At 52.5% G+C, this 69,701-nt stretch overlaps 1 protein-coding gene across 5 annotated transcripts; it reads left to right on the top strand.

Annotated features, from left to right (window-relative positions):
- Window positions 1–10,041: 10,041 nt before the first annotated feature.
- On the top strand, window positions 10,042–61,918 carry SRC (SRC proto-oncogene, non-receptor tyrosine kinase). 5 transcript variants are annotated; one of them, XM_033094780.1, is made up of 17 exons: window positions 10,042–10,225; window positions 29,762–29,828; window positions 38,519–38,630; window positions 41,147–41,313; window positions 42,366–42,619; window positions 43,930–44,029; window positions 45,093–45,110; window positions 50,685–50,717; window positions 51,596–51,694; window positions 51,872–51,975; window positions 53,873–54,022; window positions 55,655–55,810; window positions 57,815–57,994; window positions 58,995–59,071; window positions 59,791–59,944; window positions 60,106–60,237; window positions 60,525–61,918. In XM_033094780.1, exons 5-17 carry the CDS (start codon window positions 42,370–42,372, stop codon window positions 60,731–60,733), a joined length of 1,662 nt encoding a protein of 553 aa, XP_032950671.1. In that variant the 5' UTR covers window positions 10,042–10,225; window positions 29,762–29,828; window positions 38,519–38,630; window positions 41,147–41,313; window positions 42,366–42,369; the 3' UTR covers window positions 60,734–61,918. The 5 variants fall into 5 exon arrangements, with proteins under 5 accessions (XP_032950671.1, XP_032950670.1, XP_032950672.1 ...); XM_033094779.1 differs by lacking the exon at window positions 38,519–38,630; XM_033094781.1 differs by lacking the exons at window positions 29,762–29,828; window positions 38,519–38,630.
- Window positions 61,919–69,701: the final 7,783 nt, after the last annotated feature.

Genomic DNA, 69,701 nt, shown 5'->3' with positions numbered 1-69,701 from the left:
AGGAGTATGGAGAGAAGGTGAGGCCAGGGTGTGACCTCGGGCAGGGTGGCTGGCTCAGTTCTTGGTCTGGAAGCCTGAGCTCATGTGCTCGCCTCAGGCAGGGGCTGGGACAGGGCTGGCACTGCTCCTGGGGACCTGGGGAATCCAGCACTGAGATTCCTGTCGTAACAAGCATGAGGGCCTATTCAGTGTCAGGCCCTGTTCAGGGCAGTGCCGGGGCACAAGGATGGCCCAGGCCCAAACTCCATCTGCTGGAGCTCTTAGCCTGTGGCGGGAATGGCGTGGTCACAATGAGCATTCCTTCTGAGAAGCGCAGATGGCGTCCTTGAAGCTTTGACCCAGGCTGGAGGTTCAAGGGAGGCGCTAAAGAATGAACAGGATCAACCAGGGACGAGAGGCAGGGAGAAGGCCATCCCAAGTGGAAGGGAAGCAGGAGCACAGGCCTGGAGGTGACAGTGGCTCAGGTGGGTGGGGAGTGAGCAGCAATTCAGGCCTGGGGAAGATGCAGACGGGATTGGAGAGGCTGGCAGGGCCCTGTGGCTCCTAAAGATGGGCTTTGGCCTGAGACCACAGCGGAACCACTGAAGGACCTGAGACGTGTTTTGGAAAGAGGAACACGAGGGCTGTTATAGGATGAATCAGGGACGGAAAACCAGAGGCCAGGAGATGAGGAGGAGGCCAGGAGGTGTCTGGACGAACCAGGCCTCACCTGAGTGTGGGGGAGGGGACAACAGGAAGGGTGGTTGGGCTGGTAGAGGCAGTAGGTCTTGGGTGTGAGCGTGGTGGGGCGCGGCGGGGGTTGCCGGGTGTTTGACCGAAGTGCCTAAGAAAATGGAACAGCTATTTCTAAACCAGGGAGGCAGGGAGGAGGCTCGTTTCAGGGAACAGAGTATATGTTCCGCTTAGGATAAATGGAATATTCTAGGGAGCGGGGTGGTGTTTGGGGGACTAGGGAAAGGCCTGGAGCATTAGGGACAGATGAGTCCATCTCTGGAGAGAGCCTAGGGCTGGGAGGGGGTGGGGAAGCTGGGGTGTCCCTGCTCAGGTCTCTGGAGTCAGGGGGCAGGCTTGGTTAGGAAGGGTCCTCACTTAATGGTGCTGGGGGCATCCTGAAGCCCAAGGAGGACAGGAGGCTCCAGCCAGACGTTTCTGGGAGCTGAGCCTTGTTTGAAGTCTCAGAGGAATGGAGGTCCTGCTGGCTCCTAGAGCAGTGACACTGCTTCCACAGGCTTCTCTCCTCCCCTGGCCCTTCCTGTGCCCTCGCTGAGGTCTGGGGCCACTTCCCAAATGAGTCCTTGTCTTGGGCTTTGCTTCAGGAGAACCCCACTTAGAAAAGTCTAATCGAAGTCATGAGACTCTGGGCTCCTCCTGAGCGAACACTGGCTGTGTCCTCGGGGCTCCAAACCCCAGCCCAGGGTGGAGGAGCTCCCACTTCTCATTCCCTGCCTCTGCCTACCTTGAGAGGGTTTGTGGATGTAAACAGGGTGAGCCAAGGTCAAGGGGAGGGGGAAGAGCAGGGTCCCAGGATGTCACAGGAGACAGCTGGGTACTTCCCCTAGTGTCTCTTCCTTATCAGGTGGAGCCAGAGGCAAAATGAGCAACAGGATCCCAGATGCACCTGGACGGGCCAACCCAGAGCGGGTGGGGGGGTCAAGTGCATGAACAGCTCATCCTTGAGGACTTTGGCCCTTAGGAGCCCTGAGCTGTGGGACGCTGTGACCAGGCCTTGTTCTGGGCATCCAAAGCAGCTGGGAAACAAAGACCCGCTGTAATCAGAGTCACAAATAATCTATATTACTTTCTATTGCCCCAGTAACATAAGCTCACTGCAGAAAACTTAAAGACAAGCACAAAAGAAAAAGAATTAGCTCATTTGTGATGCCCCCTTCTCCCCCCGCCACCAGGACAACTGCTAGAAACATGGTAAGTGTTTATCCCTTTTCTTTTGCCTATGCCCACTTTCTTTTTAAAAAACAGAAATGGGATAATATCGTTAATACTATAACACTTTAATTAATACAGCATGAACTCTTTCCACGGCAAAATGTATAGATCTACATTGTTCATGTTAATTCTGCCATAGTTGTCTACTTTATTAATGAAATCTTAGGTCGGCTGCACCAGAAACAATAATAATAACAGCAATAATGTCCATTGATGGAACACGTAGCGTGTGTGTCATGCTAATCACTAAACAGCCATATGAGCTCTGTACAGCCACGCCCAGTTTACAGGGAGAGAAGTGAGGGTGAGAGGGGCCCAATGACTTGACCAAGTCCCCAGGGCTTCTCTCCCTTGAGACCTAGCAGGATTCGAAGCCGGGTCTTATAGCTGCTCTTACCCAGGATGTTGGGCCCCCTGCTCCCCTTCCTAGGCCCCCATATTTTTTTCCACCCAGAAATTCTGGAGCCCCGTGGATACATTTTCCACTTGGAGGGAAGCTTTCTACTGGGGTTGGCAGGGTGGGTTGGGGGACAGTCCTTACCATCCCTTCTGCCCATTCCCTGGATACGTTGAACCTCTTTCCTCAGCAGCTAGGGAAAAAACTCTGGCCAGAGAAGGGCACGGACTTGCCCAAGGCCACACAGCACAGAGGCTGCACTGGAGGGGTCCTGGCTTCCGATTCTCCACCCAGGCCGTGGACAAAGCATGCAGGATGCACAGGACATAGGGGTTAGAGGCCCACGCTCCACAGGACGGGGCCGTGCCAGTGTTGGTCACTGCTGCATATGTCCCCAACGCAGCACAGGGCCTGCCATGCAGTAGGGTGAACGGATAAAGGGAATAAAGAAACCAGGAGAGGGAGGGGAGTCTGTGGAAGGCTCCCAAGAGAGCCCTGGGGTGGGCCAAGGAGGGCAAGTGGGCTTAGACAAGAAGAGAAAGGAGACGGTGGGTAATACCACACAGGCAGATGTGTGGAGGCAGGAAGGAGGAAGGGCGTGTCCGAGGGTAGGAACAGGACCATAAGGAAACTGCCCAGACAAGGCATCTGGGAGTCTGGGAGTGGCCACAGTAGACCCATGGAGGCTCTAGGTCCAGCCTTTGGGGCAGTACCCCAGCCACCACAGAGCTCTTCCTGGGTCATTCCTGAATAGGAACAGAAGGAGGAAGTTGTCTAAGGAACAGTCAGCCAGTGAGTAGGTGGCAGGGCTTGGGTTCTTCCGTTTCCAGATGAGTCCTGGAGTCGTTCAGCTTTGCTGCCTGCCCCCACCCTTGCCCATGCCCTGCTGTCTTGACCTCGGGAGGGCGTGAACCCCAAAGCCCAGGGTGACCAAGAAGGAGGCATCAAGGCCATGAGTGGGCAAGTCCCACTGCCTGGGAAAGCCCAGGGAGAGTGTCTCCTCCTCTCCTGCCAGACCAGATCTGAACTCTGGAGGCTGGGGCTGCAGTTTCCACATCCTCCCTGCCTGGCAAACTCCTTCTCGGCTTTCAAGACCCAACCTAAATGTCCCTGCTCTGGGAAGCGCCCCAAGAAACCCCTACCAGGGCAAACTAACACATGGGTCCCTCTCTGAGCTCCTCCAGCACTCAGACTGCGCTTACAAATAAATAAAAAGAATCGCTGTTTATTGAGTGGTCTCAGTGCACCAGGCTCTGTGCTAGATGTCCCACAGCTGACACCTTACTGGATCCTCTCAGCATCTCTGAGCGGCGGTACCGCCACCAGCTCCATGTCACCCAGCGTAGTAAAGCTGAGCACAGTCTCACGGGTGGCAGGTGGTGGGGCTGTGTCTTCTGGACAGAGAAGCTTCTGGCCCTCTGTCCCTCCTGTTTAGGGCGTTTCAGCATCTGTTTCCCCTTCTGGCTTGAGAGCCCCCAATGGGCAGGGTCTGTGTCCCTGGACCCCTGGCCCAGAGGTGCTGACCCATCGTCAAATCTTGGAATCTCTCCATCTACCTTCAGCCTGATGAGGACCCAGACTGGTGGCTTGTATACAGTAAGCATTTAATAAATTCTTGTGACATCGAGGAACCTTGATCCTAGTCCAGGCTGTCACAAACTTGCAGTGTGACCTTGGGCAAGTCACTTCCGTTCTCCCGCCCTCAGTTTCCCCAGCTTGAGAAGGAAATGTTCAGAGACAGCTTGGCTTCCTGCCTGTCGCCAAATTCTGTCTTTTGTTCTAGAACATAACAGAATATACTCCAGAACCACTTTCCCTTATTATCATCTTACATGAGTATGGTATATATGTTATAGCTAATGAACCAATATTGAGATAGTATTATTTACTGAAGTCCATTCTTTAGTCAAAGTTCCTTACTTTTCCCCTAGTGTCCTTTCCCTGTTCCAGGATCCCATCCAAGACGCCATATTACATTTAATGATCATGTTTCCTTAGGCTCCCCTTGGCTGTAACAATTTCTCCGACTTGCCTTGACCATTTTGAGAACAGGTCTGCTATTTGTAGAACGTCTCTCTATTGGAATTTGTGGGGTTTTCTCACGATTACACTGGGAGAGTGGGTTCCGGGGAGAAAGACCACAGAAGTGAAGAGCTATTCTCGTCACATCCTACCAAGGGGACATATTATCATCGTGTCTTATCCCTGTTGATGATGGCTTTGACCACCTGGCTGAGGTGGTGTTTGTCAGGTTTCTCCACTTTGTAAAGTTACTCCCCACCCCTTTCCCATGCTGTCCTTTTTTGAAGGAAGGAAGTCACTGTGAGTAGTCCATACCTAACTAGTGGGGTGTTAAGCCCTCCTCCTTGAGGGCAGAGTGTTAGCATTTTCTCTTCATTAGTATCTACTTTTCAAAGTACTCCCACAAAACACTGCTACATTGCATCTTCCTAACAGGCTTGGGAAACATGGGAGCTGGAGACATTCCATGAGGTAGAAGCCAAAGCTCGGGGTGGGGGTCGGGGGTCAGTGATTAGGTGCGGTTCTGTGGGTCCCACCTCTCCCTCTTGGATATGAAATAAGTGAGGGCCAAGGCTCATGGAAGCTCTGGGCAGGACAGAACCACAGAGCTTAAGTTTCAGATTCAGGAGGGCTGGAATTCTGCCTGCGTTAGAACCTCCGTCACCGTGGCATGTCACCTTGTCTCACCTCGGTTTCCTCATCTGTACAATGGGGATAATAATAGCTCTGACCTTGTCGTGCTGTGAAGAACAAACAAGATGCTACACACAGAGCCCCCAGAACAGGGCATTGCCCATCAAACTCCGCACACAGTGCCTGTGATCTGTTGTTGTGATGGTTATTTTTACAATTGTTCTTTGAAGCCCTCCTGTTGCAGGCTGTCTCCTCTTTGCTCAGCAGGTTTCTAACCCCCTCTGATCTGTGGGGTCACAGCTCTGGCTGCAGATTTCCGCCCTGCCCTCTGCCCTCCTGCCAGTCCAGGGAGATCAAGGGCCCTGGCTCCTTTTATCTTTTCTCACAGACATTCTGAGACATGGCGGAAGGAGGCCCCGGGCTGGGGTGGGGGAGTGTCCCGTTCTGGGTCTCTACTGTGGCCTGAGGGAAGTGATGTGACGAATGGCTGAGTTTCCCTGTACTCGGCCTTCACACAAGCCTGGTGAGGCCAGGGGTCTCTCCTATTTTCACATGGACAGGTCTTTTCTGCCTGTGACATCTCTGTTTTGTCTCCAGAATCTGGGGTGGGTAGAGAAGTGTTTGAGCCTCAGGCTTCCCATCTGTGAATTGGTCCTATAGCCGCAGAAGGTGAGGCTCTGAGGGTTTTGATTTCACGCAGCTGCACTCAGTCGTTAATGCTGTCACCTGTACGTTATCACTTAGGCTCCACCTGTGCAGGTGCCCACTGTCTCCATCCCTTCCCTGGAGGGTGGGCGGACACTGGAGGAACCTGCTAGTGGCTGGCCACCCCTCTGGTGGCTGATTTCTGAGGGAGAACATGCTTACCTGCCCTGGGCTCCTTCTGACTCTCATGGGACGAGGGCCACTTCTCTACTGTCTTGCATTTAGGCCTTTGGTCCAGTTTGGCCTCGTTCCCTGGAACCCAGGTATGTGCTCACATACACATCCAACATAGGGTCCTCAGCTGTGGCTGCCATCAGTGTAGAGGCGTCCAGACTGCACCTCCCTCCTCCTGTATCTCCCTCCTGAAACTCAGTGACAGCACATCTCCCCAGGCCCTTCTCTGCTCATAACCCTCCATGGCTCCCCACTGCCTACAGCATTTAAGGATCTTCAGGGCACACCCTTGCCACCCTTCCCATCGTGCATTTGCTCATGCCGTTCCCTCTGCCTGGAACACCTTTGTCCCATTGTCGCCAGAAGCCATGTCTTCAGGCTTCTACCCTCTCCACAAACAGCCTCCTTTCTTCACCAGCCCTGCACTCCAACACACAAACTGTGTTAGGGGCCCGTTGTTTGGGCCCCTCAACCCCCACGCTTGCCCAGCCACTGTGCCTAGTGCACTGGTTATGCTTCCCTGCTCCCCCAGGCTGTGAGCAAGTCCAGGCAGAGACCAGACCTGGCTTGTTCGCTGCTGTATCCCTAGCACCTAGCACAGATGCTAGCACACAGTAGATACTCAGTAAATATTGACTGACCAGAGGAAGGAAGTGTAAGCCTTAGTCAGAGGCTAGAGGGTGGGGAGAATTCCAGGCAGAGGGACCAGCAAGTACAGAGGCCTCAGGACGTAATGAGCTGCTGTGATGGCGTGAAAGCAGGGAGGCAGGCTTGATAGAGGAGGGAAGGGGACCAGGGCCTGCAAGGGAGGCCTAATTGGCTATCAAGGGCCAGATCGGCTGGTGCACTTGACAAACTGGACATCTCTGTATAAACTGTAAAGTGCAGGGCTATGGGAGGTGGCAAGCTCACTCCTCAAGCTAGAGCCTGCACATTCTTTCACCCCATCCTTTAGGCCTGAGCCTGGTGGCTTTGAATAGACAACTCATAGCAAACCATTTGGGGAATGACAAGGCTGGTCTGGAATTTCCTGCTGAGTGCCAGTGTTGGGTCCAGCTTCCTGGTCACTGATCTGAGGGTGAGCTGGGCTTTGGGTGGGTGAGGCAAATAGGCCCCCATCAAACCAGAGCCACTAGGGCCCTGCGTGAGATGCAGGCAGCGCCCCTGATCCCATGTCATGGGAAAGCTCTTACCGAAGGGTCTGCTGCCACTTGTGTGAACCCAGGCCTCACTCCACACTTTCCATCCTGCTTTGACCCAGGTGGTGGGAAGGAGGGAAGAGGTTTCTAGAGACTGATGACAGTGTTCAACAGGTGCTCACCATTGCAAGCAATGTTGACATGAATATCCGTCTTCTGCTGGGTGCTTTGGTTTGGGAAATTGCCCTTTCTGGTGTTCCAGGCTTGGCCCAGGGCTGTGTATACCATTGTAGTCAATAAATATTTGCTGTCCATTAATGATGATGAATGATTTGTAGGTATTAAGCAATGAGTTGCTGTTTTACTAACAAGGTTTTAAGCAAAATAATGCACAAAGAGTCACTTATCCACTAGGCCAGGCCAGCAACTCTTGCATTTGCATGATCCTGGGAGTTGGTGGGGTCATTGTCCCATTTCACTGATGAGTAAACTGAGGCTCAGAGAGGGAAGGGTCACACAGTCAATGAATGAAAGCGTTGGAACTTGAACTCTTGTATGTGACTCCCTAGTCAGTATGTTCTCCCCAGCCAACTGGGCAGTGTCTGCTCTATGCTGGGCACAGGCCAGGCCGTAGTCCCTGCCCTTAGGGTGGGGGCAGACACACCCCAAATTGATGGGGTTTGTCGACAAGCATGTCCTGAAGGAGGTGATATTTACTCAGGAACTTGATGTTGGGAAGCTAGAGATATGGGGCGAGCATTCCTGGCAGGGGTTACAGCCTGAGCAAAGGCCCAGAGGGAGGATTAAAAATAATGAATATTTCCAAGGCTCAATAATAAAACCATTGTGTTGGCCACATCCTCCTGAAGTGTCTCCTGAGAATCTCAGCCACTGAGCCAAGCCCTTGGAGCCAGTGGTGGCTCCAGGTGGAGGGCTGCCTCTGTGCTTATAGAACCAAGACTTGTGGAAGTGGCCCCCGCTGCTCCAAGAGAGTATGGAGGGGAGTGAATGATAACATGGGCTCAGGCATACCGAGCTTACAGCACCTCATTTCATCCTCACACGAGTCTTCTGAGAGAAGCACTATCTGTAGCCCATTTTGTAGGCTGGCATACTGAGGCTTAGAGAAATGGCATGCTTAAGGTCACATATCCAAGAAGTGGCAGAGTTGGGATTTAAACACAGATCTGTAGGTCCAAAGTGTGCTTTTAAGCCCTTTGTCATCCCCGCTATAGGAGCCCAAGACTTTCAGTTGAACTCCTGGAGATGAATCTAGTGATGTGCTAGTAAATATTTAACGACCAGCTCTCTGGAAGGGAAAAAAAAAGCCTTAATTTGCAGTGTTTGCTGATTTCCAAGATGTACATGCTTCCACGGTGACTGATATCAACTTACCAAGGTGACGTCATTGATCTTGGAGTTGAAAAGACATGAACACAATTTGCTCTTGCAAATGGCAAGAGCCAGCTCCGTCACACCACTGGTTGAATATCCCACTCCTAGCCCAGTGTGGCCAGGAAAGACCTTCAGACACGTCTGAGGAGTGAATGAGGGCTGAGAAACCTGCTCCTCCAGCCAGGAGCCCGAACAGAATCCTGGGAAGCTGTGGTTAATCTGTAAGCCAGCCTTGCAAACCCGTGCCACCGTTTCACCCGCCCGGGATGGTTTCTGGGGCCGGCTCCCCTGCTGACTTGGAGCCCCATCTCCTCAAGTCTTGGTTTTACCACCCTACCATTTGGTGGGCACAACCTTAGTCAATCCTCACCCTTGTCAGTTTTAACCTCCCTAGGAGTCCTCTGGGACCATGTGCATTCCTGTGACTTGGATAAGGTGCAATAGGTGGGCAACTAGCCTAGATTTGAACCCAGATCAGTCTGGCTCAAGGCCTTGCTGGTCTCTTGGATGCTATTGTGTTCTCTGAGGACTTTGCCTCCCATATTCTAGGCTTCCCCGTGCAGCTTCTCTCAGGAGAAGTCTAGGCCAGGTGCCTTTTAACCTGGCTGGCCCTTAGTTTCCCAGGGGTGAAATGGGGGAACTTTCAGAGAAGGTAAGTGGAGGCAGGTGGTAGTATTTAAGGCTGGCTTCGGGCCCATCTTCCCCGGGGTCATGATTCCAGGACGACAGGTGAAGAGCCAAGGTTTGGGGTGCTCTAATAGGGCAGCTCTGGAGCCTGGGCCAGGAGGTGGTGGGAGGAAGGTGGGGTCAGATTGTGGTGGGGGCAGGCTTCGTGGCTAAACCAGCATTTTCTCAATGTCTGCTTTCTCTGCTATATTCCCTGTCCCCAGCATCCGGATGTACTTTGCCTCTTTATTTACTTAAAAGGGCAATTGTCGGTAAAAACCCGCTTTAGCCCCCTACTCAGTAAGAATATCCAGAACTCGATGGGCTGCCTTAGTTACTTTTTAAAAAGCACATTGAAATGAACACGTATCTATTAAAATAAGTGTTCTCCTCCTCACACTGTCCCTCAGGCCCCAGGCCCCACTTTGGGAAACAGGTCAGGACCAGAGTCCGAAGATAAGATTCTTGTAGGTGACCCCCTTCTCTGTGTCTCAGTTTCCTCATCTGTAAAATGGAAATCATCATCCCCCAGCCTGGCTGGTTGCTAGGAGTGGAGCCTAAAGTCTACCCCATCCACTTAGCATGGCGCCTTGCAAGGAGTGAGCGCTCCATTAGTGCTGATATTATTATTATTATTATAACTCATACTTATAGGAGAGGTGGATTTAGGGTAGATAGGGTGGGTAGGTTGGGGGTAGTTAGGAAGGGCATTTTGGCATGAGGGTGGATGGGGTCTTCCAGGGTGGGGCGTCCTCACGGGGCGGGGTGGGGGCGGGGCTCCTGTGTCCGGGGCCTCCACTCCCCAACCCTCTGCCTCATCTGGACCCGTGGGGTCGCGCATGGGTATCTCCAGAGTCACCGGCGGGGAATCTGTCCCCGCGCGCTTCCTCCTTCCTCCTCCTCCCGGCGGCTTGCCGGGCCCCTCCTCCCTGCTCGCGCTCTCCCTCCCTCCTCTTCCCCTCCCCTGGTCGCCGCCTCCTCCTCCTCCTCCTCCTCCCTTTCTCTCTCGATCTGTCTCTCCCGGCCCGGAATCCATTCCGGCCTGGGAGCCGGAGCGGCCTGGCCGCCGTCTGCCCGACCCCCTGGCCGTCCTGCGGTCTGCCCTCTGGTGCGTCTGTCTGCTGGTGCGCCCGCCTGCCCGCCGGCCCAGGTGAGCTCCCCCGCCCCCCACGCCCCTCCGCGGCCCCCAGGTCCCGGCCGGTGTGGGGGATCCCCCGCCCGGGGACCACCCTGGCGTCGGATCGCCTGGCCACAGGGACTCCAGTCCACCCCCCAACCCCCACACCCCCCGGCGGAGCCCCGATCCCGGAGCGGTGGGCGGGCGCACGGGGATTTGCCCAGCGCGGCCTTTTGTTGTGATGCTAAGGGGGAGGGGGCTGGGTGGGGTGGGGGACGCGGGGTCCTGTCCGCGCGGGGACCTCCTCCGGCTCATCCTCCTCCTACGAGCCCCCTGAGATCAGTGAGCCGGGCCGGAGCCCCCAGGCCGGGTGTAGGCCAAATCTGAAATCTGAGCCAGTCGGCGCCACCTCCACCCGAGGCAGCTCGGCCTGGAGCCCCCGGCCTGGGAGGGGAGGTGGAAAGGGGTCCGACAGGGTGGGCCTGGGAGCACCGGGCCCAGAACATCCAGCCTGGCCCCAGGACTTATCTGTCCTCGTGTGGCTTTGGGTAGGGCCTGGTGCCACCGGGCTAGAACGGACTGGGCCAGACTATGCTTGCTCCCTCCTGTCCGTCCACAGCCCCCAGGCTCCCCCCTGGTCAGGCCCAGCAGCCTGCCTGCTCAGAAGTTGGCAAAAGTTTTGGGTTTTCGCCACCAGGCTTGGTCCATCTGCCTGCCTGGGCTGGTGTTGGGGTGGGTTTGAGTCTCAACAGGGCTACCACTTGCCCTGCTGTGTGTCCTCAGACAACTGCCTGCCCTCTCTGAGCTGGGGGTCTTTATCAGTGGCAGGTGGGCCTAGCTGGAATTGCTGGGCTGGTGGAAGGATGGGGGTGAACAAAAGGAGTGAGCCTCAGTTCAGTGTCTGGGGCCTTCAGGCCAACTTGCGCGTGACAGAGCGTGTGTGTGCCTGGGTGAGGCTTCCTGAGCTTCAGGGACTCTGTACAGTTGGGGCAGTCGTCCCTGAGTGACCTGGGGTGAGTCCAGGCTCAGCCACCGTGAGCTGAGACCAGCCTTGGTTTTACGAATGGGCCATGCTGGTCCTGTGGCTGACCCTCTTCTCAACCTCCTGACTGGGGAGACAAGACACATTGGCTTCTCATCTCACTGGGTGACCTGGGCCAAGGGACTATCCTCTGAGTCCCCATATGTGGAATGAGAATCCTCAGGGGAAGAATCTATGTGTTTCTGCATGTAGGGGCTTGGCTTGTTGTAGGTGCTTAATAAGTGAGTACTTCACTGGATAAATTGTCTAAACTGGGTGGGAGGTGAGGTTGCTGGCCCCAGTGGGGCTTATCTCCAGAAGAGGATGAATTGGTGTCAGAAAAGCTGCTTCATAACTCCTTGAAAAAGAAACAGCTCCAGTGCAATCCTGCCACCCGGCAGCTGTGTGACCTTAGGCAACTCACTGCTCGTTCTGGCCTCAGTTTTAAGTATAAAATGGGCCAACGAGAATGATAGCTGCTAACGTCTACAGAGCATCTCCTGTGAGGGAGAGACTCTTGCTTATCCTCATTTGGTTGATGGAGAAACTGAGGTGTAGCGAGGGCAAGTGACTTGACCAAGGCCACAGAGTTGGAAGCTGGAATGAAAACCACCTAGACCTCAGAGACTCCACTCCGGTTGCCCTTGCAGCCCTCCAGTGTTGTGGGGGCAGGGGTTTCCCAGTATGGGACCAGGCATACCGCGGTGTCGGAAAAGACTACACTGATGAGTGAATGCGTGGAAGCCACGAGGCCTTTTTGGTGATGTGGTGTTCCTTAGTGATGTGATTTTTCCACCCAGGGCAATGATTTATAGTGTGTCACCTCTCTCAGCTGACCGCCTGCCCAGGCCCTCCTGCGTGGTCCCTGGGTCTTTGCTCCTGAAGGTGTCCCTGCCCAGAGTGCCTTTTCCTCTAGGAGCTGCTTATCTGCTCTTGTCCTTGAAGGCTTAGCTTAAGGCCCACCTCTCCCAGGAAGGCCCCCCAGCTCTCTCCTGTCCTCTACTCTGTTCTTGGAGCATGAATTATCCCTAGTTCACAACCAGTTCCTGCTTTTGCTTCTTCCCTGATTGTGACCTGGGGTGGGGTTGGGGGGGTGGTTGTCTGGCTTTCCCAAACCCCAGGAGCCAGGGAGGAGATGGCTCAGAGGCCTGCTGACAGACTCCGCCCCGTGGTCCTCACTTGACCCCGTTTTCCCAAACCCGCCTCAATAAAGCATTCATGACCCCGTATTGGGCACCTACTATGTATGTGCTAGGAGCTTTGGACTCAGGCTGAGCAGTGTGGTGATGGGGTTAGCAGTTGGAGGGAGGCATCGGGAAGCTTCCAGGAGGTGGTGCTGAGGGCAGCAGCAGTTCACTTAACAAAGAAGGGTATAGGGTGCTCTTTCTTCTCTTCTGCTCAGACACTTCCCAGGGTCCCTGGGGTTGTGGGGAGTGGTCAGCCTGAGTAGGCCCTTGCTGGCGAATTGTGAACAGGTCCCTGGCCTCCCAGAAATTTGAGTCTAGAGGGTGAGCCAAATAGCAAACAAATTGTCAAATAAATGAATATATCATCATAGATGTGATAAGGGCTCAAAGAAAGGTGTGGGATACAGAGGAATCTTAAAGGAAGCGAGTAGGAGATGGCCAGGCATGGAGCTAGGGGAAGGGCTTGCCAGGCAGAGGGAACTACATGTGCAAAGGCCCTGAGGTGGGGGAGTGTATGCTTTTGTGGAGAAACAAAGGGAAAGCCTGTGAGTCTGGAGCACAGAGAATTAGGAGGATTGGGTGAGAGGTGAAACGAGGGGTACTAGCAGTAGGGCTTGACCATGTGGGGCCGTGTGAGCTTTGTGGAGGAGTTTGGTCTTCATCTTCACACAGTGCGGGTGTGGGAGGGGCGATTGGTGTCCCCTGTGTGAGCAGCCCCATGCTGGAGGCCATGAGCTGGCTAAGGCTGCTGGTAGAACTATATCTATGGGCTGGACTCCAAGTATTCCATGGGGGCCTAGATCAGGTGTCAAGAGGAGGAGGCATTTGAGACTGGGCTTTGAAAATGGAGTAGGAGTTCACTAGCAGAAAGGTAGGAGAGGGTGAGATCTAGGGGTTGGGAAAGTGCAATGCAGGGAGCCTGGGAGTGAGGTTGGGAGCAAGGAGGGGTCAGCTGGAGACCAGAGGTCTGGCAAAGGCTCAGGAGGCAGACAGGTCTGGGTTTAGCTCCTGAATATCTCCACTTGTTGAATGACAGTGGGTCATTCACTGTATCTGCCTGAGACTTACCATGTTTCCCCGAAAATAAGACCTCACCGGAAAATAAGCCCTAGCATGATTTTTAATAAGACATGCCCTGAACAGAAGCCCTTATGCGTCTCTTGGAGCAAAACTTAATATAAGACCCGGTCTCATTTTCGGGGAAACACGGTAGTTTCCTTGACAATGGGAACAATAAATACTTCCCTATCAGGTGAGGGTTAAAGGAGGGCTATATGCCTAGTCCCTGGCACCAGTAGGCACTTAGGAAATGGGACCCGCCTTGCATGGCGTTACATTGGGCAGATTGGTTGGCCCAATGGCTGTGGCCTCGCCAGCTGTGTGGTGAAGGCTTTGAGTGGCTGATCTCACTGAGTCTGAGGTACTGCTCTGGGTAGGACTGGCCTAGGAAAGGATGTTGGCAGCCAAGGCCACCCATGTGCTGGGCGACTTGAGTCCTCCCCTGCCCTGGCGGTGTGAGGAGGCTGAACTGGGAGATGGGTGGGGCTCATCTCAGCTTCTTGAAATTCTCCCTTAGGTGAGATCGGTCCACGTTCCAGATGTAAATATTAGTTTGGTGCAAGAGTAATTGCGGTGTTTGCAATTATTATTATTATTATTTTTGAACCTTTTAAACCATGATTACTTTTGTACCAACCTAATACTAAGACCCAGCGAGGAGAAGCCACTTGACTAGGGTCTCCCAGTGGTCAAGTGACAGGGCCATACCTCCGCTGGGGGGAGCTCTGGACTCCTTGTCCAGTGCTGGGTTCCTCCAGGAGCTTCCCATGTCCCTGCAGGCCTTAGCCCCACTTCAAAGGCCCTCCACCGCCCTGCTCTGGGCCTTTTGACTAGAGCCTCATTTCCTGCCTCTGTGGTGTGCAACCCCCACTCCACCTCTATCTCCCTGTAGGTTCCCATCGCCCTATACTTCCCTTCCACTACCCCCACCCTGTTATCTCCGTGGTATACTGTTCTGGTTTCCACTTGAGACCCCGGGGGAGGCACTTCCTCTGGGGTGCCTCAGTTTCCTCATCTCTAAAGTGGGATAATATGAGTCATGGCTCCCAGGATGTCCCAAGAGGGCTGAAATAAAACATTTAGCGCACATTAACTCGATAAATAGGGGTGGGAAAGAACCAGACACGGACTCAAGTCCTTCACCCTCTGTGCCAGCGGAGGGCCACTGGCACTCACTCCTTCCTGTGATTCAGTTTCTGAACCTATAAAATGGGTATGGGACTTTCACCTAGTAGGGCCAAGGGGAGGATGGGATTAGGCTGTACTCTAGTGGCTTACCTGGTGGCTGGTGGCTGCCTCTGCTCCACTGTCGGGGCGACGGTGGCCCAGTAGATACCTCCCCTGTGTTCAAGCCTCAGTTCCTAGCTGCATGTCCAAAGGCAGATCACTTAGCCTCTCTGAACTTCAGCCTCTGCACCCCTCCCTTGTGAAGATTAAATCAGCTAACATCTCCCAGTGGCTTGAGTCTACTGGAGGCTCAATAAATGTTATGTTTTTCTTCTCTCTTCCCCTCCCTCATGAGGGCTGAGATATTATCTGGTCTTGGGATGGCTCAGGGCTCAAATTCCCCAGACCTGGATTGCTATGTTGAGAAGCATTCTGAGGCCCAGTCTTGGCTTCGTGGGAAAGAGTGCTGTGATAGATTAATAATGTCTGCCATGGGCAGAGGATTACAGAGCGTTATATGTGCCATGAATTTGTTATTCCTGATTTATTCTGACATTCTCTTCACAGATGGGGAACATGAGGCCAGAGAGACCCAGGATCTAGCATTATCCAAGCTGGGAGAAAAATGCACACCTCTTATCTTTTGATCCAAGGGCTCTCCCCACTCAGCCAGACTGCCCCTTCCCACAGTACAGCCTGGGTGGGGCTGAGTCAAGGAGTCAGTGATTGGGGTGGATCCTAAAGCTAGAAGCCAGAATCCCCATTTCCCTACTCCTGGCTGTGGGGAGCAAGCGACTTCCCTGAAGTTCCAGAATAAAATGAGAAGGCTGAAGGGAGGAGAACCAGATAATCTTGGCCACGTCCCTTCCTGCTCTGGCCCTGTTTCCTCATCTGTACACTGAGGCTTCCTCCCTCACTGAGGCTCTGTGTTGGGGATCCTAGCTGGGGAGTTCTCCAGGGGCAGGCCCGGCAGTGTCCTGTTCTTTGATGCCCGTGTGCGCCTGGGGATGTCTGAAAGGGCCCTGGAGCTGTTGAGAAACTGTAGGAATGATTCCTTTGAACCATGAAGCTCCAGGTACTGGGAGTTGGAAGTTGGGGTTGGGGTGGTGTCGGGAAGCTCGGCCTCCCCTGTCAAAGGCTGATTATCTTCTCTTGGGCTACTTTGTCCAAATTTGCAGACTTGACTTTTACTCTGTTTGATGTCAATGTCTTCACATGGTGCATTCTCCAGCCAGGCTCTAGCAAGGTGACCCATTCCATCACTTGCTTCATCATGGAGTGGGCAGAACTTTTGTTTCTATTACATGGAAGAGGAAACTGAGGCTCAGAGAAGCCAAGGGCTTAGGCCATGGTCACCGAACATTGAATTGTGGCATCCAATTCCCACTGAGTGGGCACCGACTTGGCTGAAATCTTCGTCTAGGTGAGGGTAGGTCAGGGGAGCAGGTATCCTGACTCTGGACTTCCAGCTCTGGATGATGGATCTCCACTGTGGTCTTGCAGGGAACCCTCAGCTTCCAGGATTGGCATATCAGGGTGCTCAATGGGCTTAAAGGGAGTGGAAATAGCAAGGCTTTTGGAGCCAGATGGATCTCGGTTTGAATCCTGTTTGCTGTGTATGATTGTGGGAAAATGATTGCTCTGAACCTGAGTTTCCCTGTTTATGAAATGGGGAGACAGTGCCAGTATGAGCTTTGACAAGGTAATGTGAGGATGAGATGAGCTAATGTGTGCCTGCTCTGTGCATAGTTAGGTGCTTAATTTTTTTTTTTATAAAGATTTTTTATTGGGGAAGGGGAACAGGACTTTATTGGGGTACAGTGTGTACTTCCAGGACTTTTTTTCCAAGTCAGTTGTTGTCCTTTCAATCTTAGTTGTGGAGGGTGCCGTTCAGCTTCAGGTTGCTGTCCTTTCAGTCTTAGTTGTGGAGGGCGCAGCTCAGCTCCAGGTCCAGTTGCCGTTGCTAGTTGCAGGGGGCACAGCCCACCATCCCTTGCGGGAGTCGAACCGACAACCTTGTGGTTGACAGGACGCATTCCAACCAACTGAGCTATCTGGGAGCACAGTGGCAGCTCAGCTCAAGGTGCCTTGGTCAATCTTAGTTGCAGGGGGCAAAGCCCACCATCCCTTGCGGGACTCGAGGAGTTGAACCGGCAACCTTGTGGTTGAGAGCCCACTGGCCCATGTGGGAATCGAACCGGCAGCCTTCGGAGTTAGGAGCATGGAGCTCCAACCTCCTGAGCCACCGGGCCGGCCCATGTGCTTAATGTTTTTGAATGCCTGTGACTATGAAGGTGATTCCCTGATGAAGTGGGAATGCTGGGCCTCTGCGGGTCAATTGATCCAGGAATCCCAAGGGCTGAGCCTGGACATCTGTGTCCATGATGGGCTTGTCCTATGGGACAGGGCTGGGGGAAGGTTACTAGAGATGGACAAGTTCAGTCGCTGGATTGAGTGGAGGCTGCCAGCTCTGTCCAGCCTCCCAGAGCCCAGCTCTCACCTCAGCCCTTGTCTACTTGTGACTTGTCAAAGCCTCCCCATGCCCTCATCCCTGGCACTCAAAGCCCCCTCACTGAATGTATCCATCTCTCGGAAGGTAGCCACTGATTGAGCATTGGCTACTTTATATCTTTGCCCGCTTGGCCTGAGAGGCAGCGGAGGCTCAGAGAGAGGCCAATGGGCCCAGGCTCCACAGCAAGGGCTCCCAAGGTTTGGGCCAGAGCTCTGCCCTAGGCCTTCCCCCATCATCTCCACATTTCCCTTTCACTCAGATGACCCTTTAGCCTTTCTGAACCACGGGCTGTCTTCCTGCTTGCCCTCCATGCCTTTGCCTCTGGGGGTCCCATGGCTTGCGTGCTTTCCCTCTCAATACCCTTCTAGTGGTTAGGTGACCTCTGCCTCCAGAAAGCTTCTATTGACCACCCTCTCTTCCCCAGCCTGAGTCCATACGTCCCTCTTCTGCACCCTGCTCCTTCTCTGCCCTCCTTCATGGCTCTGACATGCTCTGCCTTGGATGGCAAGTCATAGGATTCTGTTTGCTTCTGTGGGAGTGTTATAAAAATCGTCAATATGAAGGGCACTGCACTTTACAGTTTACAAAGCACTTTCCATAGTCACCTCTGAGCATCCCCAAGCAGGGCTGGGAGGGAAAGAGAACGGTCATGATAATCTTCATTTGGCAGATGTGGAAACTGAGGCCTCAAGTCAGGTCATGCCAGGTGCTCTCTGTGCTTGGGCAGATGGCACTGAACCTTTCCTCCGCCCCCCATGAACCCCAAGTCTCCCCAGGCAGGAACCTCTCTCTGAGTCCCATGAAATCCTGGACTTATTGTTAAAAGGAGGATTTGTAGGTTCAGAGAGGTAAAGTGATTTGTCTGAGGTTACACAGCCTGGAAGTCTGACAGAGCTGCGAAGGTTCCTTGTAAGGAATTAGAGAAGAAGCAGGTTATGTCCACCTTCCCAAGCCTTCTGAGTGCAGAGTAAGATACAATCACCATCCTGAAGGAATAATGAGCCTTATAGACCAGCCCTGGATTCCTTTAACAGTCATTCATTCCTTCGGAGCATACTGAGCCCTTGCTCAGTGCCAGGTGAACTGTCCCCGCCCCCCCCACCCCCCCCAGTCCCCATCCTCACACTTCTGGATACATTTTACCAAAGAGGAAAGTGAGGCTCAGAGAAGCAAAGGAGATTGTCCAAGGTTACCCAGTGCTTGGCTTTGGACCCAGGGCCTCCTGTACGCTGCAGGCCTGCCCCACCTCATCCAGACTGAACCCTTCTCTGCTTCCCTCCTGACCCCTGACTGCTTCTCCAGCCCCTTGCAGCTTTCCTTTCAGGGCAGTGTGAAGGCCAGGAGACTCCCCTGGGAAGCTACCCTGGCTCCCAACCCCAGGGGCTTCTCCTTTACCTCCAACTGCTGTCTCCCACTAGCTGTGTGATAGAAAGGTGAGTCAGTTCACCACTGGTGCTTCAGTTTCCCCATCTGAAAAATGGGCCCAATGGCAATATCCACATCATGGCCTTGTTTCCGAGGACCAAGTGAGGTATTATGCATGACACTCTCAGCAATGCCAGCACATAGTAAGAGCTCGGTAAATGTTAGCTGTTATTTTATTATAATTTGTATCACTCTGAAGAGGAAAGGAATGACAACCCCATTCTCCATATAGGAAAACTGAGACTCAGAGAAAGGAAATAGTGCCTACAAGGCCACAGTAGGATATCACAGCCAGAGTTTCCTGGGGCATGTGCTACTTTCCAGATGGAGAAACTGTTCCCTTCCAGGACTCAGTTTTCTCGTCTGTGTAATGGGTCTATGCATATTGTGAGGAGACACTTCCATCACATTGTACCAGTGTGGCTGGCTCCTCAGTCAGCAGCCACTCTAGGGTGGGGGTCGGGGGAGAGGTGGGAGTTCCTGTTCTGCCTGTGGGTCCGTACCCTGTGTACTTTGTCCCTGAGTTATGCTAAGTCCCCAAGGCTGGGCCTGATTAAGAGGCTGAACCAGGCCCCACCAGGCCTTTTGGTGCTTTGCGGCTGCTGGGACCCAGGACTCACCACGTTACCGGGTCCACCTGCCACCTCTACTGTGTGTCCTGGGCAAATGGTTTCTCTTTTTGAGCCTCAGTTTCCTCGTCTATGAGATGGGGCAGGAGTCTTTTCCTCATAGGCCTGTTGGGAAGACTTGAGAAGCTCGTTCTGCCCAAATGTCCGCCCAGGCCAGGCTTATGGAATGTGCCAGTCAGAGGTTAAGGGTATAAGGATGGTAGGAATTTGGCTGTCAGAAGGGGAACAGCATTCCAGGCAGAGGACCCACGTGAGCAAGGGCTCAGAGGTGGGACAGTGTAAGGAGCAACCTGTAGCCAGGTGGGGGTAAGTGGGAGAGGACCTTCTACCTTCCAGGAGGGATTTCGGCTGGGCATCAGCACCGATTGCCGTGATGTTGACTTCCCTGCCCACCCTCCAAGCTTTAGATTGCCTTTCCATTCTTGGAAGCGGCCACCTGCCCACCCCACCCCCACCCCTTCCAGGTGTTCCCGAAGGCCCTGGAACCAGATGGGCCACAGTTCTATTTGGGGACAATTCTGCTGTTCCCGTTTCTCTGCTGTGCCCTAGTTTTAGAAACGACGTGGGTTTAGTTACCAGCTGGCCATTTGCAGAAATGCCCCCCAACTCCGCCCATCCCTTAAGTCTATGGGCAGCATGGGCAGAACAGGACTCAGTGCTGCCGTGGTGCGCTGCTCCCGGCTTCTGCCCCTGGATTCTCTGGGCAAGGAGTTGGCAGCTGGACTCTCGATTACCTAATGGTGGTATCTGGGCCTTGTGCTGGATGCTGGGGACCCCAAAGATGCACCCTGGGAGCAGCCTGCACACTGGGGAAGCAAGACACAGACCCTGATCATTGCCCTGCCATGGGGCAAATGCCACATGAATTGTGGCAGCTCGTTACAATGCCAGAAAGGCTGCCCAGAGGAGGTGAAATCCAGCCTGAGGCTGAAAGGGCGAGCAAGAGCTCAGGGGGAAAAATGAAAGGTGAGGATTTGCCAGGGAGACCATAGGCAAAGATCTGGAGGTAGGAAATTGTCTGGTGTGTGCAGGCATAGCCTGGGGAGCTGGGGAGCAGCAGGTCATATACAAGGTAGTTAGTTGGTAGTTAGAAGGTGACGAGGTTGATCAGGCCTCAAGCCCTTGCCAGGGCACTTAGCCTTTGGCCTGGGGCTGCTGGGAGCAGGCCAGGCTTCCTGCTGAAGGTGTGAAGGGAGGGCAAAGAAGGATCAGAGGGCTTAGGTGCTCAATTATTATTGCCAAGTGTAGGCAACCCACAGAGGCTGGGCTTCCATACAGGGATCAAGAACCCCCTCTTGGGGCAGAAGGTAGGGGCTGGTCTGGGACTTTGGAGGGATGGGTCAGGGAAGACTTCCTGGAGGAGGTGGTACGTGGGATATACCGGGAAGGATGGGATGGTTCTCTGGGGGGGGGAAGTGGACCTTGAGCAAGGGCCTGGAGGTGCGGCCTGAGCAGCTGCTCTTGTTGGAGCTTAGAGGAACAGCAGACTTTTGACCTGAGAGGTGGCTGGTGCCACGCAGTGGAGGGCCTCAGGTGCCTGCTCAGGGAGGCTACATGCTGTCTTCAGGCAGTGAGGAGAGACTGCCAGGCAGGACTGATTTTATCTGTCACCGTGGGTAGTGCCTGGCTCAGATAGGTGCCCCATTGGCAGTGTGGCTTTGGTGAGGTGGCCGTGCTGGTTGTACTGAGAGCAGGTGGGCCTGGAAAGGTGGGTGCTGGCCAGTCATATGGCAGGTCTGAGATTGAAAGGGATATGTGTGGGGGAGGGGCCTCTTCCCCTTGGTCTGCCTGCCCACACATCCTTTCCCTGTAGATGCCCGCCTGGCAGGAAGTGATGGCGCTTTGCTGGGGCCTGGCCGACAGATTCTGAAGGTGCCTGGGACCAGGGCTGGGACATACCCTCCCTCGTTGGGTAACAAAGTTCCCCCTGTCCGGGTGAAGGGCCAGGCCCGCTCATGCCTCCAGAAAGGCCCCTTCACCCCCTTGAACCCAGAGGGTCCATATTCCAGACAGGGTAAGTTGAGAGCTGTAGCTGAAAACTCTGGTGCTGGATGGGCCTGGATTTGAATCCCAGCTTTGTTCTTTGCTAGATGGGAAATCTTGGCCGAGTAACTTTGCCCTTCTGTGCCTTAGTGTTCCCATCTGCAGAAACGGGGGTCACCCCAGAGCCTCCCTCCTAGGGCTCCTAGGAAGGATGAGGGAGATTTTAGCAGCCTGTGCCCAGCACTGTGCCAGCCTCTGGGATCTGGCCCTGGAGCTGTTGGCCCAGCTGACCGGGGGTGCTGGGACCTGCTGGGTGGCTGAGGGCGGCTTCCGGTCTGCCCCACGCTCTCAGCACTGAGGACAAAGCCCCTTTGTGGTGGGACAGATGGAGCCTGGGAGCCCCCCCTCTTTGGGGACCAGAGGGCTGCCTGCCCCTCCTCCTCACCCAGTTCCCCCAGGGGAAGGAGCTTCCTCAGACTGAGAGGATGGGAAATGAAAGTCGAGTTGTGCAGGAGGAGTACCCAGGCTGGCTGCAGCTGCTTGGGTCAGAGCCTGGCTGGTGAACTTAGAAGGCCATTCCCTTGTCTGGTTCACCTTCTCAGGGCCCAAGGTATCCCTGGCAAGTCTCAAGCCTACTTTGTGTGCCCCATTCATTTATCCGTCTGACTGACCATCTATCCATCCATGCATCCATCCGTCTGTCTATCCATCCGTCCGTACATTCATTCATTCATTTATTCATTCATTTATTAATTACCAAGCGCCCACTCCATGGTAGGCCCTGTGCTCTTGGCCAGTGTCCATTCTGACTGCATGGTACCCAAGCATCCCAGCTGTTAACTCTTTTGAATATTACACCCACTGCAGAGCATTCAGCTGTGAGTGAGACAGAAGTGGCCCCTGTTCTCATCAGACATGGACTCATACAGTGAATTATGCCATCGGAGGAAGGAGAAGTTGAAGGTCCTCACTTGGGCTGGGGGACATCAGAGAGGCCTTTGGTGAGGAGGTAGCTTTTGAAATGAGACTCAAAGAGAGAGCAGACTTGACTAGGTGTGTTGCCATTAAACAAGGGGTCAGGAAAGGCCTTTCTGAGCAAGCATCATTTCGGTAAAGCACCTGAAGGAAGTGAAGGAGTAAGGCATATAGATGTCTAGGGGAAGTATGCTCTGGGTGATGGGAACAGCAAGTGTAAAAGTCCTGAGGCAGGGCGTACTGGGTTCTCAGGGAAAGTGGAAGTGGCTAGTGTGGAAGCAGAACAAATGGAAAGGGTGGGGCTTGGAGAGACACGTTAGGGCCTTGTAGGCCCCTGTGAGGACTTTGTCCTTAGTCTTGGAGTACAGGGGCCATGAGGGTGTTAAGCAGGAGTGACAGATTCAGACTGACATTTCAGAAAGGCTCTCTGCCCCCAGTTGACCAGCCTGGAGGAGGAGGCTGGTCCTGGCTAAGGTGGGAGTGAAGGAAGTAGATTCAGGATGTGTTTGGAGGTGGGACTGACGGGGCTTGGAACTGGGTTACATGGGAGACATGAGGAATTATCCTTCCTCTTTTGCGCTGCTGCTGATGAGGGGCTAAGGCCTTACCACAGACTTCTGTGGGCTTCCGGTCCATGCTCGCCCCTCCCCGCCCAATCCCTCTGGAGGCACGTAGCTTCTCCACCTTGTCCTGAGGGCTGGACTGAGTCCTCCAGTCCCTGTGGCTTCAAACAATGGTATACCTTAGGCAGAACTGGCAGGATCTTACCCATTTCACAGATGAGAAAACTGAGGCTCAAGTGGTATACCCAGTGGTACACAGTGGGGAAGCGTTGGGGCTTTGCCTCTTAGGACTTGGGGGGGGTCTATGGATTTGGGAAACATGGACTCTGCCCCCCCAATTCTAGCTGACGTTTCAGGGTGTATCTGAGATTTCTTTCCTGCCCTGAACTGTCTTGGGGAGATGGAGTCTGTCCAATGTGACCTCAGGGGTGGGGTTGGGCGCCTGGACTCTTAATTGGCCATGGGACCTGGGCCTCAGTTTCCTCTGCTGGGAAATGGGCACAGTAACGGTCCCCACCTCACAGCGCCGTTGGGAGGACCAGATGAAACAGTGCATGTAAAGCACAGAGTCTCATACCAGGAATACAGTGAGCACTCAGTAATCAGCAGGTATTTTTATTATTGTTTTTTCCATGGGGAGTGAGGAGATGTGTGCAAGTCTGACTCTGACCTTGCTGTCCATTTCCAGAGCTAAGCAGTAGGGCTGGAGTCGCCAAGTGGCCTTTTCTAGATAACTCAGCGCCTTGGGGTTGAAGGTCCCTGGAATCTGTGCCCAACGCCACTTTCCACATGGGGACACTGAGTCCAAAAGGGCATAGAATTCCCTCAAGGCTATGCGGCAAAGGCTTTTATACCAGGTCTCCTGTTGCCTTGTCCTGCTCTAGTACCACCCACTTCCGGGCCTTGCCCTTCCCTCCAGGGCTTCCAGGCTATGGCCAGGTCCTGGCGGGAAAGGACCCTGCCCTCTACAATGCAAGTCAGAGCTTGAGGGCTGGAAAGGGGTCCCCTTCCTGCCCAGGAAGAAACCCAGGAGCCGCAGGGGCTGGAACAGTCCCGTTTCTGCAGGGCCGGGGTTGGTAGCAGCTTCACAGTCCACTTGCTTAGCCTTTGCCCTCCCCGGGCTGCAGGTCCTGTCCCCGGCTGCACCCCTCCATCCCTCTGCGGGTGCCAGCCCGAGCCTGCAGGGCCCCGCCCCATCCCAGCAGCACTAGTGGAGCCGGTTTGAGGACTGACAGCCCATAGCGTGTTTGCGGCATGAGCACGGGACCAGACACGTCTGGCTGCCCTGGCCCACAGCGGGCCCCTGGCTCACTCATCACTCCTTCCTTGCTCACTCAGCAAACATCCCTGCTAGCTGGGCCGTGTCTAAGCCCCTTCTGGGTGGGGCTTGGAGTTGTCTCAGACTTGCCCACTGCCCTGTGCATGTCAGGGTGCTTAGAGGCTCTGCCACCGCTACATGCCAGGCAGTGGCAGGAGAACGCAGTGGTCAAGGGATAGGCTGTGGAGCGGGACAGACCCAGGGCCGAGGCCTGTACCCGTTCATCTTCTGGGACCCTGGGTAGGACCCATTCCTCCATTCTTCCATCCTTTCATCCTTTCCTCCCTCCCTCCATCCCTCCATCCCTCCATCTCTTGCTCCCTCCTTTCCACAAGTATTTATTGAGGACTACTGTGTGCCAGACAGTGTTCTAGAGGCTGAAGATACAGCAAAGAACCAACCAGACAAAAATCCTTGCTCTCACAGCACTGCTATTGTGGGGGAGGGTGGGGGAGACAAAAACATAACAAATAAGGGAAATATGCACATGATCTGTAAGAGGGAGACAACTGCTATGGATCAAATGTAAAGTGGATCAAATGTAAAGGGGTTGACATGCTGGCTGGGGCGTGGGGACTGGATGGTAATTAGATAGGGTGCCTGGGGAAGAAACACATTTCTCAGTAGCTCACATCCGAGGAGGGGAGGGAAGAGTCTTGTCACTCCCTGCAGGAAGGGAATGCAGGCAGAGGGAACAGCCCGTGCTAAGAGCTTAAGGTAGGGGGTGCTGGAGTGTAGGAGGAACAGCAAGGAGGCGAGGGGAACAGGATGAGTGATGGGGAGAATGGAGAGAGGAAAGGGCAGAAAGAGTGAGGGGCCAACCAGGGGGGCCTCTAGACCATTCTAATGTTGGCTTTTAACTCTCAGTGAGATGGGGGCCACCGGAGGGTTCTGAGTGCATCTGGCTGCTGTGCGAACAGATTGTGGGGGTGAGCGTGGAGGCAGGTGGTTTACTGCCTTCATCTAGTGAGGGGAGGGGCGATAATGGTTGGCCCAGGCTGGGGCAGTTGGTGGGGGGGGCAAACCTTTGCATTATATCATTTAATCTTCCTGTTAATACTCTATTATGGAGGCATATTAGTACAATGAACCCCCACGAATCCATCACTGAGCCCCAAGCACTAAGCCCCTGTCCTGCCCCCTCCACACGTGTTCCATCCCACCCCCCATTCTGTGTCATTTTAAAGCAAATCCCGCATGTCATACTTCATATGTGAATCTTCAGTATGAATCTCTAAAAGATAGGGGCTCATGGTAAGACAGTAGCCACAAAGCCATAACCCATCTAAAAGAAATGAGCAGTAATTCCTTAACGTCAATAAAAATCCCCTCCTTCTCCAGACGTATTGTGAGGTGAAACTGATGTCTCTGGGCCTCTGTCATTGCCATAAAGTGAGGTTCATAACAACCCCTCCCCCCAGGCTGTTGTGAGAGAATCCAGATAAGGTGCTGAGCACAGGGCCTGGCACACAGTAGGTGCTCAACAAATAACAGCTGCTACTATTATGGATTGATGACAAACACATAATGGCACGTTTGCTAGGGTCTGGGCTCAGTTCTCAGCGTTTCACAAACATGAACTCATTTAATTCTCACAACAATCATTGGAGGTAGGTTATTATTTTTATCCCTCTTTTATAGGTGAGGAAATGGAAAACAGAGAGGTAGAGTAACTTTCCCAAGGTCGCACAGCTAGGAAAAGTCAGGGCTGAGTTTTAAACCCAGGCAGTCCAGCTCTTAATCCCCATGTGTGGGAAGCTATATGAGCTCACGAAAAAGGGGTATGTCTCAGCAGGGGGGCAGGCAAGATCAGGTATTGCTTGTGGTCAGGCTCAAAGGGTGCACTGGAGTTCATGGGGTGGGGCGCAGGGGTAGGGGAGGCTGGTGGTGAAGATTCAGGGGAGAGAACAGCATGTGCAAAGGTCTGGAGGCTCAGCGAGGATGGAGGGGTAGGGAGGAGGGAGCATGCAGCAGGTCCCCCTCCACCCTTGGCCTTGATCCTCTGAGCAGCAGGAGGGAGCTTTCAGGGTTTTGGCCGGCTTGTTGATCACTGTCCCCAATCTCAGGATAAGATGCCCTCTCCCTCACGGATCTGCTGGAGGCTCCATCACATGGAAGATTAAAGGGAGGGCTGGACCTTCCCAAGGTCGCACGTCCAGGGTAGGCCACCTGTGAGCTGAGTGTGGGGGGAGGGGATTGAGCTGAGGCTGACTGTGGAGGGGCCTGGTCACCAGGTGCTCCTGCCCACCAGTGTCCCCAAAGGGAGTTGTACTGTGTGCACGTAGGTGGGGAGGAGGGGGCACTGTGTGTTCTCAGAGCAGAGAAGCAGCCAGAACTGCTGGCAGGAAATAGTGGGCACCGTGGGCAGGGGCCGGCTGGTGACTATCCCCGCAAGGCCCATCAGCCATCAGCCAGTGGAGGTGGGGCAGCCAGGGGCCCCTGGGAGAGATGCTCTTGCAGAGGCTGGGAGAGAGCAAAACTTGTCACTTCAGTGTTCCCTGTGGTCATCCCCTGATACTGGGAGGTCTGCTAAGGAGTCCTTGGCAGGCCGGGACCTCTGTCTGGGTACAGCCGCTGAGGCCCGAGAGGAGGCATGATTTAGCTACGGTCACACGTGATTCTGACGGACGCCTTCCACTCAGCCATGTGGTGGCCAGCCCTCCTCAGGCCAGGCCAGGTTGTACCTGCCCAGGTCCCTGAGACCTGCCTGGCCTGGGGGTCATTTAGGGCCAGCATCTCCTCTTCCAGCTCCATCTCAGCCCGGCACTCTTGGGACTGGTGCTTCAAGATTCTTATCTTTAGTCCCAGTGCCCACACCTCGTTCGAGGGTTGGCCTCCGCCTTGCTGTGTGACCTGCGGCTGGGCACCCCTCTCAGACCTCTCACACCTGTGCCAAAGACGAGCAGTGACCCAGTTAGACTGGGACCCGCTCAGTCTAGACCTCTCACTTGAGAAATTCCTGCACATCTGACCTTCCCACCTCGGGGCCTTTGCATGCTCTGTGCCCACCTCCCGGGCTGCCCTTCCTGTGTCTTCTTGCAGGTGCAATGCAGGGGGGATGGGCTTTGGTATCACTGAAATCTGGGTTGGCATCCTGGTCTCCACTTCTGGGCTGGGGCAGCTTTCTGGAACTCCCATGTCTTCATGTGTAAAATGAGTTGGCTACAGCTTGCTCCAGGGATGTGGGGAGCATTGAAGAGGTGGCATGAACCCCAGGTGGGAGGATGTGAGGGGGAAAAGTGTAGGTCTCCATACTCTCATCAGCATGCTCCATTCCACCCAGCAGCCTCCACTGGGCAGCTGACGATGCTGAGTTCTGGGGAGGGGACTGAGTTGGCCCTGGACGCTATCAAGAAGAGCCCCGCTGAAGGCTTCTTCCTTGGGCCCTTCTCAGTGGCCCTGGGTGGCAGCCCCCCCCCCCCCCTTAAGGAGAAGCTCAGAGTGGGATGGACTTGTCACTCAGCTGCAAAGAAGTGGGATTTTAATTACATCATTTAACCTGTCTGTGCTTCAGTCTCCCCATCTGTAAAATGGGATAATAGGAATGGCACACAGTAGGCGCTAAATAATTAGCTATTACTACTGTCATTACTCATATTCTTCCACTCTGAGGCAAGAGTCCTTTCTATATTCAAAAATCACCTGTAGAAAAACACCACCGTTGAACAGGCAATTCTTTTGAGAGTCTGAAGGAAAAAGAGGGAATCAGGGGAAGGTCCCTGCCTATGGGGAGCTTCCATTCCAGTGTGGGAGGCCGCAGGGGAGGCAGGAAAGGGACACAGCCCCTATCTGTGAAATGGGTGTGTTGGGCCAGTGCCGTCTCCCGTGCTGCTCCAACCCCAGCTTCCTCCTCTGTGGACAGGGCCAGGCCTGTGGTGAGGAGGGAAGTGGGGAACCCAGCCTTGGAGGTTCAGAGGGTTTATGTGGTCACTTCATGAGTGGTCCTTCTTGGACTGTGTGGCCTTGGGCCAGCCTCTCTCCCGTCCTGGCCTCCATTTCTTCCCCTTCTGGAAAACAGACTGGCCAAGGGACCCTGCATGGTTCCTGGTGTAAGGACTCCCAGCAAGAGCCCCGATGGGATCAGTGGCCTTGGGGAGAGGACCTGATAGTGGCCTGGGGCTAGGAGAGCTAAGATCCCCAGCTGGCCCTCTTCTGTCTTGGATTTTGGCATGGGCACCTAACTTGGCTTCTCTGAGCCTCTCTCTGTCCCCTCCTTTGAAAGATGAGGCTGATCGTCCCCGTGTAGCAGGGTCGTCATGAGAACAGGGAAATAATAATATTAGCAGCAACAGTAAGGGCCCTTTTATCAAGCATGGCCTGTGTGCCCAGGGCTTGGCATGGATTAGCCCATTGGCTTTTTCAACTGCCGAGGAATAGCTATGGATGTCTCCATGGTACTGAAGGAGGCTTTGGTCGACTTGTCCAGAGTCTTCCATGGGCCGTTGCAGGGTCCCCCCTAAACACAATGCTATATCCTACTTGGTTTGGGCAGGTGCCTGGTGGGGCCTTTCTGTTCTCCTCTCTTCAGAGACAGGATGGGTGGCTGCCAGTGGGCTGTGCCCTCCCTACCTCCTCCTCCTCCCTCCTTCATCCCCACACATTCCTGCCACAATCTCTACCACCCACTCTTCCCAGTTGGGCCACTGTTATCAGGAGACATTCCTGGACTGGCTGAGAACAGCTTCGTCCTTGGGCCCTTCTGAGAGGGGGTGTGATTGCTGATATAGGCCCTGCCGGTGGCTCTCTTGGGGGATGGGCCCTGGGGTACAAGGCTGGGGAACCCAGGCAATCTGAGTCTACGTGCAGATGCTGTCTCTTATGAGCTGTGTGACCTTGGGAAAGCAACTTGACTTCTCTGTGCTTCCGACTCCTCATCTGCAAAATGGGGTTGACCATATAGGATTGCAGTGGGCTCATGCAAGTAGTGCACTTTTTTGTGTGGTGTCTGGCACACAGGATTCTATACCCATCAACTAGCTGTTATCATCTGAGAATCAATTGTCCATCCTCTTTGTGGGGTCCCCAGTTTAGGTAGCTTCTGTGTCCACCTTCTGCTGAATGCCCATCAGGAGGGCCACTGTGGGCTTTCTCTTCTCCAGGCCTGTGTGACGAGGAGAGAGCAGAGCTGAGAGAAGCTGTTTGCAGACGTTGAGAACCTGTTGTGTGACCTTCGGCAGCTTCTCCCCCTCTCTGAGCTTCCTTTCCCTGGTCTGCTCTGTGGGCACTCGGACCGGGTGAGGCTCAGCCCTTCAGGGTCCCCATCACTGCACTGCTTGTAATTTCTCCCTTGGCTGGTCCAGCCACTTTGGCTTTTGTCTGGCTTTCTCATTGCAGTGCCTGGCACATAGTAGGTGCTCAGCTAAGCTTTGTTGTAGAGTTAAACAATGCACAGTGATTGAGTGAATCCCCAGGGCACTACTTCTGGGCCTTCTCTCCTTGTGGAACTCCTTCTTGTTGAAGCCCTTTTCACATGCTGCCTCTCCCAGGAAGCCTTTCCCAGTTTCCCCCGGTTGGAGGGGATTGCTGGTGCTCTGAACACTTGGTCCGAGGCTCTCGGGTGGCCCCTGTTACAGTCTACCTTGGTGTGCGTAGTAATACATTAATACCCAACGAGGACCATGCACTTACGAGGAGTCAGGCATGGTGGGGAGTCCTGTACATGCATTGTCTTATTTGCTCCTCCACAACAACCTTACAAGGTAGATATTATTATTATCCCTCCCTTTACAGAACTCAGGCTCAGGGAAGTGAAGTGACTTGCCCAGCTATGAGAGAGCGAGCCAGGATTTGAAACCAGGTAAGCCCGTGTTTGTTCTTTAAAAGGAAAGAGAAAGCATTAACATACACATGGTAAAAAATTATTCGAACAGTATAAAAGAAAGCAGGGAGATGGAAGTCTCTCTTGCACCCAGATCTCCTTGCCAAAGGCAACCCCTGGGAGGTGTTTCTGGTGTGTCCTTCTAGGGAGATCCAGGTATATATAAGCATGTGTATCCGAAAAATTAAAAAATAAAATGGTAGCACATTGTATACCCTGTTCTCCACCTGACTGTTTTCCCTTGACGACGTACCTTGGAGGTCATTTTGTGCTGCTTCTTTCTTTCTTCAGAGTGGCATAGTTTTCACTGTGTGGATGGAAACCATGCTTGATTTATATTTAATCAGTGAAGAATACTCTGCCTGTTACCAGTCTTTGCTTACTACAGACAATTCCACGATGTATACTCAATCCTATGCGCAGTGTTCATATGTGAGGATACTTGTAGAATTAATCCCAAATTGCAGGGTCGTAGAGTGTGTGCTGTTGTAATTGTGATAGATATTACCAGATTGCCCTTCAGGGCAGGTTGCACTGATGTACCCTCACACCACACACTCTGGTTCTCCTTACTCTCTCCCACACATAGGTTATAATAGAATTTTGGGATCATTGCCAATCTAATAGATGAATAGTGGCCTTTGGTATAGCTTTTTTTTTTAATAGCACAGCTTTATTGAGATATAACATACAAGGTGTGATCAAAGATATGGTAAGTGTTTAAATAAAAAATTTTATTACAGTAAAAGACACATTGCCATTAATCCCCCTCAAAATACTCCCCCTCGCTTTGAACACACTTATCCCATTGTTCTTGCCACTTTCTGAAGCAGTTCTGGGAGTCTTCTTTCATGAATGTCTTTACTTCATCCTCCATCATGACAACACTTTGTGTCACACATCACTTCTGGTATGGCAATTTCTGTCAAATAAAAACATCTGGTGTGTCCTCATTCACCTTATTCACTGGATCTGGCAATGTGTGACTTCTGGCTCTTCCCCAAAGTCAAAATGACCATGAAAGGTAAACATTTTGAATCAATTCAGGACACTGAGGCAGCCATGACAGCGCAACTAAAGACACTCAGGAAAGAGGACTTCTAGAACTGCTTCAGAAAGTGGCAAGAACCATGAGATAAATGTGTTTGAAGCGAGGGCGAGTATAGTGGTGGGGATTAATGGCAATGTGTCTTTTACTGTAATAGATTTTTTAAATTTAAACATTCATCTTTTGATCACACCTCGTATATATCATACAATAATTCACCCATTTAAAGTGTACAGTTGAACAACTTTTAGTATATTCACAGAGTTTTGCAAATCATCACCACAATCAATTTTAGAACATTTATTACCATCCCCCACCCCGCAAAAAAACAACAAAACAAAACTGTGTACCCATTAGTCACTCTCCACTTCCCCTCAAACCTTCTTTCCCCAGCCCCAGGCAACAACTAATCTACTTTCTGTTTCTATAGATTTGCCTGTTCTGGACATTTCATACTGATGGAATCATACAATATGTGGTCTTGTTCCTGGCTTCTTTCATTTAGCATAATGTTTTCAAGGTTCATCATCCCTGTTTCTTGCTAAATAGTATTCTATTATATGGATATATCACATTTTATTTACCCATTCGTCAATTGATGGACATATGGTTGTTTCTACTTTTTGGCTAGTTTGAATAATGCTGCTATGAACGTTCATGTAGAAGTTTTTATGTGGATATATGTTTTCTTTTCTCTTGGGTATATACCTAGGAGTGGAACTTCTGGACCATATGGTAACTCTGTGTTTCAATTTTTAAGGAAATGCCAAACTGTTTTCCAAGACAGCTGCACCATTTTACATTCCTACCAGCAATGTATGGAGTTTTCAGTTTTTCGACATCCTTGCCAACAACTTGTTGTCATCCATCTTAATTGTACTCATCCTAGTGGGTGTGAATCTCATTGTGGTTTTGATTGGCATTCCCCTAATGACTAATGCAGTTATTGGCCATTGGTATATATCTTCTCTGGAGAAATGTCTATTCAGATCCTTTGTCCATTTTTAAATTGGGTTGTTTGTCTTTTTGTTGTTGAGTTGTAAGAATTCCTTATATACTCTGGATACAAGCCATTTGTCAGATATATGTGATATATCTGGATACAAGCCATTTATCAAATATTTTCTCCCATTCTCTGGATTCTTTTTACTCTTGATGATGTCCTTTGGAACACAGAAGTTTTAATGTTGATGAAGTCCACTTTATTTTTTCTTTCATTGCTTGTGTTCTAGGTGTCATAGCGATCCAAGGTCATGAAATTTATGCTTAGATGTTCTTATAACAATTTTTTAAAAAATTTTATTGGGGAATATTGGGGGACAGTGTGTTTCTCCAGGGCCCATCAGCTCCAAGTCGTTGTGCTTCAATCTAGTTGTGGAGGGCGCGGCTCAGCTCCAAGTCCAGTTGCCGTTTTCAATCTTTAGTTGCAGGGGGTGCAGCCCACCATCCCATGTGGGAATCGAACCGGCAACCCTGTTGTTGAGAGCTCACACTCTAACCAATTGAGCCATCCGGCTGCCCCTCCAGAAGCTCAGCGGCAGTTTGTTGTCTTTAATCCAGTTGTGGAGGGCGCAGATCACCGGCCCATGTGGGAATCGAACCGGCAACCCTGTTGTTTAGAGCTCACGTTCTAACCAGCTGAGCCCCCCCAAGAGTTTTTAAAGTTTTACCTTGTTTGTGATCCATTTTGAGTTAATTTTTGTGTAGGATGTGAGAAAGATGTCCAGCTTCCTTGTTTTGCTTGTGTATATCCAGTTGTTCCTGTACCATTTGTTGAAAAGACTTTTCTTTCTCTATTGAATGGTCTTGGCACCCTTGTTGAAAATAAACTGACTATAAATGTAAGGGTTTATTTCTGGACTCTCAGTTCTGTCCCTTTGATTTATATGTCTCTCCTCATACCAGTACCACACAGTCTTGATTACTGGAGCTTTGTAGCAAGTTTTGAAATTGAAACGTGCGTATGAGCCCTCAAACTTTGTTTTTCTTATTCAAGATTGTTTGGGCTGTTCTGAGTCCCTTGACATTCCATATGAATTTTAGGATCAGTTTGTCAATTTTTGCAAAGAACCTAGCTGGGATTTTGATAGGGATTGTGTTGAATCTGTAGGTTAATTTGGGGAGTATTGCCATCTTAACAATGCTTAGTTTTCCAATCCATGAACATGGGATGTCTTTCCATTTGTTTAGATTAATTTCTTTCAACAATTTTTGTCATTTTCAGAGTTTAAGAGATTTGCATTTTTTTTTGTTGAGATTTGCACTTTTTTATTAACCTTATTCTCAAGTATTACTTTGACGTTGTAAATTGTTTTCTTAATTTTATTTTTGGATTGTTCGTTGCTACTATATAGAAATACAATTTATTTTTATATATTGATCTTGTAACTTGCAACCTTGCTGAACTTGTTTATTAGTTCTAATAAATTGTTAGTGGAATCTCTACGAATTTCTATATACAAGATCATATCATCTGCAAGTAGAGATGGTGTTACTTTTTTCTTTCCATTCTGGGTGCCTTTTATTTCATCTTCCTTTATTGCCCTGGCTGGAACCTCCACTACAGTGTTGAATAAAAGTGAGAGTGGACATCTTTGTCTTGTTCCAGATCTTCAGGGAAAGTATTCAGTCTTTCATCATTGAGTATGATGTTAGATAAGATGCCTGTTATCAGGTTGAAGAAGTTCCCATCATTTCTAGTTTGTTGAGCGTTTTTGTTATGAAAGGGTGTTTCCTTCCATTTTTCTGCTGTAGTTGGGTAGTAGTTGTCAAATACTTTTTTTTTTTTTTGCAACTATTGAGATTATTATGCGTTTTTGGCCTTTATTCTATTGGTATGATACATTACATTAATTAATTTTCAAAAGTTAAACCAATTTTGTTTTCTTGGGGCCGATCTCACTTGGTCATGATATATAGTTCTTTTTATATGTTGCTGGATCCAGTGGGCTCGTATTTCACTGGAGAGTTTTACATCATATATTCCTAAGAGATAGCTGTCTATAGTTTTCTTACGATGTCTTTGTCTGGTTTGGTTATTAGGGTAATACTAGCTTTATGGAACGAGTTGGAAAGTGTTCCCTAGTCAAGAATTGGTATTAATTCTTCTTTAAATGTTTAGTAGAACTCTCCAGTGAAGGCATCGGGCCTGGATTTTTCTTTGTGAGAACTTTTAAAATTACTAATTCAATCTCTTGTTTAACTTTATTCAGATTTTCTATTTCTTAGTTTCGGTAGTTTGTGTTTTTCTAGGAATTTATTTATTTCATCCAGGTTATCTAATTTGCTGGCATAGCATTGTTCATAGCATTCTCTTATTGTCTTTATTTCTGTAAGGTTGGTAGTATTATCCTGTCTTTCATTTCTGATTTTAGTTGTTTGAATCGTCTCTCTTTTTCTCTTGGTCAGTCTTGCTAACCATTTGTCAATTTTGTTGATCTTTTCAAAGAACTAACTTTTGGTTTTGTTGATTTTATTGTTTTTCATTTTCTGTTTCATTGATTTGTGCTTTAATCTTTATTTCCTTCCCTTTTCTTGCTTTAGGGTTAGTTTGCTCTTCTTTTGCCAACATCTTAAGATGGAAGGCTAGGGTTATTGATTTGAGATCTTTCTTCTTTTTTAGTATAGGCATTTACAGCTATAAATTTCCCTTTAAGTTCTCCTTTACTGCATCCCATGCATTTTGATATGTTGTGTCTTCATTTTCATTCATCTCAAAGTATTTTCTACTCATTTTGGTGATTTCTTCTTTGACTCATTGGTTATTGAGGAATATAGTAATTTTCACATATTTGTAATTTCCTAAATTTCTTTCTGTTATTGATTTGTTAATTCATGCCACTGTGGTCTGAAACATATTTTGATTTCACTCCTTTTAAATTTATTGATGCTTGTTTGTGGGTTAGCATGGTCTGTCTTGGAGAAAGTTCCATGTGCACTTGAGAAGAGTGTGTAGCCTGCAGTAGTTGGGTAGTTTGTGTAGTTTCAATGTGCATTACTCTTATAAGTGTGGTTGAGCATTTGTCATATGTTTAAGAACTATTTGGTTTGCTGTAAACTGGTTATTTTTTTTATTTTGTGGAAGCTTATTCTATTGAGGGAAAAAAACTTTTGTTATCATATGAGTTACAGATATTTTTCTTAGTTTGTTGTTTGTCTTTTTAATTTGATTATGACATTTATTGAGCTATGCAGACATTTTAGATTTTTATGTGGATTGATTTATCATTTTAAGAATGATTCTTAGGTTTTGTGTCATGTTTAGAAATGCTTTTCCCATTCTGAGATTAGAAAATTTATTCTCCCCTTCCCTTTTTCGAACTTTGTAGTTTTATTTTTGTGTGATTTAAATCTGATTGATCTGGAATTTATAGGCGTATGGATTGAGATCGAGATCTAACTTTGTTTCCTGATGGCAGATCATTGGTCCCAACTCTTATCTTAAAAGTACTCTATCTTTTTTCTCAGTGGTATGAAATGCCACTTTCATTGTATGTTAAATTCCCGTATGTTTGGAGATAAGTTTTGGATCCTCTGTTTTGTTCCATTGATTTGTCTGTTATTGAGCTGATATCACACAGTTTTAACTACTGTGACTTTACAGTAATTTTTACTATCTGGTTGGACTATTTCCCTTTCATTACTCTTCCTTTTAGGATTTTCCTGACTACTTATATACATTTACTTATAAATTTTAAAATCGACTTGCCTAGTTTAAAAACAAAATCCTATAGGGGTTTTTATTGGGTTCACTTTCAATTTTTAGAATTATTTAGGAAGAATTGATATTTTTATAATACTAGGATTTCTTTAATTTTATTTTCTGATTGTTGTTGGTATATAGATACATTGTTGATTTTTGGATATTACCTTTTAATTTCCTTCCATTTTGCTTAATTTATTTTTATTCAATAGTTTTGCAGCAGATTCTCTTGGATTTCCCAGATCTACATTGATAACATCTGTAGACAATGATACTCGTCTTTTCTTTTCTAATTCCATTTTATTCCTTCCATTTCTTTTTCTTAGCTCATTGCATTGGCAAGTGTCTTAGAGCAAGGTTAGCTAGTGGATATGCTTGTCTCTTCTGACTCTATCCCTGTGAAGTGGCCTTTGTAGGTCTGGGCTCCTGATCAAATCCACCAGACAATCCCTCCAAGGCTGTGCACAGGACTTGGCACCTAGCAAGAATTTTGAAAGCCTTCACCTAATTGTAAGAGTTATTAGAAAAGAGAGCAAAGGTCTGAAAAAAGCCATCCACAGTAATGAAAATAATAGCTAATATTTATTGAGTACTTCCTATGTACCAGGCATTTTATAAGTATTACCTCATGTTTTCCCTACAACATGCACAATTACCTAGGAACAATTATACTGATTCCCATTTTTTATAAGGGGTAAACTGAGGTCCCCTGAGGCTACATGGCTAGGAAGTGGCAAGCTGGCATTTGAACCTGGCATTCTGGCTCCAGGCCTATATTTTTGACTCCTCCATGATGCCTCTTCTTCCCTGGAGAGTCCAGAGATACAGATTATGGTGTCAGAGGTTAGTGGAGTGGTGGAGGTGCCTGGGGCAGTGGGAGCTGTCAGCACAATGGGTGGGTCACCAGAGGTGTGTTCTGATGCCACTCTCCTGAACCTCAAGCATCCCAGCGCTGCTGTACTCACTTGCTGTGTGGCCTCAGGCAAAGCTCTGACTTCTCTGAATCTTGTGTAGTTTCGTTGTGCTGTGAGGGCAATTGAATATCAACTGTGTGTAAAGTTCTCAGCTCTGTGCTTGGCATTCAAGGCCCTGCCATGTAACTCCTTTTCTTGCATTGCTCCTCTTATTGCCTGTGATGATAATAACAACAGCAAATAATATTGTGTGCTGTTTATCGAATACTTATTCTGTGCCTGGCACGTGACTCTCTCACGTAATTCTCGTATGTTAGGTTTATTATTATCCCCACTTTAAAGATAACTTAACTGAGAGGTGAAGAGACTTGCCCAAGAAGATTTAGCTAGTGAGTAGTAGAGCCAGGATTTGAACCAGGATGTCTGGAATCCTCACTCTCGACATCTAAGCTCCTGGCCTCCCCTCTACCCTAAGAAGAGGTGGAGGTGACGTTCTTCAGAGTCGGGAAGGAAAGAGTGGATATGTCATGACCGAACAACAGTCTTTTTGGGACTCTTCTGCATGTTGTAAACATCTGTGTACCTGGAGGAGGGGCACAGTCTATGTAAAGGCCAGGAGGTGAGAGCGAGTGTGGTGCCCTCTGTAGGGAAGCCATGGGACAGAGCATGGGCACCAATTCTGCAGGGCTGAGTGGACCCAGATGAGGGGCTTAGGCCTCATTCAGAAGGAAATCATGGGAAGCTCTTGAATGTTTTTTTTAAAGTTTCATTAAAAAACATCATGACAAAATAACTTCTAAATGTCAAGAGATGCAGCATGTAAATTAAAAGAGGGATTTTTCTCTCCCTATTCCACACTTTTTGGGTGAAACATTGTGAGGAAGAATTTGGAATCCTTCCAGAACTTTCTCTCAACCTGTATAGCACATGTGTGTACACTGGCGCACATACACATATACATGTGAATTTTCTTTACAGAAATAATTGTAGTTCATATGCACTATGTGCTAGGAACCATACTAATCCCATTGCTTGCATCGCTTCATTTAATCCTCCCACTGACCCTTGGTAGGCAGCATTATTGCCCCCATTTTCTAGATGAGGAAACTGAGGTCTCGAGAAGCCTAGAGGACATTCTATGCTGCCATCTTCCTCTTTTCACTTTTCAGTGTGTCGTGAGCATCTTCTCAGGCCACATGGAGCTCTTGTTCTGTTTGATTAGCTGTACAGCTGTCCACTTGATGAGTGGACCATCATTTGTTTGTCCTGTCCCCCTGTGATGAACACTTTGATCATTTCTGGTTTTCCATGGAAAGTGTGGAGCAGAGGAATCCCCCGTTGTCTGTGTGGTTTACAGAGATGCCTCTGCTGGGAGGAGGGCACACTGGAGGGGCCACCCCTGCTGCGCCCGGCCAGGATGACAGGGGCCTGACCTGAGGGAATGGAGATAGGGTGAGGGAGGATGCATTGGAAGAAGATTGGGGAGGGGGGAGGATGGGAGAACCAGTCCTGAGACTGTGACATGGGGTGGGGGACAGTCTCAGGGGGAGGTGCCAGGGCAGGTTGGGACCCACTGAGCAGGAAGCGCTGGGGGCACCGAGGGGAACCACTGTGGGGGAAGTGCTGTCAGGCTGCCTCCTGGCACCTCTCATGGGTAGCGATAGTGTAGGCCCTCTGTCCGGAGCCTGTGGTCAGGAGCAGCTCCTCAGAGGAAAGGGGCCACCTTCCTCTGGGAACCTCAGGCACCCCCAGTGTGGAGCCCCCACTACTTCCCCATAGACCCCCAGGATCTATCTCTGCCTCGGAGCGTACAAGTGGCGGAAGAGATGTGGCAGGTTGGCCGTTGTCAAATGGGCAACTCATGGTGACTTGGTGTGTGGGCCGAGACAGGGTCCTGCCTCTAGGAAGGAGACGGAGGCCTGGGAGGGCAGTCTGTCCCAGTGTCCCAGCCTGGTGGCAGCCCTGCAGGGACTAGACGCTACCCTAAATGTACTCTTTGTTGAAGCCTGAAACTTCAGGCTTTCTCTAGGAATGCGGCTGGGTGACCTTATCTTCTCAGGCCCCATCCACAGAGGACATCCGGCTGTTCCCTGAGAGAGACTCTCTGAGGGCAGGAGGTGGGCCCATGAGTTCCTCCCCCAGGTCCCACGAGCAGCCCCTAATTCCCGCCTGCTGCCCGATGTGGTTCCTTGTCCCCACTTCTTTTCATTCTCACCCTTGTTGTGTGACCTCAGGCACATTCCTCAAGCTCTCTGTGCCTCAGTTTCCTCATCAATAAAATAGAGACACTATTAGTATCTACCGCCTAGATTATCGTGGGGATTCGATGAGTCAGTAAATAGAGCAGGGCCCAGTACAAAGTCCGGGCTCTGGGAGTGTTTGATATCACGGAATGACACTTGGTCTCTACAACACGACGTGGTAGGAACAAAGCAGAGTGCAAATCAAATGTCTATGCTCATTTAGTCTTTTGTCTATTCTGTAAATATTTCCAGAGCATCCTGTAGGTGCCCGGCCTGACCTGGTCACTGGGATATGGAGATGGATCCGAGCCGGGCCTGCCCGCAGGGAGCTTACAGTCCAGGGCACTAGATGGATCCAAGGTTATTCCTACATTCCTGTGATGCCGGAAGGAAACGCACCACTGGGACCTGGTGCTTGTCTTCTAGAGGCAGGATTGACAATGTACCTCATGGTCCTAAGTGTGTTCCACGCACTTTCCTTACTGATTCTCCCAGCAACCCTGTGACGTGGTATTGTGGTTGTCCCCAATTGACAGAGGAGGAAACTGAGGCACAGAGTCCCACGCCAGGGTGGTAGGGCTGGGATTCAAGCACAGGTAGTCGATTCTAGGACTCTGTCTCTTAACCTTGCCCTGCCTGCCTCGCCACAAACACATATTACTTGTATAATTAGAATCAACCACAGGGACCAAAAAATACCCCCAAACTCTACAAACCAGCAGACATTGCAATCAGCGGCCCTGGGCCACCTTTGCCTGGTCTTGAAGGCCGGCCCTTTTACACTTTTTCTGAGTGCCCCAGTGGGAAGTGGTCTTCTTGGTTAGTGTAAAAGCTTAGGGGTCAAGAGCTGTCTTTTTTTCCCTTTCCCCTTCCCAAGAGGACAAATGCCTCCTCTTGGTGCTGGGAGGGCCTTCAAGGTTCAGCCCTGGCTCTCCCTCTCACTCCATGGCACACTAGCTATGTACCCTTTCTCTTGTCCTTGGTTACCTCCAGTGACAGAGAGCTCACTTTTTTTTTTTTTTTTTAATGTTGCTCCTTTATTTTGGTTCAGTGAATGTTTTCCTGATTGTGGTGGGTAGGTTCCACATTTTTTATCCTTGTCTGGGGTATTGGGCTCTTCTACCGGGACCCAGGGTAGGGCCAGGGATTTTTGGGGTCTATTGGTTTAGTGCTCTCCCAGCTGAGCTACTTTGGTTCTCCTCCTGTGACAGGGAGCTCACTCTTCATCATTTAGGTCATTGTAAAGAAAGTTCAGGCTCTTAGAAAGTTCTTCATTTAAAAACGTTTAAAAGATTTTTTTAAATTTTATAATTTTTATTTCCTCTTGAAGTCCTACAAACAAGTCCCCTATTAAAGCATGCTCCTTCTGAGGCAGGACCTGGCCAATTCATCTCTGTGTCCCCCTGTAGAGACTAGCAGAGAGCTTGCTGCTATGAATGGTGTACCAGGGAACAAGTGGGTAGGGGGTATGGTGGTTGGGGCTCAGCCTCCATCAAGCCTGGGGCTGTGGGTAACCAGGTCAGTAGGTCCAAAGGGACACCAAGTGTATGAGTGCTCGTGGGAACTGTGACCTCAGTGGATTGGGTTGCCATAGAAATTGGCCTTCCCTGTCCTCAGGCCCATTGGCCTGTCCCTCAGGAGGCCCCAGTAATGCTTTGGGCTATTGAGCAGGTCTCCCCAGGGCCTCCCCGGCCCCACATTCTCTGAGCTGGATGGTCCCCAGGGAGCATGCACACCACACCCCCATTGTGTAGCCGAGCAGCCTGAGGCCCACAGGGTGCAGGGACTGGCTGAGGTTCACGTATGGAGCGGGGTCACAGAGCTGGGCTCCGAGCTCAGGACTAACAGTCTTGCCTCAGGCCCCAACCAGTCAAGGAGACTCTTCCCCATCCACGGGTTCCCAGAGGAAATTTTGGACTGATTCCAGGGCCTACAGCATCCCCTGGAGAACAAGCAGAGCCCACCTTGCCCGGTGTGTCCAGAGGCACACAAGATCAGTGATAGCTGATGTGGCAGGGTGACTTGCTGTGTTCCCCGCATTCATCCTTACCTCGTTCAGTTATCACAGTGACCCCATCATTCCCAGAGGAAGAAATGTGGCACAGAGAGGTTAGGTCTCTTGCCTGAAGTCACACACCTGCTTAGGGGCAGAGCTTGGATTTGAGCTGGGGAGCCTAGCTTCAGAGCCCACCCTTAACTGCCATGCCCCACTTGTCCTTGCTCTCACTCAAAACGCTTTGGGAGGGGTGAAGGTCTGGGAAGTTCTGAGCAGCGGGCCTGCTAGAGTCAGAGCCTGATAAATGGTGACCCAAGAGTCAGAGCCATGATTTTTCTTTCTAATCATATCCTCACAACAGCCTTGAGAAGTCTGCTTTATCTCTGTTTTGCAGATGAGGATGCTGAGGCCCAGAGAGGGGAAGTGACTTGCCTAGGGTCACACAGTGGGAAGAGGTGGAGCAGGTCCTCTAGTCCACGACCCCTGACTCTACCCCTGGTGTGTGTGCTGGGACCCCAGGCTGCTTCCCAGGTCCTCTGGGACAGCCCCTGCCTTCCATAGGTAAGGTGATGACCCCTCAGGGCTGCCAAGATGAGGGAGCTGGGAGAGGCAGCCGTGATGGGTGGGGAGACCTTGGCCAGACTCAGGGGACCTGAGGATGGGGAAGTGGGAGGCAAAAGGGCGTGGCAGCACCATGGGCCTCACCGGGGAGTTTTCAACTTGGTTTTCCCTGTGTTTCCCTTTCTTTAGACCGCCCAGATGTCTGGCTCAGAAATCTCTTAACCCTTGAATAGTCACTCATTCATTCAACTGTTTATTGAGTACCTACTGTTTGCCACACCATGTTCTAGGTACTGGGAGCACAGCCAGACAAAAGCCCATGGCAATAATCATATAATTACACAAAATAAAAATAAAAACTGGGCCACATGTTATCAAGGAGCGGCACAAACATCAGGGGGAGTTAAACCAGTGAAAGGATTTGGGGAACACTTCCCAAGGAGGTGACTTTTAAGCTGAGACCTGAAGGAGGCATGAGTCATCCTGCTGAAGTGGTCAGGGCAGAGCATTTAGGCAGAGGGAATAGCATGTGCAAAGGCCCTGTGGCCGTGGTGAGCTCCCAGCCATCTCTCCTTCTTCCAGCCTCCTGTTGTATCCCTGCCTTGCTTACAACTTTGAGCACCTTTCCTCTGGTGTTAGACAATTTCAGTCAGTCATATATTCACTCAACAAACCCTCAGTAGGCTCTTTCCTATGTGCTAAGTGCCTGGGACATAGACATGACTTAGATACTATCCCTGCCCATGAGGGACAGAAACAATGTTTCGGGGGGGTGGGGAAGGTTAGGACTTCTGATTATAAGGTGTTTCTTTTGTGCTTGGCCCTATACCAATGAAGCCCTTTACGGGTGCCACCATCATTCCCATTTTACAGATGAAGAAACTGAGGCTCTGAAAGGCTAACTTACCCAGAGAGGCTAGTACGCCTCTTTGGGCCTCAGTTTTCCCATCTGTAGAATGAGTGGGGGTGGAGGCTACCTACGGGGCTCAGGTAGCCCTGTGTGCTCCCAGAGCTCCTCCTTCATCCCTGGGTTCTCTCTCATTTCCATCTAGGACCATGGGCAGCAACAAAAGCAAGCCCAAGGATGCCAGCCAGCGGCGCCGCAGCCTGGAGCCTGCCGAGAATGCCCACAGTGCTGGTGGGGGTGCCTTCCCCGCCTCACAGACCCCCAGCAAGCCCGCCTCTGCTGATGGCCACCGTGGCCCCAATATGGCCTTCACCCCTGCGTCCACCGAGCCCAAGCTGTTCGGAGGCTTCAACTCCTCGGACACAGTCACCTCCCCACAGAGGGCAGGGCCGCTGGCTGGTCAGTGGACCTGGAAGTTTGGGTGCCGGGATGCCTTGCCCGTCTTGGCTGGGCCCAGGTTCCTGTGCCAGGAGGGCTGTGTGCCCTGGGGCAATGACATCCCCCTCTGGGCTGCTGTTTCTTTTGCCCACTAAAGGGGAGTGTATGGGTTGGTTACATGGCCTTGGGGACTGTTGGGAGTTTCCTGGAAGCTGTGGTTGGGGAAGGGCTTTATATACACTCCATCAGATGCAGAGTATAAAGGGGTCTAGAAATATAGGACTGTAGGGGGAAACTGAAACCACGAGAGCAAGAGGGCTACTTTTGAGCAGCGCCGGACCAGGTCCGAGGCTTCGCTCTTTGCTCTGGTTAGTACAGAGATGGGTCAGCACCGGCGGCTAGTGTGTGGCAGAGGGAGCTGGGCGGGTTAGGAGGAAGAACCAGAGCTGGTCCTCAGAGACCCTCCAGACGCTGAGATGCGCCCCTACGCCCTCTGCTGGCTATTTGAGGTATTGCACACCCAGATAAGATGCTTAGAGAGAGATGCAGACATAAGACACACAAACACGTGTTCTCTCACCCGACACACTCACACGGAACCACACAGTCATGGTTACACACACACAGTTAGCAAACACACTAATTCATTTGTTTAAGAAATATTTGTGGCACCCCTACTGTGTGCCGGGATTCTTCTGGTACTGGGGACACAGCAGTGTGTAAAACAGACAAAACCACTGTGGGGAAGAGAAACAAAGCAAGGTGTGTAAACTATGTAGGGTGTTAGAAAGTGGTAATTGGTGAGAAGGAACAGAAAGAGTGGGGAGTGGAGGTTATAATTACAGTGGGGAACAGAGAGGGCCCCTCTGAGGGGACCATTACCTGCCACCAAGGTCTCCCTAGACACAGAAAAGCCCCCAGAGAGAGAGAAACATGGCCACCTATCCTGGTGCAGTTTCCTTCATTTCCTGGTTCATTGCATCTGGCAGTTGCTTCTTGAGCCCCTACTATGTGCGAGGCTCTGGGAACAAACCAAAGATGGCTGTTAGTGGAGGCTTCTGGTTCAATGGGGAAGACAGACACCCAAAGGATAAGCCAACACCCAGCATCACCTAAAGCCAGTGGGACACTCAGATGTGACGAGATGCACATGCCTCCTACAGGCCCTCATGGGTGCCCACCCCCTCGGATTATGACCGTGCCTCTGGGCTGGGCTGTGATGGCGTTTGAGAGACCCACTCCCACTCCTCCCAGGGAATGGGGCCCTGCCGTCCGCCCCTCTCCCCAGCCATGGCCCTGGCCATTCTGACATGCACCATCCTTCTCTGCAGGTGGAGTGACCACCTTTGTGGCCCTCTATGACTATGAGTCGCGGACAGAGACTGACCTATCCTTCAAGAAAGGGGAGCGGCTCCAGATTGTCAATAACACGTGAGTGCCCTCCCCACATCATCCCATGGGACCCTGTCCGCTAGACCTGGTCTTGGGCCGGAGCCACTTGTGAGTTTTCCAGAGCCGGGGCCAGCGTGATAGGCAGGAGGCAGAGCTGAGCATCAAGGCCGCTGAGTGCCCGGGAACTGTCCTGGGGCCTATGGGAGTGATGCTGAGGCAGGAGGAGGTGGTCGTGGCTCCAGGAGGGCCCCTGGAGCAGGGGTCTGGGTTCAGTAACTGGTCCACAGAGCGCGGTGCCTCAGATCCCAGACCCTGAAGAGGGGCATGTGGGCAGGCAAAACTGGGCCCAGGACCCAGGACTACACAAAGCAGGGCCTGTAGCCAAAGGCTGTGCCCACAGAGATGCCCTCATTAGTGACCTGGGGCTAGAAGGCCTGAGGCAGCTGGTCAAGCTAGAGTCTCCAGCTGTAGGGGGAGGAGCCCACGTGGGGAGGGCTAGGGGACCCATATTGGGCACCCATTGTGAGAGGGTCAGACATAGGGATGAAGTGGTGGATTAGGGTATGGAGGACAGGGCTCCCTGATGGGCATCTAGTTCACCTCCAGGGACTCCAGCTTTGGGGTGGGGCATCCTAGAGTCAAGCTGGCCTATAGTGGAGATGGGGTTCCCCTGTCAGGCTCTGGGTCCCCTGTGGACAGGGGAGCAGGGAGGAATGAACCAGTGAGGGGTGGGTAGGACTCTAGCCATAGGGTGGGAGTCCTTTCCTTCCTCTCCCCTCCTCTTCTTTCCTTACCTAGAGTGCAGTGGGGGTGGGGTGCAACGCCTGTGATGGGGCCTCCGGTGCAGGCTTTGGGCCATACGCCCAGGGTTGGGGTCAGTGGGGTGCTTCGTGGTGGGGCAGGGTGGAGTTCGCTCCTGCAGGAGCTGCCGACAGAGGGCAGGGCAGAGCTCTGCACTTGCTGCACTGTTGCCCTTGGCAGCACTTGCTGTCCCCCCAACCTGGCCCGCAGCCTCGGGACCCCGCATTCCTGGCCCGTGCTTGCTCCCTCCAGCCCTCTCTCAGCTTCTCCCTCTTTCTGCTTCTCTCTCGCTGGCCATTAGGAGGAAGGTGGATGTCAGGTGTGTACACACTTCGTGGGCGGGCTGGTGGGGGCGCTTCGCTGGTGGGGGTGGGGTTGCTGTTTGCATGTGGCCGTGTCCCTGCCTGTGGTCTCTGGCTTCCCTGGCTGCCCCCCTCCTTCCCCAGCTTATATCCCCACCCCCAATCAGTTTGACCATGTCCCGACTTTAACCCCAGTCTGAGAATGGGGAGGGTCTTCCCATCACCCCATCACGCCTCACCACCCCTCCTCCCTACCCATCTTCCTAACTCACCACCTACCCATTTCCACCCATTAGCCCACATTGAGTGCCAGCTGCATGCAGGGTCCAGGGCTGGGCCCACTGGGGCCACGGTGGAGAAGCCCTTGTCCGTGGCTTCCCGGAGCTAGAGTGTGGCCAGGAGCCAGCCCCAGCCCAGGCCAATGGCAAGCAGAGGGCAGGGCCAGGGTCAGCCCAGGCGTTTGGGCCTCTGCTGTGTGTTCTCCTCGGGTGGTGACCACAGACACTGGGGGGTTCAGGCAGGTCCTTGAAGGAAGCACAGTGAAGTCGTGTGGCAGGTGGAGGTGGTGCAAGGCAATTCCTCGCAGCGGGACAGCTAGTGGGAGGGTGCAACACTGGAGGGGGCTGAATGCCTTCAGGTGCTAGAGGAGAGAGTAGAATTGATCCCTGAGCAACCTTGAAGGCTGGCTACTGAGGTTGGACGTCTCCACCATCTTTGAGCATGTCTTGCTTGTCCATGCCTCCCTGCCCTTGTGCATGCTGTTCCCTCTGCCTGAAATACCCTTTGTCCTGTCTCTGCCTGGCAAACTCCTATTCATCCCTCAAGACCCAGCTCAGGACTGTCTTCTCGTCTTCTCTGTGGGGCAAAAGGGAAAAGAGGTGGCAAGTGCTGTGCCAGGCATTTTTACCCGTGTCTTTGCATTTACTCTGCTGCAATCCCGCCAGGGTTGTAGTGATGGGGGAAGGGCTGACTCCATTTTGCAAATGAGGAAACTGAGGCTCAGAGATACGAAGCCCCTTGCCCAAGGTCACACAGCTACCAAATAGCAAAGCCAGGATTGGAACTTGGGCAGCGGCTCTCTCCCCTCTTCGAGCTGCTCTCCCTGGGGGAGGGGGTTTTCCCAACTTCCCACCCCTTTGCGTATCCGAATCCCAGTGTTGCTCCGGTTCTCTATGGTTCCATCTATTTGCTTCTGCCTCCCCCAAACTGGGAGCTCCTTGAGGGCTGCTCTTGAGTCTGCCACATTTCTGAGTCCCCCTATCACCTGTTGCTCAGTACACTGGTGCTGGTGAACAAGGTGTGTGAATAGTAACGAAATAGCACCATTTACTGTGCTTTGTGTGTGAGCCAGGTTTTGCGCTGAGCGCTTTCAGTTGCTTTGTTGTATTTATACATCACCACAGCCCTGGGAAGTAGAAATGCATATTTGCTCCATTTTATAGATGAGGAAACTGAGGCCCAGAGAGGTGAAATGACTTGCTTGAGGTCACACAGCTAGTGGTGGCAGAGCTGGGAAGGGTAGGCATGCCCATGGCTCTTATAGGAGACTCAGGGTTCGTGCCAAGGAGCCAGGAGGAGGGCTGTTCAGGGGAGGACGCATCAGGCTGAAGGTTTTGAAGTCCTGGGGAATCTCAACCAGCAATAGTGGGGAGGGCACCTCGGGCTGGGGTCACAGCTTGAGCAAAGGTGTGGGGGGAGGGAAGTCTCTGGGAACTTTTGATTTCTGCCTCTTTCCCCCAGAGGTTGCAGGCAGCCCTCACTCCTTCCTTTGTGCAGCCCCTTCCCTTCCTTCTTCCAGCCTTTTAGGATGGGCTGGCGGGTGTTTGGCCAGGACTGGGGCTTCCAGGAGGGCCGGCAGTGATGGAGTCCCTCAGAAGTCCTCAGTGCAGTGAGGCACCTGAGTGGAAGGGGGGGTGAATTGGGAGCCCTCCCTCACTTCACAGCGGTTAACCCCTCCTTTGCCTGAGAAGTCTGGTGGTGGTAGAGTTGGGGGCTGACATTAGAGGAAGAGGAGGGATAAAGGGTTGGGAGCGGCTTAGTGGAAGATGGGCCACCCAAATTTGAGGGGTTCAGGTCTCATACCTTACCCAGGGACCACCCTGCATGTCCTTCCACCACTATTGCTTAGGGTCCTTCATTGTTTAATCCTCTAGTGTGCTGCCCCAATCCCCGACCCCCACCCCTCACGAGTGGGCCTTGCTGAGTCTACCCTGTGGCTAGCCTGGGTGTCGGGGAGGTGCAGAGCTTAAGGGTGGGCTTTGGCCAAACTTAAGGGTTTGGCTGGCTGGGTTGGGGTCTTCACAGTAGCAGGCCTGCTCCCCGGATCTTCTTACCGTATGTCCCTGAATCCTAGAATCCTGGGTGCTTTGTGGACCTGGGTCCGAGGAAGCCCACTGGGGTCTGAGGTCTGACTGCCTGAAGCCCCAGCCTGGTGTCTTAGTCCCCAGGTGGTGGGACTCCTCTGGGGGTGACTCTGGGGTGCTCCATGAACTGCCCCGTCCTCCCACCCCGATTCCAGCAGCCTTTTTGGAGGAGCCCTCCAGCAGGCACTGACCTCTCCCACCTTGTCCTGGGGACTCCAGTTCTACTGCCTACCATGGGGCAAGGGACAACGTCCCGCTCTCCTTACTCGGGACACAGTGACCTGCCCTGGCCTCACCCTGCCCTCTCCCCACTCACTGTGCCCAGGCCTCAGGGCTTGTAACTTGCCTGCCTGGGCCGTGCGCTGGCTTGCCTGCAGCCCCCAAAGGCTTCTCTAACCATTCCCAACAACCCATGTGCGTTAAATATAAGTGCCCAAACTGGCATAACATCCCAGGTTCCAAAGCTGCCACATCCCTGATCCACATACCAGCCTGGCTGGTGTAAAAAGAAGATCCTAAGGCTCAGAGAGGTGAGGTCAGTAGCCTGAGAACACACAGCTAGTGAACAGCTAGCTCAGGGGCTCCAGGTCCAATGCTTTCTCCTCTGGCCACTGGTGGGAAGGTGAAAGGTCAACCAGGGAGTGTGTGATTCCCTTCCTGCCTTCCATTTTTCCTGCCCATCTGATGAGGACGAGGCCCCAGGGAAGGTGTCGGATGCAGTAAAGCTGCTCAACCTGATAGATTAACGCCACTGTCACTTCTGAGTCTGGGTTTGGGTTGGTGTCCCTGTAGGACTGGACTGGTTTGGGAAGCTGTGAGGCGCCTCCTGTAGGAGGAGCCCCAGGTCCTTGGCAGCCACCTGCGGCAGGTTTGAACCTCCCAGACCACCAACTTAGGAAGATGGGACTTGATAGCTCCATTTCACAGGTGGGCAAATTGAGGCTCAGATGATAATCACAGTAATTATCTCACCCAAAGTGAGCTTGATGCTGACTGATTTACACACTTTGCTTACGAGGAGATTCTGTGAATAGTACCTCCTTTTTATAGATGAGGAAACTAAGACCCAGAGAGGGTAGGATACTTGCCCAAGGTCACACAGCAAATTCTTATTGGAGACTGGCACTGAGCTGCTTTGGTTTTTAAAAAATGTTTTGGAGATTTGGAAGGGGCACCACTGAGACACAGATTCAACTGTTTTCTTTTTTTTTTTAAACCAAATCAAGATACTAACAGTTCATGCATATTGAACACCTACTATGGGCCAGACTCTGTGCTAGTATTGTACATCCTTAGAGGGAGGCATGAGTATCTCCATCCTACACATGAGGAAACTGAGGCAGAGCCAAGGTCACACGGTCTCCAAGTGGTGAGTTGGGGTGGTGCCCGGGATGGCTGACTCTGGCGCTCAAGTTCTCAGATACCTCTCAAGCTGGGGCCAGGCCATAGTTGGACCTTGGGATCCCTTAGTGAGATTGCAGTAGTTCACTACCATCCCTGCCCTTGTGAACGAAAACCGTCAGACTGGCCTGGAAGCCCAAACTCACTTATAGGCTGATGTCAGGGAGCTAGAGGCTCTGCTGGCTGAAGCTTGGACAATGTCAGCAGAGTTGAATGCTCCTTCTTCTAGGGCCCTGCTTGGCTGGCTTCTGGGGATATGCTCCTGCGGCCTTCCACTCTGAGTTGGAGGCTGGGGCTTCCCAGAGGCTCGTCAACTTGCACTCTGACTTTGTCAGTCTGCCTAGTTTTGTAGCCTCTGACCTACACCTGGGACCAGTCCTCTGCCCCAAGCCCTGCTGCCTCCTCCTCCATCTTCCCCTGGCTTCCCCGAGGGTCTCTGAGCCTCTGAAGGCCTGAGGAGACTGCAGGGGTCCTGGAGGGCTGCTGTGTCTGGCTGCGGGTACTCAAAGACCCTGGTCCTCACTCTCGCTCTGCCATTGATTTGCTGTATGGCTCTGAGCAAATCACTGCCCCTCTCTGTGTCTTATTTTCCCCATTGGTGAAATGAAGGCTTTGGACTGGAAGATATCAGCTATTCCCTGTGACTTGAGTCCTTGCTTTGTAGCTTTGGACAAGTCTCTGCCCCTCTCTGCCTCAGTTTCCCTAATTCTGCAAAGAAAGTGCTGGGTTACTCCAGCCTGGGTGCTGTGTGTCCTTGGGCTGGTCCCTCAACATCTCTGAGCCATGGTTTCTTAATCTGGGGCTGAGACCTGCCTTCCTTCCTCACAGGGTGGCCTTGAGGCTCAAATGGAACAGACAAGTGTGGACACCCCAGCTGGGTGCATAAGAGGAAGTGGATGGAGGTCCTGGGCCTCTAAGGCTCTTTCCTTGAGATGGGCCTTGTCCCCTTACTCTGGGGCCCTCCCTCTCCTGCAGAGACTCCCACATGAGCTTGTGTCCCTACCTGAGTGTGCTTCAATGATGATACAGCCGAGGTACCCTGCACAGCCCCCCCTGTACTGCCCTCACCTCAGTCCATCCAGAAGGGACCCCACCTGCTCTGGTTCAGCCTCGGCACCCCTCGCTGAGCCCTGGGTCTGGGTATATTCTTGCAGATCCTTGGAGAGCTCCCCAAGCCCCGCTCACTCCTGGCCTCAACTTCTCCATCTTCAAAATGGGCTGAAGAATGTGGGTCAGGAGAAACTCAGAAGAACCAGGAGCTAGGGATTCAGATTCAAGTCCAGACTGTGTGGCTGGGCAAGGGCCTTTCTCTCTCTGGGCCTCTGCGATGGGGTGGGGAGCACATCCTGCTCGCTGCGTACCTTCTCAGGGTCGTGGTGAGGTCCAAAGGCAGCCGTGGATTGAGAAGCTCAGCAAGCTATCAAGCCCCACCGCCTCCGGTAGGGGAGGATTTCTTCTTATCTGGCAGTCAGGAGCCTGGGCCTGGCTGTGTGACCTTGAGCAGAGGCCTTTGCTTCTCTGGCCTCAGTCTTCCCATCTACACAGTAGGAATGGGAGGGGGCTGGAACCTATTTCCCAAGCAGCCCTTCCCATTGTCCCCTTCCCTCCACTCTCCATGGACCCCCTCCCTGTCCCTGTTGGTTGCTTTGGATGTGAGGCCTCTGTGGCTGCCCCACCTTGTCCCCTGTCCCCAGCACCGCCTGGCTGTCCCGCTGTCTTCCTCACTCTTTCTGCCTCTCTCTCTCACCACCCCCATCTCTGCCTCTTCTTTCCTGTTGGGCTCTCGCTTTCTCCTCTCTCCTCTGTGTCTCTGGACCCCCGCTCCAGCCACACCTGGTTCACATTCAGATGGCTGCACAGGTACTTCGCCCCCTCCCCACTCCCACCCAGGTCCAGGGGACCCGACCGTGCAGGGAGCTCCCCGGTTCCCATTTCCTCCTCTTCTTCCTCCTCCTTGTGGGGCAATTAGTGTAGAAGTGCCCCTGGGCATTGGGGCTCTGCCACCTCAGTCCCCTCTGACATGACTCGCTGTGTGATTTTGGGCAAGCCCCAGCCCCCTCTGGCCTCAGTTTCCACCTTAGATGGGCAGGCTACAAGAGGAGGTCTGTAATTTTCAGCCGAGGAGCTCTTTAGGTGTGACCTGTGATTTGTGACAAAGGCAAGCATTGCTCTAGTTTGCAGAGTTGGCACCTGGATTGTCACCAAGCCCCAAAAGGGCCTGCCTTCACCCAGGTCTCACCAGCTCCCAGGATTGGCCTTCCAAATCTCAGGGCTTGGGGAGGCTTTGAAGGTCTGATTTGACATCCATCTTGGGCAGGAATCTTCTCTCCTGTTGTTACTTGCTTGCTCCCCAGAGACAAGGAGCTCCCTACCTCCTGCCCAAGGCAGCTCTTGGCATCTTGAGATGGCTTGGTCTACTGTCTGAAGGGAAGCAGATTACTTCCCATTCCAGAACTCTGGCCCTGTGAATTCGGGCCTCAGGCTGACCAATGTCAGTCCTGTCACAGTCCTGGAGAAAGCCTGTCTGAGTCAGCTTTGCCCAAGGGGCATCTGGGCCAGGGAGAGGAAGAGTTCCAGGCCGGCGTGGCCTGGCAGGCTGTGAGTGGCCTGGTCTACCGCTCCCTGTGTTCCACTTGGCCTCAAGGACACCCAGCACAGTACCCCTGAAGATTGCAGGCACTGGGGCCCACTGCTGATGGCTCCCTTTTCCTTTGCTCCCTCTCTCTCCCCCTGCTCAGAGAGGGAGACTGGTGGCTGGCCCACTCACTCAGCACCGGACAGACGGGCTACATTCCCAGCAACTACGTGGCGCCCTCCGACTCCATCCAGGCCGAGGAGTGAGTATGGACTCTAGCTTCCTGCTTGCTCTCCATCGCTGCTGGTTCAGAGCTTCTCTCTGGGGGGCCGGACGGGGTGGTCTGGCTGCCCAAGGCCCCCGCCACATTCCAGGGAGAGGAAATGTGGGTTGGCAGAAGCCTGGACCACCAATGCCATCTTCCTCCTTCATCCCCCAGGTGGTACTTTGGCAAGATTACCAGACGGGAATCAGAGCGGTTATTGCTCAATGTGGAGAACCCGAGAGGGACCTTCCTAGTACGAGAAAGCGAGACCACGAAAGGTACGAGCAGCATGCTGGCCAGTGGGAACTGAGTCTTCTTGTGGGTTGTTTGAGCTGGGTGTTGCAGAATGAATAGCAGCACTTCAGTATATGGAGGGAGGAGGTAAGAGCCCTCCAGGTGGAGAAAATGACGGCATCAAAGGCAGGGAGGTACGTGTGAGGAAGGTTGAGTTATCTGGGGCAGCCAGAGGTATAGCAAAAGATGACACTTAGCCTTTCTAGCCTCAGTTTCCTCAGGTGAGGCATGGACACAGGTTGTCAAGAGGACTGAGGATCGCACAGCAAAAGACTTGTTCTCAGGGTGGGTGCTGATACAATATCCCCTGTTTTCCCCTTCTTCAGGGGTCTCTGGGCTCGACTAGGTGCTGGGACATGGCTTTTCTCTTCCCCCAATAGTCCTGGCCCCAGTTCTTCTCCTGTACCTTCCCCCAGCCAGAGAACCCCCACGTCACCCACTGTCTCGCCAGCCCCTCTACGAGTGGGTTGCAGGCACCTCGTCACCATGGCAACAAAGCTGGGCTACTTCTTGTGGGCCTGGGGCTCAGCGGGAAATGGGAAAGCAGATCATCTATGTCACACATGTGTATTTATGAGCAGTCGTGTGGCCGTGCACGCCATATGTAGGTCCAGGCATGTGTACGCATGTGGAGGCGGAATTGTCTGTGTGTTACAGCGTGGGAGTGAATTGCTGTGGGTTTGTCTTTGTGCCTGGGGGACTGGGATTGTGTACCTGTGTGAGCATGTGGCCACTGGGCACAGGTGTGCCTGCGTATGTGCACATGGGGTCAGGGGCTGGCTTCAGGCTCAGGCCTGTGGCTTCCACGTGCACAAGGCCTGGGCCATCTGCAGGAAGTCATGGTTGCCCCATGCAGCTTTAGAGACCCAGGTACCAGTGCAAGTCCCAGCTCTGTGCCTGACTTGCTGGGTGACCTGAGGCTCACTGCTTTCCCTTTCTGGGCTTCATTTTTCTTTCTGTACACAAGGTTTTAACCCCCACCTAAGGACTGTCTAGAGAGTCCATGGGCTTCTAGCACGATGTCTGTATGCTACCTCCCAAGAAGGGCTTTCTCTGGCCACTGGAGCCTCTGCTCCTGCTGCCCCTGCCTCTGGGGCTCGGCCTTGTTCCCTGATACCACCCCAGGCGTCTCTTGGGCTCAGGTTAGCAGAAGCTTTTAGCCAGGCCTGCTGGGCAGGGGCAAGCTTTTTCAACCCAAAGCTTTTCCAGGCTCAAGGAAAGCAGGGAGGGGGCATTATGGCTGGCCCAGCTGAGCCTTGGCAGTCTTCCGGCCACGTCGCGCACACGGTCACCTGCCCATGACTGTCTCAGCCTCGGCCAACCACCAGCTCCTGCCCGAGCCTGGAGTCTTTAGGAAGTGGTGGGGCATGGACAGTGCTCCAGCGGGCAGACCCAGAGAAGGGAAGCAGTTAGTCTGGGGACACACAGCCACTTGGGCCATTCCTACATTCCTAGCAAGCATTTATTAAGCACCTACTGTGTGCCAGGCCCTCTTACATGTGGTCTCATTGGATCTTCCCCGCAGCCCTGGGAGTGGCCCCATTGTGCAGAGGAGGAAACTGAGGCCCAGAGAAGGCAAACAGTTTGTCCAGGTCACACAGTTGGGACGCACACCCAGTCTTCAAAGGTCTTGCCGGGGCCAAGGGTGCATGGCAAGGCTTTCTGGTCAGATGCGCCTTTGCTGACTTGTCTCAGTGGCCACCCCAGAGCTGGGTGCTCAGGGATAGGTTGGGCCAGACCTCGCTGTACCCTGGGCATGGGCTGCCGACTTGGCCTCCCTCTCCCCTCTCGTGTTGGATAGGCACAGAGCTGTGCTTAGTGCCATGGCCTGTGGGGCTACAGGCCTGGTGGTCACGGCTCCTCTCTGGCCCTGCTCTGCAGGTGCCTACTGCCTCTCAGTGTCCGACTTCGACAACACCAAGGGCCTCAACGTGAAGCACTACAAAATCCGCAAGCTGGACAGCGGCGGCTTCTACATCACCTCTCGCACCCAGTTCAACAGTCTGCAGCAGCTCGTAGCCTACTACTCCAGTGAGTGACCCCCTCTACCTGGGGGCAGGCCTCCAGGGGACGGGCGGCTGGGGCCAGGGCAGAGCAGGTGGCCTGGGCCTGGGGTTAGGCCCTCTGAGGGCACGTGGTGGGCGGCGGGGGAGGGTGTTGTGTCAGCTTCAGCTGCAGTCCCTGAGTAGGGGGCTTTGGGGCCAACAAGGGCTGGGGCTTCTGTTATCCTGAGGATTTGTGGCTCCTGCTCTCCCCCCTTCTTTCTCCCTGCCCCTTCTTCCCTTCCTCTTTCTCCCTCCTCCCTCTCTCCTCCTCCCTCCCCATATTTTCCCTATTCCTTCCTCCCTGTGCTCTCTCTTCCCTGTTTTCCCTTATTCTTCTCCCCCACTGCCCCTCCCTCTTCTTTCTCCTCCTCTGCAGCTGGCTGGTGGGGAGGGGGCTGCCTGGAGGAGCAGGGAAGGGAGGGGGCATAGGCTGGTATCGTTTGTCTCTGCAGCCCTAGGACCGGTCTGAACTGGTTACGGGGAGAGGAGGAGTGGGTGGCCAGATCGATTGCTGCGAAGAGGGAGAGAGAGAGCAGAGGGAGAGAGAGCGGGAGAGAGCGAGCCATGGCAGGCAGGCAGAGGGAGCGAGGGCTCCTGGTGCTTATATGTGCAGGCGTGTGTGCAGTAGTGTGGCTGTTCCACCTGGATGTCCAGGGCCGCCCGAGTGGACTGGAATGTCACGGGCCTGTGTGAACCCATGTGGGCGGGTCTCTGGATGCCTGTGCAGCTGTGCTGTGTAGCTGTGGCCTCTGTTTGCAGGGGTGGCCTATTCTGAGAGTGCCAGCTACTTCGCACCCCACACCTCCTTCCTCCTCCTCTGTCACATGGGCCTCCTGACTTCCTGAAGGATCTGCCACTTCTTTCTGTCCCCTTGGGCACCACAACTGTTCCTTCTGAACCCTTTTCCCTTAGATCAAAACCCTCCAGGGGCTATCTTGGAATCTCAGGATAAAGGCCCCACGGTGGTCTCCAAAGCCTTGGGTAGTAGAAACACTCCTTGGGTAGTCTACACCTGGGGCCACCCTTTCCCCATTCACTTTCCTGCTGTCCCCCAGCCTCCTTTCAACTCCTCCAATCCAGCAGCTATTCCTCCCTAAGGGCCTTTGCACAGGCAGGAGGCTCTGTGCTCTCTGCCTGGAGTGCTTTTCCCTAGTTAACCACTCACACTCCTGCAGAGCCAAGCCCAGTTACCTCTTCCTCTGGGAAGCCTTCTAGGATTCCATCCAGCCTACCTGCATGCACAGCTCTCCTCCATCACACACGTGGTCCAGGGAGTTGATTAAGGGAAATTGGGCTCCCCCTGGACTGTGAGCTCCTGAGGCCAGGGTTCCATTAGACTCGTCCCCTACTGGTTCCTTGGCAACCGCCTCTCTGGGCACCCCTTAAAGTGTGATGAATGAATGCATGAATGACTCAGTGAGCAGATGCGTGAGGCACTGTAGGCCTGTGTGGGGTGAGGGTGTGTACACACCAGTGTGGACGCCTGGCCTCAAGGGTATCCTGTGTGTCCCTGAAGTTTGTGTACATATAACATGTAGGTCTGTACACACACACCATGGGACAGGGAGGGCCCAGGGTGGATGCCCAGCCTGAAGGCCACTCCCACCTCCATTTTCAGAACATGCTGACGGCCTGTGCCACCGCCTCACCACTGTGTGCCCCACGTCCAAGCCACAGACTCAGGGCCTGGCCAAGGACGCCTGGGAGATCCCCCGGGAGTCACTGCGGCTGGAGGTCAAGCTGGGCCAGGGCTGCTTTGGAGAGGTGTGGATGGGTAAGGCCTTGCCCCTGCCCCCTCAGAGGAGACCACAGTCCCCTTGGGGGGACTTTGGGGTCCCTATCAGAGAACCAGACAGATGTCCGTCCCGTCTAGTGGCTCAAGGACCCCTTCCTCCCCCTTCCCTCCACCTCCCTGCATCTCAGTTGCCTCTTCTGAACAGTTGCCTCTTCTAGTTTAAATAGATACTTCCCCAGTGGTAACTGGCACCAAGATGGGGTGTGGCCCCCCCTACGCCTCTCAGACCATGGCACCTGCTGCTAAGAGCTGTTCAGGGCTGGGCACTGCAACTCCCCAGCGACCTGCCGGTGGTCTGGGCCCGGAGGCTTCCCTCTGAGCCTCAATCCTCCCTACTGTAAAATGGGGCTGGAGATACGAGGTCCCTCGTGGGGTTGTGCGAATGCTGGCCCAGCATGCATGCACATCCGAGCTCTTAGCCCTGGGAAAGAAGCCCCAGCTCATGGAAGGAGCTCGGGACGTGCAGGTCTGGCCTGGTCTGGGCCTGTTCACCATCTCCTGTCTAACCCTGGAGAAATGGCAAAACCGTCCTTGAAAACAAACACCATGAAGCCTTGACAAAACCCATGCCTTCCACTGACTGATTTCTGCTGACACAGAGCAATGAAGGAGGTTGGGGTGAGGGAGGCATGACAGTTGGAAGCCTGTGGCTTCAGCAGAAGGATCACGGTTGTGCTGTCCTCAAGGTTTCCTCAGGAGCCACAATATGCACTTGGCATTGCTGTCTGCACGTCCCTCCTTTCAGAGGAAGAGGTGATGGAGGAGCTCAGACAGGGTTGGTGGGTGGAAGGCACTGCAGGGGTAAAGGCCTGGAGGCGAGGTCAGGTCAAGTCCGGAAAGGGGCCGTGTTGGCTTTGAGCTGGAGACAGGGGAGAGGGATGAGAAGCCGGCTCCCAGACGCAAAATGAGGCTGTGAGCAAACCCGGGTAAGTCCACAGCCGCAGCCGTTCTGGTGGCTGCAAGACTCACCCCTGACTTGGGTGTGCGATGTCAGTTGTGGGCGGTGGGGGGGTGGTTCTCACTTCTTCCCTGATGCTCTAGATAGACTCGTGAAGTGCCAGGTACAGATCCTCAGATGGGCTCTGCCAGGAGGGCCACGGAGACAGGCCTGACCTCCAACGCTTAGATGGAGACCCTGAGACTCGGAGGAATGGGCCCCAGGCCACACGTCAGAAAAGCCTCAGCCCAGTAGGGAAAGAACTTGGATTAAACACACTGGTCTAGAACATAGCTTCCCCCAAGACTCCACAAAAAAAACCCCTAATAATAAAATGACAGCTACAGCTCTTATTGAGCTCTCACAATGGGCCTGGCCCCGGACCTAAAATCTCATTTAATCCTCAGACAGCCCCACTGGGAGACACTATAGCATTGCCATTTTCCAGATGAGAAGACTGAGGTTCAGAGAGGGGAAGTGACCCATCTACAGACTACTGCCGGCAGGCGGCAGAGGTGGGGGTCAAACTCTGGCCAGTCTGGCTTCCAAGCCCTTGTACTTAGCGTAATGCCTTATTTTCTGGGGAGTGCGGCTCTTGTGTAGGTGGCCTAGTTCTGAGACCAGCTCCACCTCACCCACAGCCCTGTTCATTTGCTAGTGCCTGAGCTACCTTCCTTTTGCTTCCCAGAAGGAACATGGTCACCTAGGAGAGAGCAGTTGAGCGGGAATCATCGTATCCCACCCCAGGCAAATGTCCTGCTTTTCGGGACATTCCCAATAATCAGAGTCCTAATAACAACTACTATTTCTTGAGCATGTATCGGAGACTCAGCCTTGTAACAGCCCTGTACAGAGTGTCGTGTCGTTGTGTCCATTTTACAGATGGGAGCGCTGAGGCTTAGAAAGGGCCTGGGCCTTGGCTGGGCTTATCACATGGCCAGGGAGGCCAGGGCTGAAATTGGTACCCAGATAGATCCCGGGTCCCTGTGGGATGGGAATGGGGAGCCTGCATACCCCCTGAGGCAGCCTGCATCTTCCCTATCCAGGGACCTGGAACGGCACCACCAGGGTAGCCATCAAAACTCTGAAGCCGGGCACGATGTCTCCAGAGGCTTTCCTGCAGGAGGCCCAGGTCATGAAGAAACTGAGGCACGAGAAGCTGGTGCAGCTGTACGCCGTGGTGTCTGAGGAGCCCATCTACATCGTCACAGAGTACATGAGCCAGGGTGAGGCCTGGTGGCCAGCACCAAGATGCGGCCAGCCCCTTGCTGGGCCACCTCTGAACCAGGGTGTTCACCACAGGGCAGATAGGGACGTGCTTCACTGCCCCCCCGCTTTCCCCCCCCCACCGATCTAGAATACGCCTCTTTTTTTTTAAATTAGTTTCTGGTGTACAAAGCAATATAATAGTTAGACATTTACACCCCTCACAAAGCAGAATATATCTCTTTCAAGGTGGAACGGAATAGAGCCAACTTCTCACATCAATGGCAAGTTAAACCAAAGGTTGCCTTTCTTGTTTTATTTTGTTTTTAACAATTTCCCACCATGTATCGTGTCTCCCCCAGTTGGCTGGTTTTCTAAAGCCGTTTGTCATTTTGGGGCCAAAAGAGAACTCCCCACCCCTTCAGCAACATCAAGTCCCTGGCTTGACTTTTACTTAATTTTAAAATCAATTATTTTTCAAAATTCTGCTTTTGGGGGGCATAATTTGTATGTGACAAAATTCACCCATTTTAAGCATCCAGTTCCATGAGTTTTAATGAATAGATACTCTGTGGATCCCTTAACACAATCAAGGCATAGAAGATCTTCATTACTCCAGAAAGCTGCCTTGTCCCCAGTCCCAAACCCAGGCATCCACCGAGGTACTTTCTGTTATCCTAGATTTGTTTATTCTAGAACTTCATTTATGTAATCTTTTATATCCGAAGTTCTTCCTGTTGTGTGTATCAGTAGTTCTTTCCTTTTTTTGCTGGGTAGTATACCATTGTATGGATGGACCACAGTTTCTGTTCATCCAGGGGTGTATATTCTGTTATCTCCCATCCCTCTTGCCTTTTGAGTGACAAATGCTGAGTGTGACTTTGTTCAGACATGGGTTTACATAAAATCTGCAGCGGTTAAAGTGAGGTGAGCCCACCCAGGCGGACAGGATCTGGGAATCACTGTTTCCTGGCTCAGGGAGGACAGAGCGGGGACTAGAGCTGCTTTCTCTCTGCCCAGGGAGTTTGCTGGACTTTCTCAAGGGGGAGACAGGCAAGTACCTGCGGCTGCCTCAGCTGGTGGACATGGCTGCTCAGGTGAGTCAGCCCCTTCTACACCTTGGCTTCGAGCACTCAGACCCAAGAGGCTCAGCCAGCTCTGGCCTCTTGAGTGCCCCCTCTAGGAAGCTTGCCTTGGTTGCCCCCACACTCACTGGTCTTGCCACATGTATTACTGGGACCACTTCTAGGTGCTGTGAGTGGTGGTTACCTGGGCATCAGGAGTCACTGACTTGCTGTGGGACCTTAGGCCTCAGTTTTCTTCTCTGTGAAGGTCATTCAGTCACTCAACAGACGTGTATTAGTACTTTGCTTGCTGTAGACGGTACTCAACAACCATTTTTTCACTTGGTCCCTATAACAATCTGGGGAGGTAGGATGACTGTTATTCTATTTGATGGATGAGAAAACTGAGCCTTAGAAAGGGGACTTAGGACAGCAGGCAGGACCTGGCACTGTTTCTCTGGGGCATCTGGGCCTCTTTTTTATGGTCATCCCACTTCCCTGACTGTATCTTGTCTTGTGCTTCCCCTTTGCCATTTGTTCTTTGTGCTGTGTTCCCTCCTACTGAGTGCTGGTCCTACTTTTTGTGCCAATAGTTTTTATTGTAAACTGACTTCACTTGCTTGAAGAACTGGGAAGGGCAGGACGTTTGGTGGCTCTCCATCCTGGGATCACCCCACCCTTGGGCATGTGCCCTATGACCTGGGAAGGGTATGAGGTGGCCCCTGAGCCAGGCTTGTGGGTTTTACCTGCAGATAGCCTCAGGCATGGCATACGTGGAGCGGATGAACTATGTCCATCGGGACCTCCGTGCTGCCAACATCCTGGTTGGAGAGAACCTCGTGTGCAAAGTGGCTGACTTTGGGCTGGCTCGGCTCATTGAAGACAACGAGTACACAGCCCGGCAAGGTGGGCAGGGTCCAGGCAGGTGCCGTATGACCTTGGAAAGTCATGCACCTTGTCTGAGCCTCAGTTTCCTCATCTGTCAAGTGGGCGTGAGAAGGGTGCCTGTCTGGCGGAGCGGTCATGACATTCTGCTGAGCATCCCCCGACCTTTCTTGTTTCCGCAGGTGCCAAATTTCCCATCAAGTGGACGGCTCCAGAAGCCGCCCTCTATGGCCGGTTCACCATCAAGTCGGATGTGTGGTCCTTTGGGATCCTGCTGACAGAGCTCACGACAAAGGGACGGGTGCCCTACCCTGGTAAGAGGGCACCCCATGGCCCATCTTTGGTTTCTGAACCACTCTGCCCTGGTGACCTTGGACAAGCCACACCCCCTCCCAGGCCTCCGTTTCCCCATCTGTATAGAAAAGAGGTTGAACATCTGATCTTAGGCTCCCTCTCTCTGGTCAGGGCTTCCAGCCTTGGGGAGGGGCTTATCCATGGTCACACTTACCCTGTCCTCTGTGTCCCTTTGTTATCCCCATCAACTTGCCCCCGACCCCACTTTCCTTCCCAGAGCAAGCCTCACTCCTCCCTCTGCCCACAGGGATGGTAAACCGAGAAGTGCTGGATCAGGTGGAGCGGGGCTACCGGATGCCCTGCCCGCCTGAGTGTCCCGAGTCCCTGCATGACCTCATGTGCCAGTGCTGGCGGAAGGAGCCAGAGGAACGGCCTACCTTTGAGTACCTACAGGCCTTCCTGGAGGACTATTTCACATCCACCGAGCCCCAATACCAGCCTGGAGAGAATCTATAGGGAGCAGGCTGCAGGGCCAGACTGGCTTCTCGGCTTGGCTCTGGGGCGAGGTGGCTCCTGATGTGGGGTCCTGCCTGCCTCTGCCTGCCCACCGGTGATCCTCTCTGTGGGGCTGAATTGCCAGTGACGAGGCCCCTCCCTCTTTAGTGGCACGGACGGGCGTGGGCCCTAGGGCAGCCCTGAGGGCGGGGTCCAAGGCTGATCCAAGGCTGACAGAGTGACTGCGTCCTGGCTCCCAATCCAGCCACATGCCTCCTCTCTGTACCCCTCCTGGAGCTCTGCGTGACTTGACAGGAGGAACTGGGAAGAAGGACTGGGGCTAAGGGCTCCCTTTTCCCAGCCTCAACCTACTCCACACATTGGCCCCTTCCCACTTCTGCGCCGCCCAGGTCTGTCTCCAGAGCTGGCCAAAGAGCCTTTCCAAAGAGGAGTGATGGGCCCTTGGCTGGTGGCCTGCCGGCCACCCTGCCCCTTGCCGTCCATTTCTGAATCACCTGTTGGTGGAGGCCATTAGGTCCAGACCCCTCTGCCATGGCTCCCAGGCTCTGCAGCCTGAGGCCTCGACTGACTTGATCATGGTGGGTGGGGTGGGCACCCCCCTCAAACCCTGCCCTTCTTAGACCTAAGGGACCCTTAGAGATCATCAATTTCTTTGTCCCCATATTACCCATGGGGAAACTGAGTCTGGAGAGGTGTTGTGACTTGCCCAAGACCACAGAGTAGTCCAGGGTTGAGGTGGGATCAGAACTCGGTGCTCCGTCTGTTTTCCTCAGGAACCAACAAGATTGTCCTCAGAGGCATCGTGGACAGACTGGCAGCCCAGGGGACACGGGGCCTGAGGATGGGTTAGGGATAGCAGAGAGTCCTGCTGCTGTTTTCCGCTCAGTGGGACTGTTGTGGGGGGAGAGAGTGGAGGTGGAGGTGGGGCTGAGCTAGGAATGAGGGGTGAAGGGGCAGATATCGAGACGCAGATTTCAATCAGAATGTGGGTGGGTTTTGACTTTCAGGGCTAGCCAACCATGAAAGGGAGTGAGCTCCCAAGTTCTGGAGGTAATCAAGTAGAAATAGCAGATCCAAGTGGTTGGGAGGCTCTGGTCCTGGCCTCGGGAGGGAACCCTAGGTCCTCCTTTGCCCAGTTTGTCCTGTGTCATTTCAATGCCTGGCCCCTGCTCTCCTCTCCATGTTGGCATCCCATAACTCGTGAGTAGGGAAAGGAGCGCCTAGGCTGGGGTGGCAGGAGCTGAGGGAGTCCAGTGCCACACACCGGGACTGGCTCTGTGACCTGGGGTGGCCCTTGCTTCCTGTCTGGGATGCAGTGTCTGCCTCCATATGTGGCCAGGGCCTCTGTAATTACTCCACTCCTGTCCAGACCCTGTGGCCTGGCATTACATAGGCAGCCCAGCCCAGGGCGTCAGGGGACTGTTTTGGCCCAAGCTCTGCTGTTCAGCCTTAGGGTATGTGGTGGCTTCTCCCTGGGCCTCAGGGTGCCCCTCTTCAAAGGGGTGACAGTTGGGGTGTCTTGCCAAGGGCCCTGTGTGTGTATGTGTATGTGTGCACGTGTATATTCCTCCATGTGTGTCCATATTTAACATGTAAAAATGCCCTTTGCTCTGTCCCCTAGATACATTGTACATTTCACCCACAGCCCCCATCATAGCAATAACATTCCTGCTGCCAGGGATTCTCGAGCCAGCCAGGCCCTGCCAGCGGGGAAGGAGGCCAAGCGGTGCCTGCCTATGAAATTTCAACTTTTCTTTTCATACATGTTTATTACCCAAGTCTTCTCCTGTCCATCCCCGTCAAATCTGGGCTCGCTCACTACAGCGTGCTCTCAAATCCCCTTCCCACTACCCAAGGCCCTTTGTATAAGGTGCCCTAATACTGTCATTTTTTAAAAAAACTGTGTTTTGTAGATTTCAGATGACTATGCAGAGGCCTAGGGGACGCCTGGCTCTGGGCAGGGCCTGGGGTTCTGCATTCACAGCCCAGGCTTGGCGGGGGTGGGGGTATCCAGAATTGGTTGTACATACTTTGCATATTGTCTGATTAAACACAAACAGACCTCAGAGTTCGGCCAGTGGTTTATTGAGCATCTACTGTGTGCCGGAGAGTGAGGGGGTGGGGGCAGAGGTGAGGACAGACTGATCAGAGGAGCCTTTGTGCAGCCAGCACTGGTGGCTGGAGGGCTTCAGGCCGGGGCGTGGCGTGATCAGACTGGAGGCGGCCCCTTTAAAATGTGACTGTGTGTGCACATTTGCCCCTACATTTGGGGAGTGAGCACGTCTGGCAGAAGCTTTGCCTGTGTCTGAGATGCACCAGGTAAAGCCCAGGACTCCCAATATGTGAGCAGTTCAGGTCTCCCATGCCCTGGGTGGATGGTGGTGGTTGACCCTCCGGGTGCTGAGTGGCGCTGTGTGGAGCTGGGGATGAGCTCACGGGGTGATGTGGCTGCGGGTGTGAAATCTGGGTGTTTCCTAGGAGTGCTGTGCTGGGCGGGAGGTGGGGCTGGATCGAGACAAGTCCTGGATGCTCTGGAGAAAAATCCCAGACCCTTCCTCTCCTCCCTTTTCCCTGACCACCAACCAACGGACGCAACCTGGGAAGTTAGTTCGTTTGCAACAGCCTATACATACAAAGAAATTTATTTTACGTCAGATCACACACCGATCCGTGAGTCACTTCCGGCCATAATACGTTAATTAAAAACAAACTTCCAAGTTGGTATATTATGCTGTGCAGTATTATTTTCACAAGTGTGAGACCCAGGGGTGTGTGGATGTGTTGGGAGCATGAATAGGAGCTCCCAAGGAGCGTGGGCATAAGTTGGTGGCATGGTCTTCTGTTTGCTCATGTGTGCCTAGACTGTGTGCGCCTTTGTGTTCATGTGGGTGTATGTGGGCCTGTTTGCCCATGGCTCTGGGTGTCTGTATACACACGTGTCCAGGTAGTGTGCTAGCCTGCAGGGCCCTGTGTTGTGTGTGGACCTGGGTATTAATGGGGTATGAAGTGAGTGGGTCTTTAACTGTTGTGTGTGCACGGATTTGTGTCTATTGCATGGACACAAATCCTGGTCGGTGGAGCCTGAACCTGTGGGCTTCTGGGCCGTGGGCACCAATGTGGGTTCCGATGTGGGTTCCGATGTGGGCAGCGTGAGTCCGTCCGGATCAGTGTGGATTTGGAACACACACACAGCACCAGCGGCTCCAGGCTCAGACTGCACACAGCTCCTGGGGCTCAGGGGCAGGAAAGAGCCGTCCAAGCCCACCGTGGATGCACCCCAGACGCTGGGGGAAAGGGGGGAAGGGGAGCGGGGAGCGGGGAGCTGGGAACAAAGCGCTAGTGGGCCTGCAGGTCCCTGCAGCCCACAGTCCCGAGGGCTCCCGGGAGAGGCCCTGCTCCCCTTTTCTCTCCTCTATTTCGGGGTGTCTTTCTCTGTGTGTCTCTGTATGCCCCTCTCCAGTCATTGTGTCTCTTTGTCTCTCTGTGCCTATCCAGCTCTCCACCATCTTCTCTGTCTGTCTGGCTCTGGCTCTCTGCCTTGACAATTTTTTTTTTTAGTTTCTTTCTGTTCCTTGCCCTAACCCTTCTTCCCTGCACTTCTGGGTCTTTCTCTGTCTCTGTGTGCTTCTGCTTTTCTGTCTCTGTTTCTATATGTGTCTCTGTTTCTCACAATTAGTTTTTTTTTCTCTGTGCCTCGCTGCTGCCTCTATTTCTATTCTCTCTCTCTCTCTCTCTCAGATTTTCTTCCTTATCAATCTCCCCACGCCTCTGGCTCTTCCCCAGGCCCTCTCACACCTCCATGCCTTTGCCCCAGCTGTTTCCACTACTGGGAATGCCCTTTCTTTCCTCTCCGCAACCTGACAAACTCCTATTCATCCTTCAAAACACATCTCAGAGGCCACAGACTGCCTCTGGGAACTTTCTCTGACCTCCTGGAACCTGCAGGGTTGTTGTGGCAGTTCATGCAGTTCACCCTCTAGAACAAGAGCTTGAGGGATTGGGGAAATTCTCTCTGATGCCCCCAGATCTGGCCACATGGGTGATGTGTGGTCAGGCAAGGAATGTGGAAAGCCTACCTCTTGTCTCCCCTTCCTGCTCTGGTTTTGACTCTCTCACTCTGGTCCTCTGTTCAGTTTGCTTTTGCTCGATTCTTCGTGAGAGAGAGTGGAGGGGCGAGAGACATCCACTCTGCAGGGACCACCGTCTCCTGACCCCTCTGCCCGCTCTTTCTTCCTCCTGCAGTCCTGTCCAGTTTCCAGCCTACTTCAGGGTATTGGAGACCCTAGGAATCCTGCGTCCCCCTCCTCCTGCTCTTCTTGGGTTCAGTGTTTTTTTTCTTACTCCGTATGCATTTTTTTATTTTTGAGAAAAATACACGAAAAAAATTACACATAAGAAAAAAATCACACACACACACACACACACACACAGTATGCCAAAAAATGTATACACATTTTAAGAAAGGAAAAAACTGTATTAAAATTGTAATACTCAACATACACCGATAACAAAAGATGAATACAAGTCACGTATATACATTTTTTAGCACCCCCGGTATATATATATTTATATATCTTTCCTACTCTGCTATAAGGTGTAAGGTGTATATATATATATTCCTTATAGCAGAGTAGGAAAGATACAGAAAAGACCATAATTTCTGCCCCCTACCCCATCCCTCCCACCTGGAGAGGATGCGGCACGTTTCTGGGGGTGTGTGAATCTGGGCTTGTCACCTGCTCTCTGCCCGTCAGTCTCTGTGTCCCCTTGTCTCTGTTGCTCCTCCTCTGGCCCCCATTTACTGGCTCTCACTCTGCGCCCTTGGCCTATTCATTCTTTCCATCATTCATATGTAAAACTCGTATTGAAGATTTCCCCTGGGCCCAGTCCTGCCGTGGGCCTGTGTGGATGTGTGAGCACACACGCTTGCCTGTGTCAAGCCCTCTCGCCCCGGTCTGTCTGTATTTCTCAGCCCCCTCCCTGCCTCCCTTTCTCCACAATTTCATTGAGCTCCCTTCTACCATTGGACTTCTAATGTGTACAGTGCGTGCAGTATGTGTTGTATGTGTGGGTGAGTGCTGTGTGTGTGTGTGTCGTGTACAATGTGCTTGGTATGCAGTGTGCTGTGTGCAGTGGGTGTGTTGTGTGCAGTGTGTCATGTGTGTTGTTTATAGTGTGCTGTGTGTGGTGTGCCGTGTGTCGTGTATGCGGCATGTGCACGTCCCTGCTCTCCCCACCTTCCAGGTTGCAGCCCCTGCTGCCGTTCGTCTCTTCCTTCATCGTCTGCTCCTCTCATCCTCTTCCTCTCTCCCTCATAATATTCTGCCCCAGACACACACATACACACACATCTCACACATGGTCTGTGGTCTGCATTTTCTTTCATCTCTGTCTTCTTTTCCCATTTGTCTATTGGGGGCTCCAAAGAGCTGTGGTCTGCAGAGAGAAAAGCAGAGACAGAAACCCAGACAGAGATGGAACAACCAGGGAAAGGGGCACAGACGGGGGTTGGCATGGGGTGGGGAAGGGACTTCGAGAGGGAGCTCTGTGCATCTGTCTGTCATCGGTCCCACTCTTTCTCTCCCCAGCCCTCCTCTCCCTGGGGTCTTCCCACCCAGTGCCTAGACCTGTGCCACTTTCCTCAGAGGGTGACCATGGGACCTCAGGCCTGTGTCCCCCGCTGAGCTCTGCCTGTGCATCCGTCTGTCTGTCTGCCTCTGCCCGCCCTCCGCCTTCCCCTTGCTGTGGTCTCATTAAATGTCCATCTCTTGCTTTGCCCATCCCCAGGGTGGAATGTGTGTGGGTCCATGTGTCTGTGTGTCTGTGGCTGGATCTCAGTGCCCGTGGGTCTGTCTTTCTCTACCTCACACGTCCATCTCCCTGCAGCTTTATTAAATATCCTTCTTCTTTCCCTTCTTCCTTTTCTTGCCGCCCTCTGGGTGTCTGTGCATCTGTGTACGTGTGTGTCTGCACGTGAACCTCTCGCCCATTCCCTCTCCCTTTCTCCGGGGCTCCTGGAACTTGATCCCTGGGGTGGTTTTCTGCTCAGTACCCATCCTGGTTCTTATGTTCCCTCCAGCCTCAGCCTCCTGGATGGCTTTCCTGGGGACTGTCCCCTGGACACCTCACCCTCAGTCCCCTAAAACTCAACTCATCTCCTGTCCTTCCCGCTGACCATTCAGTGGCCAGCACTGGGCCACACGCCATGGGAGGCGCAGCCATCACTCACCCACACTCTGCCATGGCCTTTTATTTCCTCTTTCCACTTCTGGCCCTGCTCACAATCTTTTGTTTCTGGTAGAGGAAGGCTCATCACTCTTACCTGCCATTCCAGACCTTTCTAGGCTGGCTCCAGCTGCCCATAGCACTCCGACTGCAAGCCTTGCCCACACTGCTCCTTCCACCTGACGAGACTTTCCTTCAACTGGAAATCCCACCTCCTCTGGGAAGGCTTCCTGATTGCCCCTTCCCTGGTTCCCTTGGTTCTGGCACTCCCTGTATTAGGGTCTGTCCTAAACTTGGCCTTGAGTTTCCCAGTCCCAAGCTGGGCACCCAGCGAGGGCCCAGTTATAACTTTTGTGGGCCCTACTTAACTTTGCCTTCATGCACCCCTTTCTCCATAAACAGTATTAAAATTATATTTTATGACAATATTGGTATAAAGTCGAATATTTTAATATATATGAAAACATGTTTTTTGAGCTAAAAGTTTATTTTTCTTCTGATTTGGAAAGAAATTAAAACATTTTCGTGGGCCCCTAAAAGTAATGTGGGCTCTAGATTTGCTGAGCACCTCCTATGTGCCAGGGTGGCAAATGCTGTTCCTGGCAGGCTGTCCTAGACACCTCTGTGCTCTCTGTATCTTTCTTCTCCTCCATTCTGCCCTCTGTGGTTTGCCCTTGACTTCTGCGTGAGCGCATTAAAGCCAGATAATATGTGTGCACCCATTTCCCCACCATCTCTATCTCTCTCTGTCCACCTCTCTCACCCTATCAGGTTTGTGTCCTTTTCTGGGTTCCCGGTTCATTCATTCATTCCCCCAACAAACATGTGTGGCCCTGCTGTCTGGGTGTCTGCCAGGGAGCAGGGGTCTGGCTTCCCACCGTCTCCTACGCCTTCCATGCTCCCAAATCCTCAGGCTTTTGTTGAATTTCCAGTGTGGGCTGTGCTCCCTGTAGCCTCCTCCCCTTGCCATGGGCTGGCGGGTGGGTTTTTCCTTTCAGTCTCTCAACTCTTCAGGCTCTTCATAAAATACTCATCATGGTGCAGCTCTTCTTGCCGTGTGTGTGTGTGTGTGTGTGTGTGTGTGTGTGTGTGTGCGTGCGCGAGCGTGCGTGCCGAGTGCTTCACTCATCACTCACGCACTGCCCAGCCGGCTCCCAGTACTCTCCCCGACCCACCCGCCCCGGGCTTCCATCTTGATGATTCCAGATGTGCCGGCTGCTCCGTTGTCTTCCTGTCCCCCTTCAGGTCTCGCTCTTCCTTCCTGCGCCCTCAGCTTGTATCCTCTACTTTTTCATTCCATGTTTATGCTTGATGCTCCCCAACTTTGCTTTCACTCAGTGTGTCAGCATTCATCCACTCACGGATTCATTCATTCGTTCCTTTAACAGGTTTCCATTGAGCACCTACTGTATGCCTGACCCTGGTGGGGGGCCAGGGGTTCCGGGGTGAGGAAAGCCTGCTGGGGAGCCACCCTGGACAAGGCACTTACTGTCTAGAAGGACAGATGAGCAGAACAGATGCACAGAGGTTATGACACCTATGGTCCCAGGGGTGTAGAAACGGGGTCCCAAGCTCCCCTAAGAAGGTGGAGCTGAGGGAGAACTGAGGGTGAGTAGAAGTAACGGGTGAACAAGCGGGAGGAAGTGGCGGCACCCCAGGCAGAACAGCCGTGCAAAGGCCAGGAGGTGGGAACTGGGCACAGCCAGGGTGGGATTCCCACCGAGTCATCACATCCTCTCTTTCTCTGCCTCCCCTTTTCTGGGGGGTGTGATTGTGTAAGAGAGCGATAGCAAGGGAGACAGACAGACATACAGACAGACACCGAGAGAGGGCGAGAGAGGCTCATGGAAGTCTCCTGCCTTTCCTGTGTTTCCCTCCCATCTCTCGCCTCCCCTCTTCTCTCTGGGGCTGATCTAAATCTTGTCTTTCTCTAAGCTTCCTGCATGTGTTTCTGTGTGCATGTGTGTGTGTGGTATGTGTATGGTGTGTGCGGCACGCGTGTGGTATATAGTGTGTGTGGTGTGTGTGTTGTATGTGGTCTATGTGGTATGGTATGGCGTGTGTGTTTGTGGTGTGTGCATGTGTGTGGTGTGTGTGTGTTATGTGTATGGTGTGTATGCGGCATGTGTGTGGTGTGTGGTATACAGTGTGTTGTGTGTGGTGTATGTGGTGGTGTGTGTGTGGTGTGTATGGTTTGTGGTATATGTGGTGTGGTGTGGTGTGTGTGTGTGTGTGTGTGGTACGTGTGTGGCATGTGTCCCTCGCTGACTCTGAATCAAGCATGGGCTGTGCTGAGCGCCCCTCCCTTCCATTCAGGCATCTTTCTTTCTTTCTTTTGCTCGTTCTGTATGAAAATCCTAATTGAGCCATTCTTCAGAGGCAGCCCCGAGTGGCACAGGGCATCTGTCTTTCTCTTCCTCCTTCATTCAGTCTCCATCTCGGTTTTCTCTTTCCAAACCCCTCTCGCAGGGTTGCTGCTTAGACGTCTCTTGGATTTCTGTCTGTCTGCACCTCTCCACCTCCCACCTCATTGTCTTTCTCCTTTTCTCTCTCTTTGTTCTCCTGTCTTTCTTTGTCTCTGTTTCTGTGTTTGTCTTTCTCTTTCTGTTTCGTACTTTCTTTGTCTCTCTGTCTCTGCCTCTCACTTTTAGCTTAACTCTGTGTGTTACCCGCATTCATTAGTATTTTTCCGTTAGGATGTGACTACACAGTCATATGTGTGCCTGTGTGTGTGCCTGTGTAT

Source organism: Rhinolophus ferrumequinum, chromosome 23 (genome assembly GCF_004115265.2).
Source record: "Rhinolophus ferrumequinum isolate MPI-CBG mRhiFer1 chromosome 23, mRhiFer1_v1.p, whole genome shotgun sequence".
NCBI lineage: Eukaryota > Metazoa > Chordata > Mammalia > Chiroptera > Rhinolophidae > Rhinolophus > Rhinolophus ferrumequinum.
This window is presented reverse-complemented; position numbering and strand designations above follow the sequence as displayed.

Coding starts and splice junctions, on each gene's coding strand:
- SRC (XM_033094781.1), top strand. CDS start 42,370: ATGGGCAGCAACAAAAGCAAGCCCAAGGATGCCAGCCAGCGGCGCCGC. Junction 51,695..51,871: donor GACTCCATCCAGGCCGAGGA/GTGAGTATGGAC, acceptor TTCATCCCCCAG/GTGGTACTTTGGCAAGATTA. Junction 59,072..59,790: donor TGGTGGACATGGCTGCTCAG/GTGAGTCAGCCC, acceptor TTTTACCTGCAG/ATAGCCTCAGGCATGGCATA.